This window comes from Microcebus murinus, chromosome 14 (assembly GCF_040939455.1).
Source record: "Microcebus murinus isolate Inina chromosome 14, M.murinus_Inina_mat1.0, whole genome shotgun sequence".
Classification (NCBI taxonomy): Eukaryota; Metazoa; Chordata; class Mammalia; order Primates; family Cheirogaleidae; genus Microcebus; species Microcebus murinus.
The window spans coordinates 65,421,583-65,473,770 of record NC_134117.1 but is presented as its reverse complement, the minus strand read 5'-3'; the positions used below and the strand labels follow the sequence as shown (position 1 = coordinate 65,473,770).

The 52,188-nt window shown below is 51.9% G+C and overlaps 2 protein-coding genes and 1 pseudogene across 3 annotated transcripts; 1 reads left to right on the top strand and 2 right to left on the bottom strand.

Moving 5' to 3' along the window:
• Nucleotides 1-1,753: 1,753 nt before the first annotated feature.
• On the bottom strand, nucleotides 1,754-22,834 carry CDHR1 (cadherin related family member 1). 2 transcript variants are annotated; one of them, XM_012764703.2, is made up of 17 exons: nucleotides 22,691-22,834; nucleotides 21,982-22,077; nucleotides 20,889-21,034; nucleotides 19,687-19,737; nucleotides 18,386-18,475; nucleotides 17,133-17,219; nucleotides 16,050-16,166; nucleotides 14,874-15,017; nucleotides 13,696-13,774; nucleotides 11,913-12,013; nucleotides 9,469-9,672; nucleotides 8,809-8,961; nucleotides 7,101-7,265; nucleotides 6,546-6,613; nucleotides 5,887-6,115; nucleotides 4,750-5,007; nucleotides 1,754-4,156 (listed from the first exon to the last, which is right to left on the bottom strand). In XM_012764703.2, exons 1-17 carry the CDS (start codon nucleotides 22,743-22,745, stop codon nucleotides 3,638-3,640), a joined length of 2,562 nt encoding a protein of 853 aa, XP_012620157.2. In that variant the 5' UTR covers nucleotides 22,746-22,834; the 3' UTR covers nucleotides 1,754-3,637. The 2 variants fall into 2 exon arrangements, with proteins under 2 accessions (XP_012620157.2, XP_075866301.1); XM_076010186.1 differs by lacking the exon at nucleotides 22,691-22,834 and having other exon boundaries at nucleotides 21,982-22,072.
• A 6,853-nt stretch (nucleotides 22,835-29,687) lies between these two features.
• GPR15LG (G protein-coupled receptor 15 ligand) lies at nucleotides 29,688-36,807 on the bottom strand. The gene is made up of 3 exons (XM_012764705.3): nucleotides 36,650-36,807; nucleotides 34,751-34,831; nucleotides 29,688-30,220 (listed from the first exon to the last, which is right to left on the bottom strand). Exons 1-3 carry the CDS (start codon nucleotides 36,714-36,716, stop codon nucleotides 30,123-30,125), a joined length of 246 nt encoding a protein of 81 aa, XP_012620159.1. The 5' UTR covers nucleotides 36,717-36,807; the 3' UTR covers nucleotides 29,688-30,122.
• Nucleotides 36,808-39,313: 2,506 nt separating this feature from the next.
• On the top strand, nucleotides 39,314-47,728 carry LOC105871396 (C-1-tetrahydrofolate synthase, cytoplasmic pseudogene; annotated as a pseudogene).
• The last annotated feature ends 4,460 nt before the right edge of the window (nucleotides 47,729-52,188 follow it).

Here is a 52,188-nt window from a genome sequence, read left to right as displayed (position 1 = left end):
ATTGCCCATGAGGCTAAAGCTCCATGCTTAGGCCAGGAATGGTTGAGCCTGTGCAGTGTGCCATACCTGCCCCCAGCTCTCTACTTGGCGGCTAACGTTGTGCCAGCTTGTAGGTCTGGGCCTGACCTAGTGTGACTGAGCAGGCAGCCCCTTCGCTTGTCATTTGTTCCCTAATGCAGGGACTTGGCTGATCCCATCCCATGGGCGGGGCCTCCTGCAGTGCTGACCACATTTGCTGGTCCCTTAGGTTTGGCTGCAATGCCCTCCTTTCTCCCAGTGTGGCTCATGCTGGCTGTAGCACTTCTCCATCCACAGCCAGTGTGCGAGACTGGCTCTGCTTTGGTTCAAGCTCCTGGCTTGTGTAGGAGCCCACCCCACTCCCAGGGCCCACATGCTGGCTGAGCTTCTGGCCCAGATGTCTCCAGTGTCCCAGAGATGACACTGCCTCCCAGGCTCCCATGCCCAGGCTGGGCCTCCCAATTCCCACCCTTGTGTCAGATCCCATTCCTCTCCAAGCAGCCCTTTCTGTGCTTGTCCTGCTTGGGAGAAAAGCCCAATCCAGGTAGACAAGGTCTGCAAATGTGCCACTGTTAGAACAAAATTTTTCAGCCTCCCCCAGAGTCAGATCTGGGAGTCAAAGAATAGATCCACCCTGTCATGGCCCGTTTACAGGACGGAGGATGAACACAGAACATAAAACACAAATGCGCAGAACACAAAGAAAAATGCAGACACACGTACAAACCGTTGACTCGAGTAATAATACACTGGGTCCGTTTTATTTTTATACTCTAAAAAATTAAAGTTAGTTCCTTGTACGTAACTACCCAGGTGTGGCAGTGATAGCCATAAATTCCGGAAGTGTAGCCTTAGGGAAGCAGATATCCCCTGACTCAGAATTTCAAGGTGGTTGCTCTAGGCACTAGGCATAAGTAAAGGACCAAGATTAGCAAGGATGGGCAACCCCCTAAGATCTTCGGCTGAACCCCAGCGGCTGTGCATGGCTGAGGTCGCCCCTCCCTTGAGGGGTCTTACCCGTCATTGACTAACCAGCCATCTTATGGGGTGTACGCAGCAATCATAGGAACAATATGTTTATCATGTGGCCTCCAGACCCCCAATGCTGTGGGGCAGGGCTACTCTTGCTACTCGCAGCTCAGGTCCTTTGTTATGCCTGTAGGCAACATCCTTGTTTATCACAGGACCTTGTCTGGAATAGATTACTTTCAAACACTCTGGGCAGAACACAAACATTACTCACTAACTTTAATTCTTTTTTTTTTTTTTTTGAGACAGAGTCTCGCTTTGTTGTCCAGGCTAGAGTGAGTGCCGTGGCGTCAGCCTCGCTCACAGCAACCTCAAACTCCTGGGCTCGAGCGATCCTTCTGCCTCAGCCTCCCAAGTAGCTGGGACTACAGGCATGCGCCACCATGCCCGGCTAATTTTTTTTTTATATACATATCAGTTGGTCAATTAATTTCTTTCTATTTATAGTAGAGACGGGGTCTCACTCTTGCTCAGGCTGGTTTTGAACTCCTGACCTTGAGCAATCTGCCCGCCTCGGCCTCCCAGAGAGCTAGGATTACAGGCGTGAGCCACCGCGCCCGGCCAGTAACTTTAATTCTTAAACTAGGAAAATATATGTCAGTCCCCTACACCACCCATAAAGGGGCCAGGAGGCACGTTGTCCTTGGCTGTGTGTTGGGAAAACTGGTTTCCATAGGTCAGCAAACACAAACGAAAGCAGGGAGCAGGAGGCCAGCTTGGCCTTTGGTTAATAGATTTTATTTACCATTTACAAAAGAGGTGGATCGCATGCACGTTGTAAGGATGCTCCCTGAAACAGGCTGCAGAGTGTCTGCTCTCTACAGTGTCTGGGATGCTGGATTGCTAGAGACCACCTTGCACTTACACTGTCCGAGTCGGAGACTGCAGAAACCCCAATAAGGGGTCTGCAAACTGGCACATCTCAGTAACAAAACAGACTCAGAAATCAAGAAAACCACATGTGTATATAATCTGCTTAAATAAAATCACTGGCGTATTCTAGGGGAGCTGTTAGTGAGTGGAGCAATATGCAAAGAGCTGTTTCACTTTTCTCTCCCTGTGTGCATCTCTAGGTTTCCTTATAGCAGGTTCCTTAAACCTCTTTGTATTAGCCATGGAGAACTTGTGAGATTTCTCTCCTGGGGGAGGGTGTCACGAGGTGAGGAGGTGTGCCCCAGCTACAGGAAGATGCCAAGGAGCTGGGAGCCCTCAGACCAGACCCCTGCCACCAACCTGCTGTGTGGCCTTGGGCAAACCACTCCTCTCTTGGGAACTTGTTTTCCTCATCTTGGCAAAATGAAGGCTTGGACCGGATGTTGCTGCCCAGCCCTGGTTCTCTCTGATGGTGGCTGACCAGGGCCACTCAGGGCATGGGGTGATGGGAGAACGGAAAGGGAGGTGTGTGAGTCACGGACAGTGCCATCATCCAGTGACAGCCCCAAACCCAACACAGTGCCTCCTGGGGCACTCGGCAGAGTAGCTCTGAGACTCCTAATACTTTCTGGAAGAGCTGCAGACTCCTAACACTTTCTGGAACTGGACTGCAGAAAAATACTGTGCATTTGTGCCCCTCTGCACTTAGCTACAGTCCTCATCACTGCTATTTTCTTTGCTCCTCACCCTAGACTTGCACGTGAGGCAGACAGGGCTTACTTTCTTCATTTGACAATTGAGGGAAAAGATGATCGGGGAGTTTAAACAGCTTTCCCAAGGGCATGCAATGAGAGTACAAGAGCCAGATAAAAACAGAAGTGTCCCCAGACCCCAGTCCTGATATCCATCTACCACCCTGAACTGTCTCTTCAAGGATGACTGGGGGCCAGCGCTTTAGAGAAGGGCCTTGACGCTCTTCCAGGTGCCTTTAGGGCCACCATCAAGGCTCCAGCTTGGACATTTCCGGGTCCAGGGCAATCCTGGCTGAGGACATCTGCCCTCACTCTTGGCAAGGCCCATCTTCCACCTCCATGTCCCTGGTCCCTCATGGGCACAGCAGGGCCCCCAGACTCTGCCCAGATGCCATGCTCCCACTTTCCAATGGTGTTCGGGCACAGCCCCGCGGCCAGTGTGAGTTGTCAGTGCACTTTTTCCCTCCCCTGTATTTGCTGTGCCTGTATTTGCTCTCCCACAGCTTGCAAGGTTCACTGACCTCCAGCTGAGCCAGGGTGAACCTCCTTTTCCTGCTGCTGCTCCCAGCCACAGGCTTCAGGATCCAGAGTCTAGTCGGCCTTGTTCCATGTGGCCAGGGCCCTGCTCCTTGACTAAGGACGGTGAGATCCCAGTAGGACCCAAGGGACTATGAGCTCTGGGGTTGGTGATGCATACAGCTGGCTCGTTGTCAATTGCCAGCCCAGGAGAGTGGGGAGCAATGTATCTGTGTCAAGGATTTGGGTCACAGGGACGCGTTTGCCAATGGCATTCCATGTCCGGAGAAACCTCTTGCCCAAGGCCTCGTGCAGAGTTCTGTGTATCGAGGTGACACCATTCTACAAAACATGGATGACCTTAAGGAGCAGAGGGTGGGGAGCATGGTCCAAGTGGTGGGGTGGTGAGGGTTGGGGTGAGGGGGACAGGAGGGGCCACAGGACACACTCTAGAAGTAAGCCTTGTTGTGCTTCTCAAACTTTTGCTTGAGCTCAGAGACCAGAGTTGCCTGGGTGGAGCTTCCCGCAGTTTGGGGTTTTGGTGGCAGCTGGTGCTGCTGGGGAGTGAGTGACCCAGACACTGTGGGCACAGTCCACTGGGCCGTGGCCGTGCTGGGTGGTGGGGGAAGGGCCGGGGCTCTGGGGGGCTGGGAGCTTTCTGGGCTGTTGTTGTTGCAGTTCCCATTGGGAGGATCCTCTTTGAGCACGAACTTGGTAGCGGCCTTGGGCTTCCTGGGCTTGAGCCACTCCATGCGGACGGCGCGGGGAGTGGGGCTGGACCGCTTGCGGAGCACACGCCGCACGGGCAGGACCTTGTTGGACTTCTTGTTGCGCCAGAAGGTGGCAGTGGAGATGAGGACGGTGATGGCCACGATGGTGGCCATGACCCCGGCCAGCACTCCCACAGCCTTCATGGAGTTGTCCTTGGTCTGTATCAGGAAGGCCGCCATGGGGCTCCGGGCCAGCGTCTGCAAGAAAGAGCCACCCCTGCACTCAGCTGTTCCTGCCCGGGCCCCGGGGGACGGAGCAGGGCATGCGCTTCCCTACGCCTGATGGCTTTTCAACTTCCTGGGATTCCCTTTGAGAGTCTGCTAATACCTGCGGGCTTCTGTCCGGGAAAACACGCATGGAGAGACGGAAGTGATGCGAACAACCTCTCCTAGGCTCAGAACTGGACTCTGTCCTTTGGAAAGTACAGCATTGCTCACCTCTGATTATAGGGGGCCCCATCCACCCACAGGATCGGGAATCCTTTAAGGGACTGCTTTTCTGCCAGGCACTGAGCTGAGAACGACATGTAATGACTTTACTTCCGCCTCCACCCGTGTGAAGGAGGCACCATCATTCCCATTTTACGAGAAAGGAAATGGAGCCTTCGCAAAGCCCAAAGCCACACCACGGGTAAGTACTGAAACTAGAGTTTCAACTTGATCGGCACAGGCCGCCTTTATGGCATCGAGTGTCCTTTGGAGGAAGCCCGGGGTGGCCCTCCCTGCTCTGCCACGTGGCAGAGGCCCGAGCTGGCCCTGTGACCCCTTTCCTGACCGTGGCTTGTGCCCACCTCTGTGTCCGTGATGTCGATCTTGAGTAAGGCCGTGGTGCTGAAGGAGGGGGAGCCGCGGTCCTTGGCCTGCACCTCCAGGGACCAGGTGCAGTCCCCGCTCTGCGTGATGTTGTGCAGGGCGTCCAGCGAGCGGATGGAGTTCTTGAGCCAGATCTCCCCTGTGCGCGCGTCGATGTCGAACACGTTGGCCGGCTCTGCGCGGGTGATGGAATAGTCCACCAGGTTGTTGGGCTCTTCCGCGTCCTGGTCTGTGGCCTGTGCACGGGCAGAAGCAGACCCCAGCTGGCTTTGGCGGCCAGACCTGTGCACACTTGCCGAATCAGAGCTCCTGTGGGGCTTGCTGGGTTGGTGAAATTTCACCCCAAAACAGGACTCCTTGAGATGAAGAGTATTTTTAACTAAAGGCCCTTAGAGATCAACAGGCCTTGGAAACGCCTTTCCCTCTGTATTCATAAAATAAAAACAAAAACAGGCCCAACAAAAAGAGCCATCAACTTTCCTTCCCCTCCCTGTTATCTCAATGTATTGCAGCAAAGAATATCAAGAACGCAACCAGACCTGGCAAGACACGTCTCTTGGGTTGATTTCATTTCCAAACAGAATCATTCACACTCTGTTTCCCCCCATCCATTCATTCTTCCACGTATCTATCTATCCTCCCTAGCAGCCATTCTGCCCCTAAACAGAATCACCTGGATTCCTCATCTCCCCCTCCCTTCTGCAATGAGGGCATATAAATTTCTGGACCCCACTGGGATATCGGGCAATCACCTGATTCCCCCCATGTGCTCAGTAAATAAATCTCTTTCTTATTAATCTGCCTTTTGTGAGTTGATCTTAAGGAGAACCTTTGGGGGGGGGGTTAAGGGGAGGTTTCCCCTCCACTCCATAGTTGCTAAGTGACTTGTCCAGGGATATAGAGGCAGAAGGAAGGGACCTGGGATTCCAAGTCAAGGGTTTCAGAGTCCACACTGTTTGCCGCGTGGAGAAGACGGTGAGGTGCAGGGGAAAGCCACTGCCCCGAGGGCGGGCAGAGCGGCTACGGGAGGTGAGGCAGGCCCAGCCCCTGACCCCCTATTTGTAATGTGGAGGAACCCCGCTTTCAGGTGAGCACAACCGCGATCTGAACCCCACCTCGATTTTCACGGGTGCCCCCAGCACCATCATCTCCTTCTGGATGCTCTTTTTAAACTGGGGGTAGTGGTCGTTGACATCCAGCAGGGTGATGAACACCTCGGCCAGGCTGTACTTGCCCTCCATGTCCTCTGCCTTCACATAGAAGCTGTACCTGGCGGTGGCCTCAGCATCCAGGCTGGCCCAGGGCTGGGTGTAGATGAGCCCAGTGATTGGGTGGATCATGAAGCTGCCGGGCACAGAGAGTGCAGACACGGGTGTGCATGTGTACATACACACGTGCACACACACACACACACGCACAGGAGCTGCCTCCAAAGCGACAGTGAGGCATCGCACAGCTCCTCCCAGGTGTCCCCCTGCTCCCTCCCCTCCTTGCAGTCTGACTGGGGGAGGCAGACCCACCTGTGAACTCACCCATCTATAATTTCACTGTGGAGCTTGACAACCCCAGCAGCGTCCCTCCCTCTCTCCCTGTGGCCCGCCCTCGCCCCAGCCCAGTCCTGTCTCCAGGCCCTGACAATGACCTTCCTCACCGAGTGTGTCCCTCCAGCTCGCCTCCTCCGCAGCCCAGGCTCCTATCCCCGCCCCATTCCCCGCCACCCTCAGCCTCCCAAGCCCCCTGCCTGAGGCCCTGTCCCGGTTCTGGAAGGACTTACAGCTCCGCCCCGGTTCCATAGGTGGAGTATTTGACCTCGCCCCAGGGCCCTGTGTCCGGATCCATAGCCTGGAAGAGAGAAAGCTCCTGGTGGTGCACGGTGGCGCATGCCTCATTGTCAGGGCATGTTGGCAGCTCTGTGTCCAAAGGTTGCTTTTAACCGGCAAAGCAAGGGAATTTGGGGGTTGTCCCAGCTGGGGAGAAACTGATCTGGAGGCCCGTGCTGGAGCCCTAGTTTTCCTCCAAGGAGTTCTCAAGAGTTGAAGGAACCAGTTTAGATCTGGAAGGCATCTATCCCTCCTTCATACATGAGGAAGGCGGAGATGGGTCCCGTGCCCTGTGCCTGGGGTTTACACATACATATGTCCTCACTGCAGTCCTGTGAGGTGATGATGTCCCCATTGTATGGATGATGAACTGAGGACAAGAGAGGGCAAGCACCTGGTCCAAGGACAGCTAATGAGCGTGGGCTTTGCCATTCAAGCGGAACCTGGATTGGTCTCACTTCACAACGCCCCTTACCCCACCCTGGTCCCTGGGCCAGTCCCCAACCCACCGTGACAGCCACCACGTTGGAGCCTCCTGGGGCATTCTCGGGGATCCTGGCAATGTAGTAGTGGGAGGTGAACTTGGGGACATTGTCGTTGGTGTCCAGGAGCTGGATCACAACATCCGCCGTGGAGCTGAACTTCTCTGGTGTGTTCACCTCGATGGCCAGGAGCTGGGAAGGAAGGAAACGGGGACCTCACTGGTCAGACAGTCACCCAGGGCTGTCCACCCTGGGAGTGCTCCACCTCTGTCTCCCAGGGCTGCTCTAGCACCGCCTGCCGTGTCTCCCGCTCTGACTCACAGCTGCCACTGCCTACAAGGTCACCTCTAAGGCCCGACATCAGCGCCCACCCCTCTTGCCATGCCAGCTTTCTGATCACTCCCATTTGTAGGGAGCCAGTTCCTTTTGTTCCACTGAGCTGCACATTCCCTTCTAGTTCCGATTTCCTGACTATTCTTATAAGTTTATTTCTCCAGATAAAAACCAGTATAATTTTGTCAGGGCTTCTCACCACCTCTCCAAAGGAAATTCTAAGGAATAGTTAATTGGGGTGGCATTGAATTCGTTATTAACTTAAGGAGAATTGGCATTTTTAAAACACAGTATGTCTTTACATTTCTTGCTTTCTCAATATCCCTTTGTGAAATTTCGCATTTTTTGACATTTAGATGTGGCATGTACCTTGTTACAGTAATTCCTATGAATTTTATCTGTTGGTGGTTATTGTAAAAGAGAATCTTTTATTTCATTATATTTTCTTTTTAAAATAGTTTTCTTTGCATGGTATGTATGACTCCATATGTTTTCTTATTGTCATTTTTGTATGTAGAAAAACTATTGGATTTTGTGTATTAACTTTGTAATCAAGCACATTAGTAATTTTGCTGTGTTTCTAATAGTTTTTCAATACTTTCTCTGAGATTTGTTTTTTAAGCAATTACATCACCTGTAAATAAGGATCATTTTGTCTCTTCTTCCTTTCTAATATTTGTATTTCCTGTTTCCTTTCTTTATCCAGGAATAAGGTTATTATAGGAATCATGCTAAATAACAGTGGTGCTAGCAGGTATTCATGCTTTGTTCCTGGCCTCATAGGCTGCTTTTTGTATCCCGCTTTTAAGCACATTGCTGGCTATAGGTGGATATGCATATATGTGAATAATTATAAATAACAGTAACAATTTAAATAATATCAACGAAGTATTTATTTTTCCTTTTAAAAATATATAACTTTTATGTTAATATATAAAATGCACTTGTAATTTTATATAACTATGAATGATGTCAACAGAGTATTTTTTCCTCCTTCTGCTAAGGTTGTTATCCAAATAAGATGACAGATGTCAAAAGGCCTATGAGAAAGCAACTACCTCGATAATCAAACAGTTTTTCTCTCTCCATCTATTACCATGGCAAATTATGGGGTGGTTTTTCTTTGCATTTCTAGGGCTGGCTGTGGTTTAGAGGGTGGGAGTTCAGTGACACTGAGGCTGTGAATAGCCTGCAGAAGTCTCTGTGTACCCCCCTTCTTCCTCCCCCACCCCTGCTTCCCCTGATTTCCCATGGAGCCAGGGACAGAGGGTCAGGGAGGAAAAGAGTGGGGCCAGAAAGGGCAGGGAGTGGCAAGGGACCCGCCTCAGGAATGAATTGTGATGCTGATGTGAGCTCCTGGGACCCCCCCCCCCCATTCAGGGCAGCGCAAAGCACCACCTACCTTGAAGGTTAACACTTTGGATTTTTCAAAGTCGATGGCGGCTGAGTTCTCCACAATGATGGTAACTTGAGCTTCGTTCAGGACCGTCTGTGGGACCACTCGGAAGATGCCCCCAGGTCCCACCAGCCGCAAGTTGAATTTGGCATTGGCTCCCTGAGCAACAGAGTTTGTAGATAGGAAAGAGGGAAGATAAATGAGAATAGAATCTTATTAATATATGCTTCATGCTATACAGAAGGAGCTTTTGTATGCCCTTAACCCTGGGGGGTGAGTGTTATTACTTCTCTCTATGAGCAAGTTGACCAAGGATCAGAAAGATTTAGCAGGTTATGAGGACTGAGCCAGGTAACAAACATATAACTCTGAGCCCTGTGCAGGTGGCATTCACAAATGCCTGTGTGGCTGGTCAGATGCAGGTTTGCTTTTGTTGGACTGGCTTTTACTTTTGACCTGACTGTTATTGCCTTTCGGCTAAGCAGATAGCCTTTGGTTGGCTACCGGCCCTCCTCTCCCTCTTGGTTACACCCTCCTGATTCATTCATTCTGGGACCTGCCTGGCTCTGCCACAAACGCAGTGGAGGTTGATGCAGACCTGGTTGGCCTTGGGACCTGGGCGGCACTCCGTCTGCAGGAAGGCGGGGTGAAGGGATGCACACGCACCTGGTCCGAGTCGTTGACCGTGATCTTGAGGCCCCGCAGGATCTCGCCCTGGGGCGGATGCTCCGTCATGGACAGCTCAAACCTGTTCTGGGGCCCGCTCTCCCCGTAGAATGTTGGCGGGTGGTTGTTGAGGTCCACAATCCTGATGGTTACTGGGACCATGGCCTGGGCAGCTGGGCCCTCCACAGAGCTGACCTCGGTCACCTGGGGTGGGGACACGTGGCGATGGCTGTGTGGCAGGCAGGCTCTTGAGATGTTCCCAGTGATCCTACTGTTCATGCCCCCTCCCTAATGTGCCTATAATGTCCTATAATGCTCTCTCCCTAAGTGTGGCCTGGCTTGGTGACTTGCTTCTAACTGACAGCATATGGCAAAGATGGTGCAATCTCCCTTCATGATTAGATTACAAGAGATCAAAATGCCGTCTTGATAGTGGATGAAGCAGGCAGTGATGCTGGAGAGGCCCATGTGACAAGGAACTGATGGTGACCAATAGCCTGTGGTCGCTGAGGCTCTTAGCCCAACAGCTCAACTGAGTCCTGCCAACAGCCAGGTGAGCGTGGGAGCCGATCTTTCCCCAGTCAAGCCTTCAGATGAGACCCCGGTCCTGGCTGACAGTCTTATTGCAATCGCAGGAGAGACCTTAAAGCTGCGGCCCAGCCAAGCTGAGCCTGGACTCCTGATCCACAGAAACTGAGAGATATGCATGTGTGTTGTTTTAAGTTGCTAAGTTTCCGGTAACTTATTATGCAGCAATGGATAAATAATACAGGCCGCAAAGCCAGGGCTGAGAGTCCATAGCCATCAACCATGTGGCAAATATCCTCTGAGCTCTTTGAAGCCTGTTTCCCCTTGTTCCATGAGTATGCCTGGTCTTATCCACCCTAACATGGCCCTCCCCCTCCTTCACACCCTCGGTGCTGTCCTAACTCTCTCCCCTCTCGGAAGCCCACGCCTGCCATTTCCATCCCCACTCCCCACTCATTCTCACCCCACCCCGTGTAGGCAGTTCACTCTGACTTCCATGCTGCATCAGCACCATCACTGTTTTTTCTCCCAGGTGCTCTACTCCCTTGGCCAATTGGCTGTGCTCTCTGCAGTCCTCCTCAGCCTCTCTGGCCCCTCCCGGGGGCCCCCTGCCCTTGCCCCCTGCTCTCTCTCAGCCCTCCATGGCTCCCGCAGCTGTGCTTGGTGACCACTCCTCTCTCCCTGCAGCCGCTCTCTCATTCCCCGCCCCCCGTGCCTCTCACAGCTGCCTGTACGTTGGCGCTCTGTCCCCCAAGTTCCAAACCCATATGCCCAAGTCTAGGTGCTTCAACTCGTGTGCCCCTCCAGCGCCCACATTCGCCATTCCCTGCCTAGTCACTCGACTCTGATGGCAGCACCGCCCCATCCCTCACTGTCACACCCTCCAACTGCTACCTTCTGTGCAGTGTGACTCCTGCGTAATTTATTTTGTCCTTTCCTGCCATCCGCCTCCCCTCCTCCCTGCAGGCCCTCTTCCTCCATCACGCTGTCCAATGGCTCTGCCTCCCTGCGTCGCATCCAGCTCCCTCCAAGCTCGAGTGGAGACCAGAATTCCCAAACTCTAGGCTGGAACTAGGGCCAGAATCACCTGGCTGCAGAGTCCTTCCCATTCCCAGGAGAGGGTCCTGGAAGTCTGGGTTGGCCAAACTCTCCCAATTTGGAAACCCCACCAGTCCAGTGAGCAGCCAGAGGGAGCCTCCAGCAAGTGACTGTAACCCTGCTCAGAACCTTCAGTGGGGCTTTGTTGCTCGTGGGCAGGACCAGCCAAATATAAATAATTTGCCTGGTGAAAAATAACAATCTAGGGTCCCTGTTCAAACATTATCAGGAATTTCAAATAGTAGAGCATTAAGCTTAGTGTGGGATGCTTCTAAGGACGGTCCCCATGTGACTGCACAGGTCACCTGCCCTGCCCTGGGCACAAATCCATTCCCCACATGCAGGGCTCCTCTGGCCCCAGCCTGGGAGTCCAACTTTCCTTCTTCTCCAGGCTGCCGTGGCTCTCTGCTCTGGTCTCCCCTGACTCCTGGGTGTTTCCCTAACACATCACGTGCTCTCGCCTCCAGCCTGGGCTCTCTGGGCTTTTCTGGCTTAGAATGCCCTCACTCTGCCCCCACCGACCAATGCCCCTGCCACCAGTATGCACCTGCTAGATCCTACCCATGTGTGAGGCACCACTGCTTCAGCGCTACCTCCTCCTGCCTTTTCATGACTCTGCTTGTGAGTCCACGTCCCCCTCCCCTCCCTGGGGGCTTCCTGCCGATCTGCTGCAGCCTGGTTGGGGTGCTCTTTGGAGCAACATCGAGCCCCTCCCAGACTGTGAGCCCCAGGGGAATGGGGGAAAGGACCTTCCAGGGCCTCTGCAGCCTTCCCGGGCCAAAGGGCAGGCGGGGAAGGCCAGGCTAGAAGGAAGGTACCTGCACGTGCAGCTCATACACCTCTCTCTGGAGCTGGGCAGGGCTCTGCGTGACCGAGATGGCTCCAGTCGTCTCGTTAATTTCAAAGGCACCATCGCTCCCTGTCAGAGGAGAGACACGCCTGTAGTTCCGCACAGGGCCACGGCGGGGCGCAGGCAGTTGTGCCACACGCTCCTCTCGCCTTACCTCGGGCAAGTCTCCTCCACAGAATGTAATCCTGTCACCTGAGTCTTGCCAATGAGGAAACTGAGTCTCAGAGGGGCTAAGCAACTTGTGTGAGGTTACACAGCAAGTGCAGAGCTGGGACTTTTACTCACTTCTGTTCAGCTTCCAGATTCCACAGTGTCCTTCTCTTATGCATAATAGTGTGTACATGTGTACGGGTATGTGTGTGTGTATGTGTACGGGTATGTGTGTGTGTATGTGTGTGTGCATGTGTACGGGTATGTGTGTGTGTATGTGTGTGTGCATGTGTATGGGTATGTGTGTGTATGTGTGTGTGCATGTGTACGGGTATGTGTGTGTGTGCGCACATGCACGGGTGTGTGTGTGTGTGCAAGTGTACGGGTATGTCTGTGTGTATGTGTGTGTGCATGTGTACGGGTGTGTGTGTGTATGTGTGTGTGCATGTGTACGGGTATGTGTGTGTGTATGTGTGTGTGCATGTGTACCGGTGTGTGTGTGTGCACGTGTACGGGTGTGTGTGTGCATGTGTATGGGTATGTGTGTATGTGTGTGTGTAAGTGTACGGGTATGTGTGTGTGCAAGTGTACGGGTAGGTGTGTGTGTGTGCAAGTGTACGGGTATGTGTGTGTGCAAGTGTACGGGGAGGGGGGTGTGTGTGTGTGCATGTGTACGAGTATGTATGTGTGTGTGCATGTGTATGGGGAGGGGTGTGTGTGAAGGAAAGAGAAGGAGGGAAGGAAAGGGAAGCAGGGAGAGGAGGGGATGAGCAAGAGGAGAGGGAGAGAGGAGACTGGAGGAGAAGAAGAGGCGGTGGGCGATGGGTGGGGTGGGTGCTCTGTCACTGGGCGAGGGTGTGCAGCGGTGGCGTGGGGGGAAGGCAGCCAAGGGTCTGTGCGCTTGCAGAAAGCAGCCCGTGTGTGATGGGCATGTCTGTCCATGTGTGAGCTGCTGGGGAGCAAATGTGCACCCGGCGTGTCCGAGGGACAGGGTTGGGGTGCGTGCGTAGACATGTGCACGTTGGGATCGGGTGCCTGGCGTGATGACGTGACCCAGCCCAGGGACAGCTCGGGCTGCTCAGTTGCTGCCGGCTGTAGGAGGAACACAGACTCTGGAGCCAGCAGACTCAGGGTCAAATCCAGTGGTGGGAACTTGGGATGCCCCCTTAGCTTCTCTGAGCCTCAGTTTTCTCGTCCATAGGTAGGGCTAGCACTAGAGAGATGCCCCGTTATCACTGCATTTGATTCACTTAATGCAGCTACATGCTCTAGGCTAAAAATTTAAAAAGAATGAGAAAACACACAGGGCAATTTAAGAAGTGTGAGAGATGTTGCCGCCCGTCCCCACCAGTGAGCGTGAGCCCAGGGTGAAGGGAGCACGTTCACGCCACCCACACTGCTTTCCGTGCTCCCGCCCCCGTGCTGAATGTAATGGCATGCAGGGGCCGGAGCACGAGCAGAGGACACTTGCGACCACCTGGGGGCCAGCACTTCTCTCCACACATCGAGGTCCTGTCAGTGAGGGAGCTGGGATCCAGAGCTTGGGGAACCTAGTCACCCAAAGAGTCGGGGCTGCAGCCCCACAGCCGCCGCAGACTCACCGTTGACGAGGCTGTAGAGAACGCGGTGGGGTTTGCCCTGGTCTCCGTCCACGGCGACCACCTTCAGGACCTCCGAGCCCTTGGAGGAGCAGAAGCAGCTGCCTGAGGCTGATGGGTGGCACAGGGGCCTCCCCTCCCCCGACACTGCCCCATCTCGGAGGGGAGGGGCCGCCTCACCCAGGAAAAGAGACAGGCCTCCCTGAGGCCCGGGAGCGCAGCCCCGCCCTGCTTTGCTGGGGGCTCCCGGCACCCCTGGCCTGCAGGGCTGGAGGCGCAGCCTGAGTCCCGGCAGCTTCCTCACCCTCAGGGGTCCCTGCAGAGGGGGCTGCCCAGGGCCCAGAGCCTCCTGCACCAATTCCCGGCCCACACGCCGCATTCAGTCCTCAGTCCTCGCTTTTATTGCTCCCCAGCCCACCCCCCACAGCCCCCTCCATCAGAGGAGAGGAGGAGAGACAGGTGAGAGAGGGGCTGGGCAGGGACAGCCTCAAATGTGAAGCCCCAGGATTGGGATTCAAGCCCATGGGTCTTGGGTGCTGGCGTTGGAGGGTCTAGGGTTAGGGCTGCTGTGACCAGACAGGTCTGGCTCCACCTGTGCCTGCCGCCCCCACCTAGGCACCCTGTGCAGGCCATTCTCTCTGGCCTACTCGTGGCTGCTTCCTGTCCCGGTCCACAGGCTGCCCTCTCTCCCGGATCCCTGGCCCTCTGCACCTCTTTCTGCCCCTCCTTCTGCCCCCAGCTCCTCGGCAGGACGGCCTGGGCCTCGCCTGCCCTGTCCTGAGCCTCCGCCCAGGACAGCCCAACATTTCGCTCCCCCTCACTCAGCTTGTCTCCACGCCAGGTCTTGGATAGGTGTTTTTCCTGGTTTTATAAAGTCAAGAACACTCAGAAAATGGGGAAGTGCAAAGGGAAAATGCAGCTCAGTTCCACGGAGGGTTCTTGAGCCCCGGCCGAGTGAGGTCCGACTCTGGCCTGATATCGGCCCACGTCGAGCTCACGGCCGGTCTAGGGTCCCAAGGCCAGTTCAGGGCCTGAGCCAGGCTGAGTCCGGAGCTGGGCTCTGTGTGCAGAAAGTGACCTGGGCCGAGCCCAGCCACCCCTGGCAGGGGGTCCCAAGAGTCACGAGGGACAGGACAGGAGGCGCTGGGAGGGGACACTGGCTAAGGGGCTCAGCCACCCACCGGAAGAGTGTCCTCATACACGTAGCCGTAGTAGGGTGTGCCCACGAAGACAGGGGCCGTGTCCTGCACGTCCTCCACGTTGACCGTGACGGTGCTGGTGGCTGAGAACACCACGTCGGCCCCTCGAAGCCTCCCCCCACCATCCTGGGGAAGAATCGTGGGGACAGGGGAGAGTGAAGACAGGCTGGGCTCCGGAGTCAGACACACCGTTAGAGTCCGAGGGCTCCTGCCCTACTGGCTGTGGGGCCCGTTGTCCCCTCTGAGTGCTGCTTGCTCCTGCGTCTCCTCTCAGAGGAGCGTTGGGGAAGTTAAACGGGACGATGCGTGCAGGGCCCAGTCAGTGCCGGCGTGCAGGAGGTGCTCAGACATGTTCCTTTGGAAACAGGGTTAGTTCTCGCTCCAGGGCAATCGTGGCTGGCAGGGGGTCTACAGGAGGCGCTCAGAGCTGAATCTCCCCTCCCAGCGGGAGTCCCGCCTCACGCACCTCCTGAGGACCTACTACGTGCTCAGCCTGTGCTGGGTGCCACGGGGCCCACAGGAGTATGGCGCAGGCCTGAGCCCGAGCCTGTGGAAGGGAGGTGTGTGCCCAGCTGAGCCTCACAGCGTCCCAGCAGGTGGCCGCCTCCGGCCTTCCAGAACAGGCTGCAGCGGGAGGGCCTGCAGCCCGTCTGTGCCCAGCGGGGGCATTCCTGAAAGGCAAGCGCTGAGCCTGGAGGGACAGCGGGGATGTGTGTCCCTTGTCTGGGCACCTGCTGATCTCCAGTTCCACCCCGTGCACTTCAGACGCGTGAGGAGGTTAGTTAGGCTTTGGGGACGGGCAGATGAGGAAACTGAGGCTCAGAAAGGGTCACTGGTCACACAGAGAGGGGGAGGTAGGGGAGTAAGCCTGGCCAGAAAGAGGGGGTGCCTGGAGGCCGTGCCGTGGGGGTGGGAGGGGGACACACAGTCCTCTGGTCCTACCCAGGGCACCCTGGCCTGTCCATTTCCTGTCACTTTTGAGGAGCAAATGTCTCCCCAAGAAGGGAATGTGCCCTCTCCAGCCTCCCCGGAGAACACATCCGGGCAGGGTAGATTCATTTCCCCACACCCATCACACCTCCTGCTCTCCACATGGCCCCCACTCCATCGTGGACCCCAACCCCAGGGCTGAGAGAAGACTGGATGCCCCCCCATTACCTTGGCGACCACGGTGACGTAGTGGGTCCGGGACTTCTCATAGTCCAGAGTGGCCCCGGGCTGGAGGCGCAGCACGCCGCTCTGGCGGTCCACGGCAAACTGGGTGGAGTGCAGGCTCTGTGAAAGTTGGGGGGCCGGCTGGGCCTCAGGGAGGAACCCAGGCCAGCCCCAGGGATGGCTGCTCTGCTCACTAAAGGGGAGCCTCACTGCCCCTTGTCACAGGAAGTCTGGCCTCTGGGCTGAGGTTCAAACTTCAGGGCACCCAGGTTTTCTGGCCCCAGGTCCCCCTCTACAGTGGGGTCCCGGGCTTCTCCTCCCACGCCCTCTATCCAAACCAGAATGTTCCCTTCCAGGGCCTTCAGTTTTCTCCCTGCTCAGATGGGAAACAAACAGGAGCTCAGCCCCGGGCTAAGCTCTGGCCTGGAGGTTCCAGCAGGTAGAAATGTCTGCTGGGCTAGGCCGGAGAGGGTAGGGGCTAACACGTCATGGCCACACGGGGCAAGTGACTGCGGAGGGCCAGTCCCAGCAGCACGAGGGTGGGGGCAAGAGATGACGTGCAGCAGGAAGGAGGCCGGCAAGGAGCACCGCCCCGGTGGGGTGCTTAAAGGGCCTTCTAGCTAGGCGGGTCAGGCACCCTGTGCCGGGTCCTGTTACTGAAGCTTCACGGGTATGGAGACCTCACAGCAACCGGTGAGGATGTGCTTCTATCGCTCCCGTCCTACACGTGGGGAAGCTGAGCCGGAAACATTAGATAACGTGTTTAAGGCCATTCAGGTGGTAAGAGGTGGGATCTCCCCAGTGCCCGAGGAGTCCAGGGCATTTCCCCAGAACCTGTGTTTTCAGAGGTGTCGTAGCCCTCCTTCTTTTGAGAGCTGTCCCTTCTGCCTTTTTTCCTATTGACCATTCCGGACCCAAACAGGGATCTTCTGCCCCACGTGGGAGCCCCGGGGGAAGGGGCTGGGGACGTGGAGGGCTGAAGGTCTTGGGGACCCGGGAAGAGGGTGGGGACAGGCCAACTCAGAGGAAGCCAGGATGGGCCCTTCTGTCCCTCCCACCCAGGCCTTCCTGTGTGTCCCACCTTACCTGCAGGAAGTAGGTGACACTCCCTCCAGAGCCAGTGTCCTTGTCAACCGCTTGGACTTTAATGATGCTGCTCCCAGCAGGTGTGTCCTGAGGGGTCACAGCCACAGGGGGAGGGTCAGGGGCAGTGACAGGATGCTCAGGGAGCCAGGGGGCCCTGGAGCAGCGGGGTCAGGGGAGTGAACGGCTAGAAAGAGGCGAGGGGGTGGGGACGTGTGTGTGAGCCCCCACCAGGGGGAGGCAGAGTGGGTGCTGGAAACAGGGAAAGAAAAGGGAGCTCAAGAAGATAGATGCAGCTGGGCTGGGATGTCCTCAGGGAGCAGATGAGATGGAAACACCAAGACCCCAAATAGATAAAGGGTCTAAATATGAAACAGCAATTCACACGGAGGAAACGATTCAGAACCACAGACATAGTTAGGCTCACCGGGGACCACACGCCTACAGTTTCAAACAAGAATGAGATATCTTTCTGCTAGAGAATCAGCTGACATGTTAAACTTCCGGAATCCCGGTGTTGGCAAGGGGAGAGGGGACAAACCCTTCCCGGTGTCCCAGGGAGGGAGCAATCTGCTGCCCTTGGGGAAGAGCAATCTGGCAGCGCCCGCAATATGCACGCTGTCACCCGGTAATTTCAAATCTTGGATGGCAACTTAAGGAAACAATCCAAATTAAAAAAAAATAAAACTTATGACAGCAAAACTTTAAAGCACCTTGAATGTCCAAACCTCAGGGAATGGTTCTGTAAATGATGGCATGTTCACTCGATGAAAGCTATTAAAACGATAGTGACCCAGACTTCACAACGGACGAGGAAAATGCTCATGTTACAACTTAAGTGAAAAATAGGGTACAGAAAGCACTGTTCAGTACAGTCACAACTATGCCAAAAAAAAAAACCCAGAAAAAAATATACATAATCACAAAAAAGACTAGAAAGAAATGCACCGAAATTTAATGGATGTCTCCAGTTGGAGAGATTGAGAGTGATTTTTAAAACCATATTTTCTCCTACTTTTCTATATATTTCACATTTCCACAATAAACATACATTATGATTATAATGGAAATAGCAAATAAGTGTTACTTTGGAACAAAAATGAATCTGGGAGGGCAGGAAGGGTGACACGGGAGGCTCCGCTGAGGGCAATCGTCGATGGACAGGTGCCCTGCACTCCTGGCCACAGAACAGCCCAGGGGCTGGGCCAGGGACCCGGGGTAGCAGGTGCCGCCCTGCCTCGTGGCCCCCCACTCACCTCAGGAACCAGGACAACGTAAGGCTCCTGGATGAACCTGGGTGCCTCGTCATTGGCGTCGGTCACCAGGATCACGACTTTTTCTGCCACCTGCGAAAGGACAGAAAAGTCAGGAGTCCAGGCAGCGAGACCTTCTTGGGGCTCAAAGGACGGTGGACTCTAACACCCCCCAGGCAGATGTCCCTGCCCATCCCTCCTCTCTGTCTCCCTTCCTTCCTTCTTTTATCCATTCATGCAACAAATATTATTAAGCAGCAACGTGGTGTCCGACACCATGTCCCATCCTGGGGACAGAAGATGGCCTGATGGTGTGTTGCTTTGCACTGGCCACGGTGGCTGGGATTTGGGGGCAAAGATCGGCATATGAAAGAATGTGGTGACACCATCAGGGTGATAACAGACTGGGCTATGCAGGCGCTGAGGGTGAGGTCCCCGACCTGCACCACTCCACGGGCACCAAGCGCACCGTGGCCTGTGTGGATGCCTCTCCGGGGGTTGTGAGCGCTGCACCCAGCGGCCCAGGCTGTGGCGGTGGAGAGCAGGAAGGCTTCTCGCAGGGGTGAGAATTAAGCCTTTTGGCAGCTTTGCCAGGAGAGGCAAAGGGAAGGAGAGGGGCGGGAAGGTGTGCCTGGAAGAAGGGGCTGCGTGTGCAAAGGAAGAGAGTGAAATGCATGGTGAGCTCGCAGGACGGAAGTGGATTTGTGGCTAGAGGGTGGTGGGGTGGATGTGGGAGAAGTGGCGAGGCAGATGGTGCCCGATGGGCAGGCGCAGAATGCCAGACCAAAGTGTGGCTTTCACCCTTTAGGTGGCAGGGCCAGCTGTTAGTGCCTTGTGAGCCTGGGAGTGGGCAGATCTATGTTCCACAGTGACAGCTTTGGAGGCAACTGGGGCAAGAGAGTCAGGCAGCCAGAGAGCCCCTGGGGCCTGCTGCAGTCATCCTGGGGGCCACTGAGGAGGGCTGAGGGGAAGGGGTGGCTGGGGGACGCAGGTGAGGAGAGCATCTGGATGCCCAGGCGTTCAGCTCCGGTGGCTGGGCAGGGGGCCAAGACCCAGATTGCAGAAGGCAGATGGGGAGGGCTGCAGAACTCGGGTTAAACCCACCAGAAGTTCAGCTCAGAGAGCCTGGTCTCTCCACCCTCCTCCCTCCCTTCCTTCCACTCTGGCCTCAAGGCAGCCCTCGCCGGTGGGCCCTCTGGGCAGGTCTTGCTGGACCCTGGCTGAAATTTTCTGGGGGCCCCCAGCCTCACCCTTCTCATCCAAACCGCTGCGTGCTGCCAGGGGCTGGCCTGGGGTGCACTCACCAGATTCAGGCCGTCGGAAATGCTGATGATGGCTTCAATCTCATCCTCCCTCTGTAAGAAAGCACAGGGGCTGGGGGCTGGGAGTCTGCTGTGCCACGGGCCCCCCGAGCTCTCTGGACCTCTCTCTGCTCCACACACCAGTGTGAGGCCTGGGCACGCCCATGGAGCCGTGGAGCAGGGAGGGGTGGCAGTGACCGCCTGCCTGGCACGAGTGAACGCTGCCACCTGCCATCTTGAGACCTTATTTCAGGGCTTTTATGTCAGGGACTCTCAGAAACCCAGAGGGACTGTGAGGCTCCAACAGAAAATGCTCTCCTGCTCGAGTGATGAGAGAAGTCACCCTGGTGTGCCCAGGGTCCCACAAGGAAGACTTTTGCCCTATCTATTCATTTCCTTTTCCTCCCCCTTATCTCTCCCCGTCTCTCCATATTCCGGTTCTGCAGAGGTCCACATCCCTGGTGTCTCAGTGCTCTTAGGACGTGGTGGGACAGGGGTGTCGAGGGCTGTCGATGAGCAGGGGTGTTGGAGGTCACCCGATCCCATGGGTGCTGGGAGGGGGGGCTGGCAGCACAGACACAGCCACCATCTGTGTCCCCATAGCAATCTTGGGGGGGACCTCCCTTTCCTGTCTGTACCTGGCCTGCGGCGAGTGGGTGCTGCCATCAAACCAGAGCTGGCGGCAGCCCTGTGGCTAAGGTCCTGTCAAGAAGCTACCTGGGCTGACTGGCCTGGTAGGGGGGTCTCAAGGGAAACAAAGCCCATGCCCTGTCACCCGCGGGTTCAGGGCTGCAGAGGGGAATGCAGGCGTCTGCCAAGCTCAGACTCCCTCTCTCAGCCACTCTTTGCAGCCCTGGTCTGCTCGGAGTTTCCTGGGGTGTACAGGACCTCTCCAAAAGCGGGCTTGAAAAGTCACTTCATGAGCTTTCTTTCAGAAACTTCAAAGTGCAAACAGATTTAATTGAACATGCCTACAAGATTAGCAGGGCTGGCAGGTGCTCACTAGAGGAACCCCACCGTTCGCTCTGTGAGAGTAAAGCCGCCTCTGCCTCTGGAGCAACCTAGAGAGCCCACAGCGCGGCTGTGCCCTGGCAGCGCCCCCACCCTGCAGAAAGGTTCTAACCACTGTGTCTCCAGGCCCCTCCCGCCCGCAGAGGTCTGCCTGCAGGCAGCAGGCCCGCAGCGCTCCCCACATCTCCCCATACCTCTCTGTCCAGCTCTTCAATCAGAGTGATGTTTCCAAAATTGGGGTCAATGGAAAAGACACTTCTAGCGCTGGGGTCAAAGCTGATGTGGTAGGAGACGGGGTCTCCCTCGGGGTCTGTTCCATTCAGGGTGTAGACATGGGAGCCTGGAAGGAGACACAGGGGGGTGGACCTGGAACCTGGGACCCAACTTCCTAACAGTGGCAGCTGCTCAGGACCAAGGGTTCAACTGTTTATATTAAGTCACTATTCAGTTCAGTGCCAAAGACACCATCCTGACCTGGGCGCTCACTGCTGGCCTCAGCCCTGCTGGCAGCTTCTCACTTTTTATCTTTGTTCTTCACAGCTGTTCCATGCTACCTGCCAGATTGTACCCTACAGCGCAGACCACAAAGGAGGTGCAGGTCTGCTGGGCCCAATTGTAGAACCTACATTTCCCTCTGCCTGGTAATGACTCCTCTCTCTCGAGCCAAGACTGGGGGCTCCCTGGGTTTGGGGGGCCAGGGGGAAAGGGAGCAGCCACTAAGGCAGGGGAGGTGCCCGGTGGTGCAGCGCTATGCCCCAATGCCTGGACTGGCTCTGCAGGGATTTCTGAAGGCAGGCACCTGTTTTGCTCTCCTTGCTTCTTCTTTCCCCCAGAGTTCCCAGTTCCACAGGGAGAGCAAGATAAAGTGTGAAATCTCTCCTCTCTCTCCTTTTCCCTTCTCTCTGCAAATCTCAGCAAGTTAAATGCTCTTGGGCCATTCTAAAGCCTAGAGACCTGAGGCTCAGGGAGGTAAATATGTTTGCTCAAGTTCACACAGCAAGTAAGGGACAGTGTTACTACCATGTTGTGAGCCACTGCCTGCAGCTTAGGGCTGACCCTGTCTCAGGGTTCACACCCTGGTCTCCAGGACTGGCCAGGCTTAGGTCGCCATGGCAGCGGTGACCTCCTTTCCTGCCACTGTCTGGGGAATTCAGAGAGCAAACAGGACGCCCTGGGGAGTGCATTAAACCTCATAGGCCCAAAGGAATCACAGTTGGGTTCCTATGTCCAGGAGAAGGCGACCCACCCCTCAGGGAGACTGTGGGGGCGGGTGCCAGGGCTACTCACCCACGGGGGTGTCCTCTGGAAGGCTGAACAGGGCCATGTTTCCGTTGGTGCTGCCGACCCCGTTGTCGAAGAAGTAAGGGGCAAAGTTGGCTTGGGCTGGGAAGAGAACAGAGACAGAACAGATCGGCCGGGAGAGACTGAGCACCAGCGGGTCTCGCGTCAGGTCCCACTAGTGGGCAGGGGTGCTCCACCTCCTCGACCCGGGAGCACCCAGCGACCCCGCTGGGGGTCAACCAGAGAGTCCCCCCAACCCCTCCACCGTGGTGGGCTCAGACTGGGCTCGGGCTTGTCAGGGACACACACCTTCTGGGAGCTAAGAACCCAGGTAGCGCCCAAGCCCAAGGCCCCCCCCATGCATGGACGGACTGGGTTCTGTGCTCAGAGAGTGGTAGTGCCCCGGCCAAGGTCACACCGGGAGCCGGCGCGCCCTCCCCTGCCCCACGCAGCCACCGGAGCCGCCGCCAAACCTCCTGACCCGCTTCTGAACAGGCGAGAGCGGCGGGCGTCTGGGCGCAAACCCCAGGGCTCCAGGACGCCGCCCGGCGAAGCGCCCCGGGCGCTCCCCGTCCCAGGGGCCATGCAGCTGGAAGGATTTCCCCGCTCTGTCCCCCGGCCCGAGTCCCACTCTGGACGTGGACGGCCCGGGACCATGTCCCTGTGGCCACCCGGGTAAGCGCCGACGCCCACGCCCTCCCCGTCGACCGCTCACCCAGGCACAGGCGCAGCAGCCCCAGGACCAGGGCGACCCACCGGCCGCGCCTCATGTCGCTGCCGGCGCGGAGTGTCGCTTGCCGCCGCCCAGCCGGCCGCGGGAGCACGGAGCATGCCCTGGCCCCGCGAGGAGAGCAGAGGCGACAATGAGGGTGGCGGCGGCGGCGGGAGGGGCGCGGGGCGAGAGCGCCGGGTGGCGCGAGGGCGCTAAGCGGATGACACGGCTCGGATCTGCGCAGCTGGAGGCTTCTGCCGGTGCCTAATGAGACCAATTAGTGGGCACAGAGCTGGGGACCCGCTCCCAGCCGCGCGGGGCGGGAGGGCGCGGCGAGACCACTCCTTCCTCCTGCCGCGCCCCCTTTGCCCGGGGGTGGGGGGCTAAGAGCGGGGTACCCGGGAGCCCCAGGTCCCGGGATGGGAGCCCCAGGGACGCGGGTGGAGTGTCTACCCCCCAGCTTGTCCTGAGCAGGGCGCTGGAAAATTGGGGCTTCCTGGTGTCCTTAAGTCCTGGTGGAGCTCGGGCTCCTCTAGAGTTTTCCTTTCTCCTGAACTTCCTGTGTGACTTTCAGAGGGTTCACCCGCTCTCTGAGTCGAGCATTCTTTTTTTTTTTTTTTTTTGAGACAGAGTCTCGCTTTGTTGTCCAGGCTAGAGTGAGTGCCGTGGCGTCAGCCTAGCTCACAGCAACCTCAAACTCCTGGGCTTGAGTGATCCTTCTGCCTCGGCCTCCCGAGTAGCTGGGACTACAGGCATGTGCCACCATGCCCGGCTAATTTTTTTATATATATATCAGTTGGCCAATTAATTTCTTTCTATTTATAGTAGAGACGGGGTCTCGCTCTTGCTCAGGCTGGTTTTGAACCTGACCTTGAGCAATCCGCCCGCCTCGGCCTCCCAAGAGCTAGGATTACAGGCGTGAGCCACAGCGCCCGGCCGAGTCGAGCATTCTTGAGGGTAAAACTGCAGGAAACAGAACAGCCTCCACTAGAGAGGGATCCCTGAAGGAGAAATGAGAGGCAGAAGAAAAGGGAGTGGGGGCTTGGGGGGAGGGTATTTATATATATATATTATAAGGGATGGGACGTCACTAAGTTGTCCAGGCTGCACGTGAACTCCTGGGCTTAAGCGATCCTCTTGTTTCAGCCTCCTGAGTAGCTGGGACTACAGGTAGGCATCACTGCACTTTGCTTATATATATTTTTTTTCTTAAAAAGACTTCTTCCCCTTCAGTTGTGCCAGGTTCAGATCCACTAGAGCAGGGGTCCTCAAACTTTTTAAACAGGGGGCCAGTTCACTGTCCCTCAGGCCGTTGGAGGGCCAGACTATAGTTTTAAAAAAAACTATGAACAAATTCCTATGCAAACTGCACATATCTTATTTTGAAGTAAAAAAACAAGCGGGCAAAAACACCCGCATGTGGCCCGAGGGCCGTAGTTTGAGGCCGCCTGCACTAGAGTGACCAGCTGTCCCAGTTTGCCTGGGACTGAGGGGTTTCCAGGGATGTAGGACTTTCAATGGTAAAATCAGAAAAGTGCAGGGTAACCTAGGATGGGGTGGTCACCCTAGATCTGGCCCTGTCTTCGAAGCACCTAAGAACCTGGGAAAACAGTAGCCCCGAGTGGTGATTCTCACTATGAGCCCTGACCTTGACCTTGCAGAGTGGAGGGTCCGAAAGCTACTTGGAGGGCTTGGTTTGGGTTTATTGTAGCCAGGAAGGGCTCACCTGCCATGAGGCCTCGGGCTTGGCCCTCACCCACAGACCCCGGGCAGCCTTAGGCACACCAGTCGCCCTGTCCTCCACATGCCCACCGCCCCTGCAGGGGGACAAACTCCCTCTCCTGGGCCTCCCCACCATGGCACCTGTGGTGCAGAACTAAATCAGGTCGTCCCTAGGTTGGGTTCTGACAGCTCTTCTTCTGATGGACTGATGGCAGCTGATCCTGCTATAGATAAGTGAGAATCTGAGTTCTCAGCTGCCAGCCAGGGCATGCGTGTGTGTTCTAGCTCAGTCTGCCGATACGCCAACCCACGCTCACGTGCCACCCACACCTTTGCCTTTCGCTGGTGCCTGAGTGGACTAAACCACAGTCCCCTGCCCATGTGCACACACACTTTCTCACAGCCGCCCACAAACACACGCACAGGCTCTACTCTCATTTGCAGACCTGCTTGTACACACACACACACACATATCCATCTATGTGTGAGTCCACACATGTCACCTCCACATGTTCACACGTGTGCACACCTGAGAGGGTGGGCGAGGTGCTTTCCAGGCTACGTCTGGTGCTGGGGATGGGGTGAGCAGCAGTGGCTGTGATTCAGGCTCATCTTCCCCTGGACGCTGGCTAAAGAGGGCAAGAGTGCATGTACGCAGTCGTCCCAGTTATCCAGCACCCTGCTTCTGCCCAGTGGTCTGGGATGGGAAGAGTGACACCGTCTGGCAGACTGACCTCTGTCTTTGCGTGTTGGCATCCTGAACTGCTCTGGGTGGCGGCCAATTCCCAGTAACGTGACTGCTGACGATAAGAAAGCTCTGGTCCAATGCAGAGTTTGTACTCTGGCCTGGCCCTTAGGCCAAAAAGATGCACTTTATTTTATTTTATTTTATTTTTGAGACAGAGTCTCACTTTGTTGTCCAGGCTAGAGTGAGTGCTGTGGCGTCAGCCTAGCTCACAGCAACCTCAATCCCCTGGGCTCAAGCAATCCTGCTGCCTGAGCCCCCCGAGTAGCTGGGACTACAGGCATGCATCACCATGCCCGGCTAATTTTTTCTATACATATATTAGTTGGCCAATTAATTTCTTCTATTTATAGTAGAGACGGGTCTCACTCTTGCTCAGGCTGGTTTTGAACTCCTGACCTCAAGCAATCCGCCCGCCTCGGCCTCCCAGAGTGCTAAGATTACAATGTGAGCCACCGCGCCCGGCCAAGATGCACTTTAAATTGCACAGATGTTTCTGCATCTTTGTTTCACATGATCATGATAAAATGCTGTCAGTGGATCCAAGTGGGCCTGGATGTGTTGCCTGCACTGGGTGTACCCTCTGGGATGCAGTTCTGTCAGGTACTGTCTCTCCCAGAACAGGTGAAGTCCTGAGGACTGTCCTCTGCAGGCTTGGGCCAAGGTGTGCCCGCGTGGCTGGAAGCTGGCAGTCCCTCCCCACAGCAGTGGGCTCAGTGTGCCTCAGCAGCCCCTGAAACTCACCTTCTGTGACCTGTGTCCCCTGCTCCCTTGCTGTGCCCAGGCCAGGTGTGGACTGGCTGCCTCAGTTTCCTTTGACATGAGGATGGGACTTGCTTCCTATTTCTCTGAGGCCATGCCTATTTGTTTAACTGAGGGACTCTGTGGTGCCACCTGTTCCCTCATCTATTGGGTTAGTGGCCCCCAGTGACCCTTTCCCCGCTGACCCTGACTCCTGTCAACATGGCACTTACACAGGGGGGTAGAACTTCTGGCTCCGACTCTGCCTGTTTCTGCCCTGCAGTAGTCTCCTTTGCTGTCTAGCCTGCCACACGCCAAAGAATGTCTCCCTCCCCAGAAAGTTCTTTTTCCTGGCATGCCTCTGCCTCCAAGCAGAACTGGCCTCTACTTGGAACCTTGATAGAGTCCTTAAAACACTTTAGTGCCATAATCTGTCTGTGTGTCTCCCAGGGGACTGTGAACCATTCAGGGAGGAGACTGTGCTTCGATCTTAGGGCCTGACACACAATAGGGCCCCATGGGTAGGTGTTGAGTGGCTGAATGTGTGAGGGAATGAATGAATGAGCGGAGAAGCATCTGATAACGTCCTAAGACTTGGTTTCTGGTTGAGGACGTTGTCACACTCCTTCCCTGATCCATCCATAAATTGACAGAGTGGAGCAGCCAGGGAGTATACACTGCAAAAGCCTGCTGAGCCAGGCAGGAAACAGCAATGTGTGAAACGGCTGGGCGAAAGACGATAGGGAGTGGTGGGGACTGTGGTACACGTGCAAGCGTGCACATCCACAGTGTACTTAAATATTGAGCTAAACAAACAAACAAAACGGTTGTGTTTAACATGGAAAGGGACTTGTCAGAGTAGACATCTTATAATTGGACAACCCCTCAACCCGGTCTTTCTGGTTCATATTTGCAAGTCCTGAGGGGCAGTGCAGGTTAACTGAGGTTAAACTACAGATGAGTGCCACAGACCTTTTCCAGAGACGGAGCTGTTGATAATGTGAGTCTGCTGGTTGTCTCTGGAGCTGTCTACATCACTAGGCTCCTAGTAAATGGGCAAGGTTCAGCCACCAACGAGGAGGGCAGACTCTAGCATGGAACACACTCATGTCCTAGTTTTACGATGCTTCCAAGGCAGCAGAAGTGGCTGTGGAGTTGGTAAGGTGAGTCACCATGTGACCAGCTGCGTGGACTCTGCAGGGCTCCAGCTGGCGGTTTACCCTGGACACTTTGCCCAGAGATGAGGAGGGAGGTGGCAGGCAGTTCTAGCTTCATTTTGCAGCTGGGGAACATGAAGCTCCGAGAGGTCACATGACCTCCCCAATGTCACACAGAGGGTGCACGACGGAACCACCATTGGAACTCGAATCTGTCTTTGAGGCTCATGCTCCATCAATTACGCCAGATGTCCCACCCCTTCAGGGAGTGTGGGCACCTTTAGTTGCCATGGAGACTGTACACTTTCTCTAATGATGCTACCTGCAACCTGCAAGCGTCTAGATTCTTCAAGGAGTCAATTAGGCTAATGTAAGGATTGCAGTTTTATTATTTCTAAGTCACTTCCAAGTGTCTGAGTTTCCTCCCCGAGCTCGAATAGCCTTATTCACAAGACTTTCCTTGTAGAGTGAAGTTCCCCCACCCTGAGAATGTTTAAAAGTGCACGTTGCAAGTTCTGGAGGCGGCCAGTGAGAGTGGGAAGGAAAGTTTTTGGCATCTTTATGAGAAGAGGCACCTGCCTCCCAAGGGTCACGGGCCACCAGCTCTGTGTGGGCATCTCTGTTGCTTGGGAGCCGGTCCGAGGCTTTCCCTCATCCACAGGGGAAGGACAGAGGGGCCGAGGGGCTGGTGGGGCAGGGCAGGTGCAGCGTCCCCGGCTCCCTCTGGCCTGACCTGCTCTGAGGGGCTGGTGTCCCTGGAAGGCCCCTGGGGTGGCCGCCCATGCCGGCTGCACCATGTCACTGCAAACAGCTCACGCCGCGGGCGCGGGCGGGAAGACCAGGTATTTAGTGTGCGCAGATGAAAGGAAGACGCGGCCTGGCCCCGGGAAAGGAGCTGCGCCTTCTCCTTCTCCGAGGCCAGCACTGCAGGGCCGCTGGCCCTTCGCTGCTCCCGAGACAAACCAGAACACCCGACAGGACGGCGTTCTAGGGCCTTCCGCGGCCCAGCCGCGCCCGCCCTTCCCTCAGTCCCTGCTGCGGCCGCCGGGCGGCTGCGCTATCCCCAGACACTGCAGCCTTCCTGCGCGCCCTCACCGTGCCCTGCTTCACCCCTACACACACACACACACACACACACACACACACTATACACCACACACCACACACTATACACCACACACTATACACCACACACCACATACTATACATTATACACACACATCCCCCACCACACACACTGTACACACACGACACACTATACACACACATCCCCCACCACACACCATACACCACACACCACACACTATACACACACATCCCCCACCACACACCACATACTATACATTATACACACACATCCCCCACCACACACACTGTACACACACACCACACACTATACACACACATCCCCCACCGCACACTACACACTATGCATACCCCCTACCACATACCACACACCACACAGAAACATATAACACGCACATCATACACATAACACACCACACCCATCATAAGAACACACACCACACACATCATACCATCACACAGCACACATAAACTCTGCACACCACACCCACAGCACACATACACACACCACACACAAATTCCACACCCTCGCACATTCACACACACCACAGACATTATACACACACATTACAGACCACACATGACCACCCCACCACCCACACTCCCCACATGCCCTCACATCACACACCACACAAACCACACACACCACACGCCAAAGGCCACATTTACCACACGCACACCCCGCAGGCTCCCACATGACACGCCACACCCAGCACCCCTGCCCTAGCTGGGGCTCCTCCCTTCACTCAGTTCGGGCGTCTGCCCCTCCTCACGCCTGGCGCCCCGTCCTCACCTGGGGGTCCCCGCTTTGTGGCCGGCGACTGCCTCCCCCACGCCAAGGACCGTATTTGCTCGTCTCTGAGCCCCGGAACCCAGCGTGGACGGAGTCTGCCAGCGGCTGCCGGCCTGGACGGCGCTGGGTGGGCGGTGGGCGAGTGGGCCGGGGACAGAAGCGTGTGGAAGGGATGTGAAGAGCGTGGCCTGTGACAAGACAAAGACTCCTAGTGCCCTGGGTGCTGCCACCCCACAGCCCGGACGGGCACCTCTGCCTGTGCGCCCCGAGGGCTTCTCACCTTGCGGGAGCCTCGGATTAGAAGGGAGCTTTCCCGAGATAAGCCTCTTACACCGGAGCCATCTGTCCCCTCAGGGCCTCAGCTCTGGCTGTGTTCACCGCGCACAAACGCTGCCCCAGGATGGGGTGGGGAAGGCAGGGACTCCCCTGAACCAAGCCCCTCTGGTCCAGGTCTTTGTGGGCACTTTGCATGTGTCTGCCCAGCCCTGGACAGGCCCTGAATCTCCACTTTATAGAAAAGGGGCTGACGTGCCCAGGCCACACGGAAAATCCGGGGGAAGGCAGGGCGTCCAGTGCTGGTGTGTTGGACCCGACGCATTGGCCCTGTCCCCGCCCCACACGGCTGCATTGTGCCGTGATGAAGGGGCCAGCCGGCAGGGAAGGCTTCAGGGACACGTTTCTTTTAGCAGAGAGTTGGGCTCAGGCCCTGTCATTGACTTTCTCAAACAAGGACGCTCCCTGCATTTTGTTGGTTTATTTATCATCTCTGTATTCGGATTGGATGTTCTTTCCTGCAGACTCATCTCATGTCAGGAAGTCAAGATGGGAGTCCCTCAGGGGCCATTGCATGCTGGGTGGTTAAATGCCAGGAGACCAAATGGATCTGAGGACGGCCGAGACTCTGCAGGCTTGGCTGGCCACCCTTGGGTGCTGGCCACCCTGCACTGCAGCAGGCTGGTGTGTCTCTGGATTTGTAGCTGCCCACAGGTCATGGTGGAATCTTCGACTACCAGAGACTGGGGACTGGGACCTGGAGCTCTAGAACCTTCCCAGGGCCCCTGTGCCTGAGATGAAGCCCTGCAACATCACAGCTCATTGCCCTGAAAGTTGAAAGGGGCAACTTGAGGCTGCTGGGTGGCTCGAGCGCTGGGCATGAGGGTCTCTGCTGTCCAGAGACGTGCTGCAGGAGCGCTAAACCTGAGGGAGGGCCCCAGGCACCACCCAAGAGCTGGTCCCTGGGTTGAGCTTGCACAGTCTGCAGAGCCTTGCGCGGTGTCGTGGGAGGTATCCTGGGAAGAGCGATTGGAAGATAAAAGGGACAAGGACAGGAAGGCAGAGGGGCAGACAAGAGCGGAGGGTGGAGAGAGGGAGAAAAACACAACTAAGAATCATTTTCAAACACAAAGATTTTTAAAAAAATCAAGCAAGAATTAGATCTTGCCCTCCTTCTTGGAGGCCCAGAGGGGCGTTTCAGGGCAAACACTACCATCCTAGACTATTTTAGTCTCGGCAGGAGGAAGTCTAATTTCCTAGCCAAAGATGGAGAGAAGGTGGCTTATTCTAAGCAGAACCCACCTGAGTTGACCGGGGTCTGAGAGGCCCATTTCTGGTGCCTTGGTAGGAGGGCCTGCCATGTGGACAGTGTCACTTGGATGTGCAGGACCTCGGACGCTCCCCACACCCCGCTGTCTCCTCCCAGACGGCATGTGCCGGGCAATGTGTGGCCCAAAGTCACATTTGCATCTTTTTATGAACCAGCCCCTTTTATGGGAGGAATAATCCACAGGAAAGGAAACACTGCATGCATTAAGCTATTCTTCCTAGTTTTGTTTTTAACTGCAGAGAAAAAGTTCTGGAAACGATCTGAATATCCTATGATAGAGAAATCCGTAATTTGTGATGATACCTCATGGTGATAGAAATGCTTCCTGAGGACAAAACCCCATGGTTATGAAGACTATGTAGCAACACAAAGAAAAATGCTTATGACCTAATGCTGATATTAAAAATTAAAAAAAAATAGGGTACAATAAAAATAAAACCAGGTAAACATGTTTGTGTACGCAGGACAAATACTGTGTGATCCCACTTACAGGAGGTATCTAAAATACCCAGACTCACAGAAACAGAATAGAATGGTGGTTGCCTGGGACTAGGGGGAAGGGAGAAACCGGGAGCTGCTCAACTGGTAGGAAGCTTCACTTATGCAAGGTGAACTAGTCCCAGAGAGGTTCAGAACACAGCAGTGCCTTTCGTTACAATACTGTATTTCACACTGAAACATTTAGGATTTAGATTTCAAGTTAAGTGTTTTTACCCACCACACACACACACAAAGTAGGGCAGGGAAACTTTTGAAAGTGATGGACATGTTCAGTATTTTGATTGCGGTGTCCGTTTCATGACTGTGTGTACATGTTCAAATCCATCAAATTGTAAGCATTAAATATGTTTGTAGTATGTAGTCTTTTTGTATATCAGTTACACCTCAATAAAGCCAAAATTATTTTAAAAAATCATGTTTGTATAATAAAAGGAGACATACATGAATGAGAAAGATTATTAAGTTATGCTAATGAGATTATTCTTTTTTTCTCCTCCTTTTTCCAAATTCTTACTATATGCAATGTGGAGTGGTAGTTAAGAACATAGAATCTGGAGTCAGATTATTTAGAACCCAGCTCTACCACTTACTAGCTGTGTGACTTCCAACAAATCACTTAACCTCTCTGTGCTTTAGTTCCTCACTTGTGAAAATGAGAATAGTATCTAACTCTTAGGAATATTCTGAGCATTAAATAAGTTAGCAGACATAAGTGCTGCACCTATTAACTGACATGTAAGCACTAGCTTACATGCCAAAAAAAAAAAATAAGTTTAGTTGTCGTAACTCATCCAAAGGCCTGACGAAGGCCCCAGGGTCACAGCCTTCCTGGCTGGAGGGGTCCACATGCCGTCAGTCTGACCCCAGCTTAAGCCGAGCGGCCTGGGCTTGAGACCAGTGCCCGATGCCCGTGCAGAGCCAACCGAGTCTGCAGAGTGAACGTTATTTTAAAACTACCGCTGCTGTGGCAGTGCTGCTATACGCACTGTCACAGGCTTTCTAAATACGTTAGAGAAAGCCTTTTTTTAAAAAAAAAAAGTAAATTGGTTAATGTAATAAAGTCAGCAAATCAGCCATTTCGCACATTAATTTTTGGAGATGGCTTTGTCACATTGACCCAGAGCCCTGGCCCGCCCGCATCTTGTCCCCAGGGGCCCTGCATGGCACTGAGATACAGAGCAGCGCCCAAGGAAGACACTTCAGAACAAGGACCAGTCGCTATTTGGCTTGTGTGTGGCGCGGCTGCGGCCGTCAGCTCTCGGACACCCTCCAGGCAGCCAGGGTGAGTCTCTCCTTGTGCAGGCGGACGGGGCACTGTCACGGTCCCGCCGTTGCTTGCGCAGTACTCCAGGAACACTCATTCGTCTCCTCCCTCCTTCCCTCTGAATCCCGAGGCCAGCCCCATGGACGGCAGGCGGAGCCATCAGTCCCAGGCGGGAATGCACAGGCTTTGGTTTTCTGTGCTGGAATCGCTGCCTCTCACACCAGCAGTCCTGGCAGGGCTCGGCCCCCTCCACGGCAACAGCAGGGCATGTTCGCGGGGCGCCACGTGGCAGGCGGGGTGCAAATGCTGTACGGACATGGCCCCACTGACTCATCGCTGTAGCCCGCTAAGGCCAATTCTACCACCATCCCCTTCCATGCCCTTTCCACAGAGGGGGGCCTGAGGCTGAGCAACGCCGTGACCTGCTCAAGGGCACACAGCTAGCGGGTGGTGGGGCTGAGACGCCAGCCCAGATGGCGCTTCCTTCTGGGAAGTCTGCCGCCCCGCCCACGGGGCACGCCCGGGTCTTCACACGCACTCTGCAGGAAACTTTCTTTCTGGGGGACGCACTCTGTTGTGGTGGAAAAAGGAGAACAGATCCTGGCTTCTGGCTCTGCCTCAGTTTCTTTCTGAGCCTCAGTTTCTCAATCTATGCAATGGTGATGAGGCTTCTCTAGGGTGGTTCCAAGGATTTAAATGAAATCGCATGGTAAGGACCTAATAAATACATCTATTTCGTTCTTCTTGCTCTAAGTTGTTTACGGCTTTCTGCGATGGAATTTTTAAAATATACACATGAAAAGAAATCCAGTCTTGACACAGGAGCCACAGACCTGGATCCTTCTCCCATAGCCCTGTGCACAGGGAGTTAACCTGGCTGTGTTTGCTAGGAACTGTTTGTGTGTGCGTGCGTGTGTGCGTGTGTGTGCTGTGTGCATGTGTCTCTGTGTGTGCAATGCATATATATGTGTGTGTCTCTGGGCGTTTGTGTACGGGTTTGTGTGTGTATAGTGTGCGTCTGTGTGTAGCTGTGTGTAGCACGTGTGTGTATATGTGGGTGCTCACACCCCCTCTGCTTCTCTTTACCACCTCTGAGCAGTCTGTGCTGCAGGCGGGAGGGGAGAGGGGAGGGGATGAGCCCTCCCTGGAGCGGCCCCATCTCTCTCCTTGGAAGGTTTCACCTTCTTTCTCAGCACCGCCCTCCCCCGCCAGGCCTGGGGAGCAGAGCCGCAGCCTCACCCCCACCTCGCCTGGCAGGCGCATCACACTCGGTTCAGGAGGGGCGTGTGAGAACCGGCTATTTTTACCCTGCCCGCTGGGTGCGATGCCAGCTTGGAAGGAGGGGCTGTCAGCTTCTCCGGAGAAAAGGTCTGCAGCTAGAGCCATCCTGTCTCCCTCCCTCCCTCTGTCCACCCCCTCATTTACATCCGAGCTCCCCCTTCTGTGGACAGGACTCTTGGTGGCTGGCCGGGGCTTGGGGGCTCTGGTGCCACGGCCACAGAGAGTAGGGCGGGGGGCTCTCTCGGTCTCCTGGGGAGGGCACTGCGGCTGCAGAGAGTCCAGACAGCAGCCCTGGGTTGGTGTCAGGCTCCACAGCCTCCAGTGTGGCCCTGCCTGTCCCATGCTCTGGGACTCTCCTACCAAAGGCAGCCGGCAGCCCTGATCTCCCACCTGGGCCAGGAGACTGCAGTGCCTCCGTCTGCCCCAGGCCTGGGGCCCCCTCGCTGGGAGCTGGGTGCCTGCAGCCCTCCTTGTGCCTGGGCCTGTTCCCCTCACTGCTGGTGCCACTCAGGCCTTGCCGGAGAGGACAGCCTTGCTCTTCTGGGCCTCGCCCCTGGGCGTGGAGCCTGGAATGCTGCCTGGCTGCTCCTCTGGGGGCTGCATCACCCGCCGCCAAGCTGGGGCCCTCTGGACCTGTGCACCCCCCACCTGCTGGTGACCTGAGCTGCTGGCCCTGCTCCAGGTCCAGGGGACTCGCAGGCAGCTTTGGTTTGTGGGTCCTGTGAGCACCTTTCAACCCAGCTCCTGTCTGTCCTCCATGCCTCCCTCTTGCCCACCCGGGCCTTCAACCCTGTGGCCGGCTCCGCCTGCACCTCTACTTCCGTGATCCCCAGGTGGGGCTCCCGGCCTTCCCTCAGGTCTCAGAGATGCTCCCACAGACACCTCCACCCAAGGTAGGGGTGCTCCCCCACACCATTGTCTAATTGCATCCTGCTCCTTTCCTTGGCAGATACATTCAGTTCAAAATGACTAATTTGTTGCCCCTTTTGGGGGGAGCAGTTTCCCTCAGCATGGGACTGTAAGCTCCGTGGGGCTGAGAGCACAGTGGCTGTGGCCCACCGTGGACTCGTGCCCCCTCTCGGGTGTGGGTGGGGGCTGATCGGCACGTGTGGCCTGCCCGTGCCACTGCAGAACCGCCCCCCCCCCAGTCGGGGCACGGTGGGCGCTTACCTCTCAGGGCCGTTGGGTTGTGGCTGGGAACGCGCTGGCAGCAGGGCCTGAGTCTCGAGGGCTTGGCAGGACGCCGTCTCCCTGAGTGTAGCCAAAAGGAGCAGAGACCCTCCCTTAGCGAAACTGTTCGTGCAGGAACGACCTGAGTGAGCTTCCACTCCTAAGGCCCAGGGCTCAGAAATATTTATTCAAGGAAATGCAGATCCAGCCAGGCTACAGTGGGGCTCAGGTCCAGGGGAAGGGGTGGCCTTGTTGTAATTTGCTTTTCAGAAATAACAACGTTGGCAGATTTTCTGCCCCCGGAACGCATTCTCCTCATGTTTCTGTCCCAGAAACAGTTCGGCAGGGTCTCATGTTCCTGTCCCAGAAACAGTTCGGCAGGGTGACTCGGAAATGTCTGTGCCTTTTGACACAGCCATTTTCCCCTTGGTGACCTAGTCTGAGAAACTAAGCCTGAATATGAAAAATATTTTATGTACACACATGTCTTTTACCACATACTTAAAATAGTGCAAAGTGTGAACCATGTAAATGTCTAAGCACGCATATTTATCATAGCACATTCACTGGATGGCAAGTTATACCTTAAAATATTAGTTGAATGACACCACTTCAGGAATGTACCAGAGATAGTCCTGAATGGATAGGAAATGTTATGGGCAAAGATATTCATCCTCATTGAATTGTCATTAGGGAAGCACTGGCAACCTCTAACATGTCCAAACGTACGAGTCTGATAAACTGCATGCCATGGACTGTGTTTATGAGGAATTCTATGCACTGTTTTTTGTATTATATAAATATGGCACATTTTCATTGCAGAAACTTTACAAAACAAATATCTCCTATAATCTGCCTGCCCAGAGATGGCAGCTGCTGACATTCTGGTAATAAATGCTTCCAGAATAACTTCAATCATAAGTATTTTGGATGATTTCAATAACATGATGATAAATTTACAAAAGACAACATGTGGAACGTATAGTCAACGTATAGAGATACGTCCATTAAATTTTAAAATGCTGCGTGCAAGATTGAAAGGAAATAAACACAGTGTTGAACATGGCTATTCTTGAATCATGAAATTATGGGTGTTTCCCTTCTTTATATATTTTTATATCCCTGGCTCCAAAAAGTGTTAAAATAACTATAACCACTACAACAAAAAATAAAAGTAGACAGTTTCTAGAGGGTTAGGGAAAAGGGAAAGCTCAAAATACTCAGCTATCTGAACCAAGAGAGGCAGGAGAGCTAGATCTTCACATCCATAGAGATGAAAAGAACATGCCCCTCACTTCTGAACACGCATAAACATACCCCGCCCCCAACCACAGACTCGCTCATCCCATCTGCCGTGGTTGTTTTCCGGGCACAAGGTTTGGGGATGTTCAGACTCGGAGGGTCGCCCAGCACTGATGTGCTCTGGTGCAAGCATGGCACACGCACCGCGGAGCGGCTCCAGAATGTCTAGACAGGTAGGACGTAGGCACGGCAACCCAGATGCAAGCGCCCAGCCTGGAGACCTCCCAGCACTGGCCTCCAGGGTCAGAGTGGGCAACTTCTGCTGGCTGTGCGTGTGCTACTGTGGTGAGCACCCTTGGCAGAGCAGGGGCTGTGGACAGAGACTGTGGGGCCTGACGCCCCCGAGCCACCTGCTGGAGCTGCCGCTGTGCTTGGAGGTGTGACGGAAGTTTAGGAGCGAGATCCCTGTCTCTCCAGGGCCCAGCACTGCCTGCCGGGGCCTGCCCCCACCACAGGTCAGGAATGGAACCTTCCCAGATGCTGGAATCCCAGATGCTGGAATCCCAGATGCTGGAATCCCAGATGCTGGAATCCCAGATGCTGGAATCCCAGATGCTGGAATCCCTGCTCAGACCCGACACCCCGGGGCAGCCCTACCTTCTGCGGAGAAGACGGAGCAGAGAAGCAGGATGCAGAGCAGGCTGGAAAGCACTAGAAGCCTCATGGCGAGATGGCAGAACCTGGAACCTCGTGTCCTGAGGAGGGAGCTGCATGCAGAAGTCCTCCCTTGAGGCCACCTCGGACATTTATACAGAGATGAGAGGTTTTCCCAATGGGCAGGGCACCAACAGACTTGGAATTCTCCCAAAGGGTAGAGTCAGCCTCTCCCAAGAAGAAAACCAGCTTTTCAAGAAGCATTCGTGACCTGTGACACAGAGAGCTGTAAATGCCCAGCTGGGAGAGCTCCCGGCACTAGCCTCGGTGGCCAGAGCAGGAACCTTCTGCCGGGGAAGAGCCACTGCCCAGGGTTGAATGTTAACTTTTAGTGTCAGTAAAAATTCCATCAAATGCAATTCTTCCTGCTCGTTCCTCAGATGTGGCTGGGAGAAGGACCACGTCTTGAGCAGCTGGTGAAATGTAGACAGCACAGGCCCTGGAGTCAGACGACCTGGGTTTGATCAGTAGTGTGAACTTGAACTTGTCCTTGAATGTCTCTGAGTCCTCTTCCTGTCTGAAATGGGCACAGGGCTACCTCTCTCACCAGCCTGCAAGAGCATGGGTACAAGAAGCCATCTGCACCAAGCCGGATGCTCACACAGCCGTTAAAGGTGTGGGGTCACAGCTGGACCTTGATGTTTCAGACAGTGATGAAACGAAAGGGCACATCAGGTGCAGGGTCAGCCTCATTCAAGACCTGGAGGAAGGGAGCCTCCGGCTGGGGCAGGCATCGGGAGAGTCTGCCCACAGGTGCAGGAGGCCCAGTCATCACCCATTCATTGAACATATGCCCTGGGCTGGGTCATGTGCTTGGTCCCAGGGACACAGACGACCAACAGGGAGCTTCTGCTGGTGGAGGCAGCTGTGTAGACAAGTGACCACCACATGACACTGTAAGTGCTGTCCGTGCTAAAGGCCAGGGAGGTGGGTTGTTCAGTCAGGGGTGGGACGGGGAACGGAGACTTTGCAGAGAGGGCTGAGACTGGGCAGGGTGAGGGCAGGTGGGCCGGCATGGTAAGCCAGGTCGTGTGGGCTTCCGGACCAGCAGAGGAGTTGGACTGACTAAGGCAAGCGTCCTCAAGCTACAGCCCTCGGGCCACGTGGAGTTTTTGCCCCTTTGTTTTTTAAATTCAAAATAAGATATGTGCAGTGTGCATAGGAATTTGTTCATAGTTTTTTTAAAACTATAGTCCAGCCCTCCAGCGGTCTGAGGGACAGTGAACTGGCCCCCTGTTTAAAAAGTTTGAGGACCCCTGGGCCAAGGTATGAAAAAGGGAGGCATGGGGGTCCTTCAGCCAGGTAGAGACTGATGACAAGAGTGCTTTGGGCTCCTCTTCCATCAGGGAGGGTCTCTGGGTGTCCCTTCAATAATGGCACACGGGTGCCTGAGCACCTGCCCGGCCCTGGCCGCAGGTGGTGTTGGGGAGTCCAGTGCCCCAGGCCTATGGGAGATGGTGGGTGGGGGGTGGAAGGGACGTTCCTCAGGAGAGATTAGTGTGCTTCCACACACCCTGCCGAGGTCCTTAAGCCTCCACTCCCAAGCCAGTTCCTGCTCATCCTTCCAGCCCCAGCTCAAGGATCTCCTCAAGGTGGCGTTGACACGTGCTGTGACTCTTAGCACTCAGCACGCTGTTTCCCCTGGATGGGGGCTCCTGGAGATGCAGGGTCTGGGCCCAGGGGTGAACGATGGGCAGGATCCCCAAGGGTCGTGGCAGGCCGTGTGGGCCTGTTGCACCTTTGCACCTGGCCAGGGCTCTCCGGTCAGCTGTGAGCGGTGCAGGGCTCTGCAACGAGAGGACATGCTGAGGGTCCACCGTGGCACCCACCTGCCACCTGGCCCAGGGAAGCTGTCATCGGGAGATGGCTGGGAGATCACACTGAGGCAAGAGGAGGCAACCCGGCTCAATGGCCAGAGGCTGAAAGAGCTGGGGAGCACGCAAACACCCTTCCAGCAAGGAGGGAGAAAGGAAAATGCGTGGGGGACAGTTTCCATGTTGTTAAGCATGGGGTGGGGGCTGTCCCTGGCTGAAGAATAAATGTGATTTTTATTTGTGGATGCAGAGAGGAAGATAGGCCAGCCTAAGAAGCTCCCTTCTGGAAACCAGCAAGTGAAGACACTCACATGTATCACACATTTGTACACATGCATAGAAGTTGCGTTTGCTCTTGTGATGTGATGCTCACCTCTCCTTTGCCTTAATAGATATATCCTTCTGACCAAGGATCTGACACTGGTTCCCAGCCTTGAAGGGCACATGGGAGATGCCAGTACCTGGTTCAGCTCTCCAGGGTCTCCCTAGTTCCTGGCAGCCAGTGTAGACATTGCCTGTTGCCAGAGACTGGCCAGTGGTTCATGTCACTGACCCTCCTCTGTTGCTACAGATTAGAGAAGCAATTTATATCACATGCTTGGACAGCTCAGTGAGCAAATCAATGATCAGGGACATTTTGACAGTCAGCCTCTATGCTTTTCAACATCTGCAAACTTTAAAACGAATCCACACTAGGAAACTGGCTGGGGCCGCTGGGCTTAATACATCATTCCACGTCAGTTGTCCACTCCGCCCCAGCCCGAGTCCCTTCCCACGCTTTGTCTGAGTCCCAATGGCTGTGCGGAATGGTGTGGGCAGGAAGATCCTGGAGTCTACCTACTGGGGACAGCTGCAGAGGTGGAGCTCAAGAGAGGTTTGGGGACAGCCACTGTTGGAAGGAGTGCCAGCAAGAAGGTGGGGCTCCTCTTGAGGCTGGGTTTGCTAGCCAGCACGCTGCTCTTACTGAGGTGGCCCACAATAGCCTGGTAAACTCAACATAGTTCCCTAAAGGTTCTTCCTAAGGTTAGGATTACATCCACAGTCCATATCGAGGACTAGTACTACTATTTATTTTTCTCTGGGGTCATTTAAGAGTATTGCCACTGAGTCCTCTGGGCATCAGCACACCTTTGGCTGTTACCTGTTGTAACAGGTACCTTTTATGTTGAAACGGCTCCTTGTTGCTTTTGGCAAACCATCGTCAGAGAGGAAGAGAACATCCACAGGGTAGAGGTGGCAGGGACGAGGTCAACCCATAAAACTGAACTCTAATTACTCAGCAGTGGTGCAAAAATTAGGAGTGGACTCTCAGGCTAGTTTAGCGAGAGCTTCATCTGGATCCACTGGCCAACTAAACCAGGACTTGGCTGATCTTCCCGAGATCCCTCAGCCACTCAGACAGAGTCGGGACCAGACTGTAGGCTCTCAACACAGTTTCTCACTACAGAACAGAGCCAGCTGTAAGGGCACTAGGCAGCCAAGAGCAGGAAGAACAGGCTAGCTCAGGGCTCCGTTCCCTCCCCACTTACACACACAGTTCATAGATTTGCAGGTTTTCCTAGGACCATATGTTTCTTGCTTGAGAAGAATAGATTCAGATGTCAGAATTCCACCTGCTTTTAAAATGCTTTCCAAAACAAAAAAAAAAGTCACTGAAGCAACCCATGCCCACACTAATTTAAACAGCACAGGGTTTAAAGTATAAGTTCCATGCTCACTTTACTCCCTGGGGACAATTGCTGCTTTTCACAGATTTCACCTGCTTTTAACATTTCAAAGAGAGCTGTCAACTTCTTACTTTAAAAAAGGAAGAAACACCTCTGGCTCTTCAGAAAATTTAAAATCTCATGTTGAACTGAGAGAGGTGAAAATGAGAAGCATTTTAACAGGAACACCTGTTAGTTTTGAGCATATGCAGTTTGGGTACAAAAATAATACTCAAATTTGAGGCTTTGAATGATTTCCAAAGTTGATTTTGAAAGCTTGGCCGCCTTCCTGAGAAAAAAGTCTCCGGAGACACACCCAATACTCTGGGGAATTCACAAGGAAGAAAAAAATTTTCAAGTCAAATGTGTAATTTCTAAGACCAGTTAGGGAACAGCCTGAAGCACCCGCACCCTTTATAGTTAGAGCACTTTTGGCCCGAGTCCCACGCTTCACTCCCAGCTGCTACGCTGTTCTTCCAAGAGTGTTTTATGGGCCCCGAGATGGATCAGAAACGACTCTCCCTCCTCTATTTGCTCAGCAAACTGCAGATCAGCTTATATCGGAGGGTGGCACCATCCTTCCCTTGCCTTTTCACTTAATTCTCTTCCTGTTTCAGGGAGGCAGGAATTCCCTTTTTATTTTTACTTGACAAAGGAAAGTTTCCCCTCACTCCACAAAAGAGGTGACGGGCATTTCTACACTGGAACCAGGTATGTCTGACTCCAAAGCTGAGGTTCTTTCCAGAACTCCACGGAGAGCTTGTGTATAGTTGAAAGTAACACACGACACTGATGTTTACCTTACACTCCACTCCCAAATTGTACAAAAACCTGACAGTTTCCCTTATTTTTTTTTTTTAAGGTTATTCAATTGTCTACTTTTTATAGTTAGTCTGAACTTCCTTGGAAGCTTCCAGCTTACCAGATCTTGCCTCTGGGTGTCCTGCTGCTGGGTCAAGGCTGGGGTATTGGGGTCTGTTCCTTCAGCTGCCACCCTTGCTGGTCCCCCTGGCTCCCACTTGGGTTGTGGATTTCCCACTGTCATTCACATGCCTTGGGTTGGTCTGTCACCGTGGTGGCCACCAGCAGGCCTGCGGTTCCTCCACTGCGAACGTGCCAGAATGTCATGACCACGCTACAGAGGTCCCCAGAGGGGCTAGAAGGCACTGGCTTTTCTCATCTCCCATGGCCACTCCATGTTGGTGTTGGAGCACCTGTGAAACTACAGCAGGGGTGGGGGACCTTTCCTTGTTGGAAAGCCGCATTAATTTAGCTGTGATCAAATAAGGCCGAATTCAAGAAACTCCAATTAGATATACTTAAAAATGTACATTATTGTATAAAATCTAAGTACTATGTACTTAGTCATTTCAAAAATGAAAGCTATTTGTTAATTTTAAAGTTAACTAACCTTTTAATGACTTTGTTGTGTCCGCTTGTTGTTGGAAAGTACTTGAATATTTGGCTGCAGCATGGAGGTCCGCAGTTTCAGTTGATCCTCCAGATGGGTATCAGTCGTTTGTGACCTTCAGGGTGTCTCGATTTGAGTTAGGTAAGAGAATGTAGATTCACAACAATAAACGGTTGAAAAGCAAGAAAGCATTTTTCAGGCATGTTGATGAGGGCATGGGTATTCGACTGCATTTTTCCATTTAGCATCAAATAATGACTTTAAAATGTCATCTACTGAGGGTTTAATCAATTCCATCTGTAGTTCTTTAGGTGCCTTGGTGATATCAATTGGGTGAGACTAAAATGCTAATTTGAGTGTGATGTCATGATTCGGAAAGTCAGTGAATCTTCGCTGTATTCTCCAATTAATAGGTCTATGACAACCTCGTATTCTTCAAATGATTTGCATGTATCACCCTGCTCATCAGTGACCTTTGCTACCTAGGTAAAATATTCATTCAAAATTTCCTTTTGAGGAAGATGTGTTTTGAAAAATATAGCTTTTTTGAAATGCTTGGATTTTTTTTTTTTGCCACATATCACATATGGACTTAGTTTTACATTGCAAAGAAATATTAAAAGCATTTCGATTTTACATCATATCGAATGCTGCATTCCTATAGAAATCTTCTTTTAATAATTCACATTGTTGACTCTTTTCTTCATAAAATTTATCTGTTCTTGCAGAGATAAAATTGTGGCTAACACCTATCACTGCGATAGCCAATGTATTTTAGAATAAGGCAAATCACACTGGATACCTCATCATTCAACTTTAGTGTGTTAGGAAACTGATGATATTATGTTGCATTTGCAGAAACATAGTTAACAATACTTATGACTCGTTGCAAAGTGTCATTTAAAATAGTAGCTTTAGCACTATTTACTTATTTATTCATTATTTATTTATTATTTATCACACCCAGCCCACGTTGTCAGCCTGGAGTGGGGGACTGAGGACCTACCTGATGCAAGCAAGATACAATGAAAAGAAATGAGAGCATCTGGATCTGCTAATACTTTCTAAATCTACGTAATAAACTCTTCATGTTTTCCTGTCACGGAAGGTGCACCATCTGTACATACACTGACTAAATTTACCAAACTCAGTCCAACTTCACAAAATTGTTCTTAAAAGTTATTGAAGATATCTATTCCTTGTGTTCTATTCTCAAGAGTGCCCCGAAGTGAGTAACTCTTCATAGCAAAGAAAATCTTCTGTTATGACCTGAATGAGTATAAAACCTGTGCTGAGTCAGTAGTATCAGTTGATTTATCTGAAGTGATTGGATAATATATATTTTACTTTTTAAGTATTTCATGAAGTTGTTCTGTTAAGTTCAAGCCTAATTCATGCTGCTGATCAGTTATGGTTCTCCTTGAAAGAGGCAGTTGTTTGTACTTTGAAACATTATTGTGGTCTAAGCATACTACAACTTTGACAATGCATTCTTTTACAATTTCTACACCACTGACTGGCTTCCCTTTTTTCCTGAGTATATAAGCTACTTTACAAGTTGCTTCAGTGGCATTATTTCCAAGTCTCATTGCATTTAAAAGAATTGTCTTCGCTTTTTCTTTTCATCTTTTAATTTCTGCAATACAACCTTTAGTGTTTTTCTATCTAATTTAAAATATGTGTGTCCTTATGAGCATTATTAATATAATGCTGATGAGCACTGCATTTCTTTAATGTTGATTGATATTGCAGTATCACAAAACAAGCAAATCATCTTATCTTTAGAAGAAACAGGATAATATTGTAATTCCCAATCCTCATTTAAAAATCTGTTTTCTTCCTTCAGTGTTCTTGATCTTCTTTGACATGATAGGCTGTTAAGCAGATAGAATTAAAAAATATCACTGAGCTGTGCAACTATTCACAAATTCCACTTCAAACAGGAACACAGTACACCCTTATCAAAAGCTGATAACAGTCTGGTGAACTCAACACCCATAAACTCTCACCAACCAGCCTCATGCAGTAGTGGTGCCAGTCAAGCAGGGGAAGTTAGCACTAAACCAGGAGCATAGCAGCTGTCAATTTAGCTCTTACAGTTTACTGATGTTCTAATTGTGCTGGTCAATCTGGGAGGATTATTTTGTTGAAACTTATTTTATTCTTTGGTATTTTAAATATGTTTATTTTAAAAATAAAAATAAAAAAAGATGAACAAAAGTGTACTAATAAAAATAAAAGGATTTGTTCTGTAAAGTTTGGATTCGGGTCAAAAGGCCACACTTAAGGACCTAGAAGGCCACGCCACAGTTCTCCACCCCTGAACAACAGTCTCAACCTGTGATGGGAATAGCCCCTGGGCTCCTGGCTTTTCTCTCCCCTCCCCCTCCATTTTTTGCCTTTTGTCCCCTCCCCCTCTCACCTAGCCCATGTTTTCAGCCTGGAGTGGGTGACTCAGAACCTTTGTGTTCAATTTCTGTCTTTCCACCTCCCCTACACTTATTAAAAGCACGAGAGCTCTACTACATTTACCTGTGTGGCCCTGCAAAAGTTGCTCTGCTTTTCTGTGCCTCCATTTCTTTCCATGTAAAAGAGCAGCTGGAGCTGGAGAGGAACAGATCTGTATGATGAGAGAGTAATGCTACAGTGCTACATGCTATGTGAAAATCATTTGTTATATTAGGTGGTCAATTTCTCAAAGTAGGGTTGGGGTGCATAGCTTTCCTCCTGTTTCTTTCTGTTACCCCCAAAATATTCATTATAGCTGAGTATTAACAACAGTTAAGGATAAAAGACTTTAGAATACGCAACTAAACAAGGTCATCCTGACCCCGAAATTCTAGTGAAATTATATTTAATGCTTGAGATTTAATACCATTTTCCAAGATTTAAAAAAATATCTAGATATTTTTGGTTCACCTTGTAATTGCTGGTTTAGATTTCCAGCTTCTGCATAATTCTCATTATTTAATTTACGACATGCTAATAATGTAGGTTTGTTTAAATTTTTTGACAAATTATAATCATATATATTAATAGTTATGGCATACATAGTGTTATGTATACCATGTGGAATGATGGAATCAAGCTAATTAACATATCCATCCCCTTGTATATTCATCATTTATTCCTCCTATCTAACTGCAATTTTCTACCCTTGAGACCAACATCTCCCCATTCCCCCCATTCTCACCCCCACCCCCTGGTAACCACCACTGTACTGTTTCTATGCATTTGATTATTTTAGATTCTGCATGTAAGTGAGAACACGTGGTTTTTACTGTCTTTCTGTGCCTGGCTTATTTCACTTAACATAATGTCCTGCAGGTTCATGCTTGTTGTCATGACATAATTTAATTCTTTTTAAAGACTGAACAGTATACCATTGTGCATACATACCACATTGTCTTTATCCATTCATCCAATTGTGGATGCTGACATTGCATCCATATCTTGGCTATTGTGAATAGTGCTGCAACAAACATGCAAGTGCAGACATCTCTTCAACATACTGATTGCAAGTCCTTAGGTTATATTCCCAGAAGAGGGATTGCTGGGTCTCCCTCCCTTTTGCAATGGCATCCTGTATTGGAAAAATACCAACTCCCCACTTGTGCTCAAGGGTATCTGGTGCTTCTTTGACGTGGAATGACTTTCTTGCCACAGTTAGGGGCAAATGAAACACACAGAGAAATTTAGGTCTAAATGACTGATATCAGACCCATTTCCAAATGTGGATTTTGATGGAGAAAGGTGAGAGAAAAGAGGGCAAGTGCAAGAGAGGAGGGCCGTGTGCAGAAAGGAGAAACAGCAGTGCCAGGGGTTCCTGTTTCTGCCAGAGCTGAGAGCCGGAGAACTGCAGGTGGGGTTGGGATGGATCCTGTTTGTCAGCCTCTATTGCACATTGACAGCGGGCTTCCCAGAAAGCAGGTGTCACCTTGCCTCCTTATTCTCAGCCCCACACCCAGCAACACAAGGACAGGGCGGGGCCGTGTGAGGTGCAGCCGGAGCTGTGCAGTCCTGGGTGAGCTGCAACCCTGCTGAAGGAGCCAGCAGGAGGCCCTGCAGGCTCTGGGCCAGTTCCGCAGGGCGCACAGATGTGCTCTCCTGGGCCTTCCCACTCGTTTAAAAATCTGACAAGCTCCTTGTAAAGTGTTTCCATGACATTCACTTTCTCTCCATGCACACTTTGCTTTTTAAAAAATCATTTAGGGGCAGCTAGAATATACTAAAAAAGATACCAAAACACCTCATTTTCTTAATAAATGTCCATTTTTTTCTGTCACTCAGATTAACAGTGAAAATCTTATCATAATTTCTCCAACTTCTTTTAAAATTCTATGTAATGGACATTGGAGACTCATAAGACACGGGCAGGGAGAGGGCAAGAGATGAAAAATTACCTATGGAGTACAAAGTACACTATTCAGGTGACAGGTATAAAGCCCAGACTTCACCACTACACAATATATACAGGCACTGGAATTCAACTTGTACCCTCTAATTCTACTAAAAGAAAAAAAACCCTGACTCTTCTATTTAACTGAGGCAGTCGATCATACTTGCATCTTCTGAGGCCCCAGTATGGTTAAGGGTGACATCATTTGACTGTGACCACAACAGGCAGAGTCCTCAGGACATTTTACAGTGTTTCATGAATACCCACATTTTGGTCAGGGTCCTGCAGGCAGAGGAGGTCGAGTCCTCTGCAAAGGCCGGCAGGACAGTCTCCAACAAGCTGCACGTGTGGCTGGGCCAGACATCCCCAACCATCAGAGCACCGACCTTCTGCGCTTGCGTGTGTGGACGTCGTGTTCCTATGTGAGCTCAGCACATCGGCCCCCTTCCTCTGAACTGTAGCAATTAGTCTGGATGATCCTTTTGTAGTTTCTAGATAATGACTCTATAACTACCTTGAATCATTTAAGTGTTTCTTGCTATTTCTCATGATTAACTACTCTATTACTACTTAATAGAGTGCCTAATAGATATGTTAATTTGATCTTGTAAAAGAGTGAATCGCGACCATTAACCCTGCTGGGTGAGGGCTCCACCTATGGTGAGGGCCTCTGCCTCCAGCACTGCCTGCTGTAAGGTCAGCACAGCCGGCTGCCTTCTCTCACTGGTAACAGACCCCTCCTGGCTAACCGCCCACTCCCACTGCCAGCAGATGCTGCCTGCTAGAATGACCTACTTCCAGCAGTTCATCCTTGTCTCCCCACAGTTGGTGCCAAGAGTTGATTCCCCGGGTCGCACTCAAGCTTGTCGGGTTTGTAGTGACCGAAGCCGGATTCGGAGCAGACATTGGAATGGAAAAGTTTTTTAACATCAAATGCCGGCACTCTGGCCTCTGCCCTCACGTGGTGGTGCTCGTCGCTACTGTCAGGGCTCTTAAAATGCACGGGGGCAGCCCCACGGTCACCGCTGGACTTCCTCTTCCCAAGGCTTACATAGAGGAGAATCTGGAGCTGGTCGAAAAAGGCTTCAGTAACTTGAAGAAACAAATTGAAAATGCCAGAATGTTTGGAGTTCCAGTTGTAGTGGCTGTGAACGCGTTCAAGACGGATACAGAGGCTGAGCTGGACCTCGTCATCCGTCTTGTCCAAGCATGGAGCTTTTGATGCTGTGAAGTGCACTCACTGGGCAGAAGGGGGCAAGGGGGCCTTAGCCCTGGTGCAGGCAGTCCAGAGAGCCGCACAAGCACCCAGCAGCTTCCGACTCCTTTATGACCTCCAGCTCCCAGTTGAGGATAAAATCAGGATCGTTGCGCAGAAGATCTATGGGGCAGATGACATTGAATTGCTCCCCGAAGCTCAGCACAAAGCCGAAGTCTACATGAAGCAGGGCTTTGGGATCCCATCTACCCATCTGCATGGCCAAGACACACTTGTCTTTGTCTCACAACCCAGAGCAAAAAGGCGTGCCCACAGGCTTCGTTCTGCCTATTTGCCACATCCGCGCCAGGGTTGGGGCTGGTTTTCTGTACCCCTTAGTAGGAACGATGAGCACAATGCCTGGACTTCCTACCCGGCCCCGCTTTTATGATATTGATTTGGACCCCGGAACTGAGCAGGTGAATGGACTGTTCTAAACAGATCAATCTATTTTCGAGGAGCTACTTTGAAAGTCTGGCCAGTATCCCTTCAGGCCCATTGGGAGTTAAGACAAGTCAGCCCCTTCCCTGAAGATCTTCTGAAATATATAGTGGGAGTTTCTCCAGAAGCCTTCTCATCATCATGTAAAAATTAACATGAATCATGCACATTTCTATTTACGTTAGTGAAGATCCACAGAATAAAGGGAAATAATTTTGCTAAAAAAAAAAAAAAAAAAAAAGAGTTGATTCCTTCACGGAATACCAAACATCCCTCACTTTCCGTTGGAACCGTCAGATTGTACCGTCTCTCCTTCCTTTCACATTACTGTTTGGGAGTCATCATTCTGCATTGCTGAAATTGGTCCATTCAACCCGCATACCTAAAGTACTTACTGGGCTTTTCCTTTCTCCCCCCACCCTCCCACCTTCACCACCCACATGAGGACACAGCAGGAAGGCCACCATCTACAAGCCAGGAAGAGATCCCTCACCAGAAACAGAACATGCTGGCACCTGGGACTTGGGCTTCTAGCCTCCAGAAGTGTAAGAAAATAAATCTGTCGTTTAAGCAAAGAAAAAAAAAAGTACATAATTGGGTGGGGCCAGCTTGTTCGTTCTTTCTTGTGCAAGATCCCCCTCTGAATCATCAGTAATTAGTTGTCACAGTCATTTACCAAAAGACAATTTTCCAGATACCTGTTCTTACAGGAGAATGAATTGTTAGAAAATTATGGAAACCAAACCACCAGAAAATATTCTATTTCTTCCATTTTAAAATACCATTGATTTAAGACATGCTATTTAGTTTAGCAAAAGAAAAAAAAATGGCACACCTCAGAAATGAAATATGTAAAATACTGCATCTTAGAATTTAGAAATATGACTGCTAAGCAAATAAATGAAGGGATCATCACAACCCGTTTCTCCAAGTTGTGTTGACTACTTAAAGCCACTTGGACGCACAGGTGACCCAGGAGGCACGTGGACGGTTAACCTGGAGGAACGGCGGCAGCTGGCCATCGGGCAGCTTTTACAAAATGCCACTGTAAAGCATGTTTTGAATGTTTAAAAACCACTTCTAAACTTGTGTGCACAGTTGTGAGGAAAAATGTCAATTCAGTCCTGCCTGAACATATCAATTTTATCTCTGGGTGTAGCCATGGGGACCACCAAGGCTTTTATCCACACCCAGTGAGGTTGCAACGCGCCCACCATCCACCAAACTCAGTTGAGGGGGGGAGGCTGAGAGAAGTCCCTGACGTTGCACTGGGCGAGGAACCCGGAGAGCTGCCGGGGCCTCGGGGAAGGGCTCGTGCTGTACGCCTGCACGCCTGGCCAGCAGCCGGGACACACTGGTCAGAATGGTCCACAGACCCCCCTCCTTCCTCTTCTATTTAGTTTCACTTTCGCTTCTGTCTGGCACAAAACGCTTGTTCTCAAGAGTCAACAAATGTTCAACTTTCATCTCCCTGGACTGCTTCACAAAGACTCTAACTTTAAATGCATAAAGTCCTCAAGGTCATAGCTTTCCCCTCTTTTCCTGAGAAATGGTTTCCATTTTGAGTGCTAGCTAACTTGGGTGCATTTAGGAAGGATTACTGACTACACTGACCTTTAACAAATGGTTTGATTTGTATCTCCAGGTGGGCCTGGCAATATGAAAAGGGACTACTGAAGAAGTAATGTATGATGATTTCCATTTATCCTTCACTGAGGTCAATTCCTTTAGATAAAAACTAAAATTCTAATGCTCTAGGTTATTTCCTTTCAATAACTGGGAATACTGGTTACCAGTAAAATCGAGTTACAATGTAACAAAATCTTAACCTATTTAATTTGTATAGTGCTTTTGTGATCCTCAAACAGGGTTTTAGATGAAGAACAGTAGTCCCCAATCTTTGTGGCACCAGGGACCAGTTTCATGGAAGACAGTTTTTCCACAGACCAGCGGTGGGGGTGGGGGCATTAGATTCTCACACGGAGTGCACAACCTAGACCCCTCACACTCAGTTTACAGTAGGGTTCGTGCTCCTATGAGAATCTAATGCCCCAGCTGATCTGACAGGAGCTGGAGCTCAGGTGGTGACATGCCAGAGACAGGCTTTAAATACATAGATGAAGCTTCCCTCACCTCCTGCTGTGCGGCCCAGTCCCTAACAGGTTGGGGACCACAGACGTAGAACATTCATCGTGAACTTCCCTGTGTAATTGGTTATGGAGTTCAACTCGTTAATTCTTCCCAGCCATATGACCAGGTGCAAAGATCAAACTTCTGGGACTTCAGTTTACTCCTCTGCAAAAAGGGGACAATACTTAGCTTAAAGCAATGTTCTAATTTATGGAAAAGGGCTTAGCACATGATATACAAAATATTCCGTTCTAACATTAATTATTACTAGCATATCTGGATCACCCTATCCCGCCAGAATTATATAAATCTTTGGTATCATCTAGTTTCAGTACCTTTAACATGGACACATGCTATGCAGATGAACTTAAAGGGAAACTTGACTGTTTCTTCCCAGGTTCTAACACTTTAGGCACAACACACATACCTGCAGTGAGTGGGAAATCTGGCTTCAAAGGAATTTCCATTTCTTTCTCCACCTTCCCCATGTATGAAATGCGCCCAACTACCTTTTTCTATGTGCCTTACCTGCTATATTCACTCTTGAAAACTTCCTCCTGGGACATCTTATTTGATGCTTTTTTCTTTTGAGAGTCTTTGTCACCCTCTGTAGAGTGCAGTGGTGTCATCATAACTTGCTGCAACCTCAAACTCCTGGGCTCAAGTGACCCTCTTGCCTCAGCTTCCTGAGTTAGCTTAAACTACAGGCATGCACCACCCAACTAATTTTTCTATTTTTAGTAGAGACCCGGTCTTGATCTTGCTAAGGCTGGTTTTGAACTCCTGAGCTCAAGCAATCCTCCTGCCTCAGCCTCCCAAAATGGTAGGATTACAGGCACGAGCCACTTTACCTGGCCCATTCCTGGGACATCTTAGAAACTTAATATTCTGCATTTCAATTTTGTTCACCTGTCTTTGGCACTCATCCACTGAACCACAGTTGTGTTTACATAGGGTTGCTACTTTAGGAGACAATTGCTTTTATTCATTATTGTCGCCCTAGGTCTGGCTAGCATGGTGACTGATACACCATGTTGGCATCCATGTTTTCCAATCAAATGTTCATTAGATACCATTCTAAGCAACATTTTGTTGTGATTATTTTAAACTACATATTTAATACTTCAGATGGCATTAGAGAATGAAAAATAGAGATTTTCCTTTCTTTTTTGCCTAAAGCCCATCAATTTGCAGGTCTTTACTCTTCCTCATGAATGATGTAAAGAACAAAAAGCCCTGAGTTATGTTCACAGGAACCAAGAAACTAGTGATTTTTAAAAATCATTTTAGAACTATTATATAAGTAATCACATTTTGTATATTAACTCATCTTTTACATTTTATTTTACACAGTCTTCATGGTCTTAGGAAAGTCAGAAAAAGCGCTAAAATAAAATTGTCACAAAAATTACAAAAATACTCTTGAATTTCTAGATAAATGTTTGCCTGATACCACTGTTGAAATCGTATCACTTTGTTTTGTGAGTGATAACATCCAAAAAAAAAATGTGTGTGTGTATATATATATATATATATAAACAAACCTTGGGTTCTAAAAGGTGACTAAATAGGCCCCTTAATATTTCACTTCATGATCATATCGATACTCTATACATATGAGCATAGGTTGAGGAAAAGTAGAAGTTTGGCATTTATATTATTAGGAAAAAAAAAAGCATCAGCAGCTAAAACTTACATAATGCTTATTAAGTGACTGAACATATAACTGTAGCCCCATGAGGGAGGTTCTATTATTACCTTTACTTTTGGGCACACAGAAGTTAAGTAACTTGCCCAAGGTCAAAAATAAGAAACAAATGGAAGAGTTGGGATTCAAATACAGGCAGTCTAGCTACTACTATCAGTCTTATCACACTGTACTATACTATACTGGCAAGGCACTAAGTTGCTTTCTTAAATCCCTATTCAAATGGTTTATATATAGTTCAGTTGGAAAAATTAGAACAATCACCATCTGGCTGGAGCCTTTATTATTTCAGAAATAAGCATCCTATGTATTTTGAGATGGTTAATTAGTTATTTCTGGATTATTGTAATAAATGTCAAAAATAGCAATCATCTTAACAATACAGACTTTCCATTCATTACAGACGTCAAAAAATAACTTTTCTGTATCAAAAACTTGTGTCACAAGAAAGTTAAGTAATGGTCTCTGCAGGACAGAAGGAAAATTCTGCTAAGGGAAACTAATGAAGCATTTTCACCATTACCTACCTTTACTGATATACTTTATAAAGACAACTAGTTTTGTTTTACTTTTTAGTGCTTAGTCTGAGAGGGCATACAAGAAATCAACAGTCTTAGG

Excerpts from the sequence above, each read along its gene's own strand:
- CDHR1 (XM_012764703.2), bottom strand. The coding sequence starts at position 22,745 with ATGAGGCGCGGCCGGTGGGTCGCCCTGGTCCTGGGGCTGCTGCGCCTG. Across the intron at positions 19,738-20,888 it reads TTGAAGAGCTGGACAGAGAG|AGGGAGGATGAGATTGAAGC; the intron begins GTATGGGGAGAT and ends GCTTTCTTACAG. Across the intron at positions 12,014-13,695 it reads TCTCTACAGCCTCGTCAACG|GGAGCGATGGTGCCTTTGAA; the intron begins GTGAGTCTGCGG and ends CTCCTCTGACAG.
- GPR15LG (XM_012764705.3), bottom strand. The coding sequence starts at position 36,716 with ATGAGGCTTCTAGTGCTTTCCAGCCTGCTCTGCATCCTGCTTCTCTGC. Across the intron at positions 34,832-36,649 it reads CTCCGTCTTCTCCGCAGAAG|GGAGACGGCGTCCTGCCAAG; the intron begins GTAGGGCTGCCC and ends GGCTACACTCAG. Across the intron at positions 30,221-34,750 it reads CAACCCAACGGCCCTGAGAG|GATACCTCCCACGACACCGC; the intron begins GTAAGCGCCCAC and ends CGCTCTTCCCAG.